General features: G+C 43.4%; 1 protein-coding gene across 1 annotated transcript; it reads right to left on the reverse strand.

Moving 5' to 3' along the window:
* Positions 1-26,103: 26,103 nt before the first annotated feature.
* Positions 26,104-34,614, reverse strand: LOC124069554 (Krueppel-like factor 6). The gene is made up of 4 exons (XM_046408795.1): positions 34,307-34,614; positions 31,501-32,083; positions 30,318-30,441; positions 26,104-29,156 (listed from the first exon to the last, which is right to left on the reverse strand). The coding sequence occupies exons 1-4, from the start codon at positions 34,406-34,408 to the stop codon at positions 29,105-29,107; spliced, it is 861 nt and encodes a 286-aa protein (XP_046264751.1). The 5' UTR covers positions 34,409-34,614; the 3' UTR covers positions 26,104-29,104.
* Between the last annotated feature and the right edge of the window lie 37,475 nt (positions 34,615-72,089).

Below are 72,089 nucleotides of genomic sequence, written 5' to 3' on the forward strand. Positions count from 1 at the left end.
ACGTCGTCATAGTCTGAAGAGCTTCTGGCTCATCACAAAGCTGCTGCAAAGTGTTCACAAACTTCTCTTTTCTTATCGCAAAAAATGGAGTTTAGAGTTTTCTACACTGTCTTTAATGTGTGAGAGACCTGTTAAAGCTCCAATGTAAGTTTAAAAAGCTAATAAGGGAGTACAGCACGCACACACTCACACACACACACACACACACACACACACACACACACACAGGTGTCGTCTTCTGGCCTTGAATCACAAGAGTCACAAGATTAAGATTAACCTGCAGATGTTCCTGTGTAGATTTACTCTGCTGTCACATGTCACCTCACCTGTTGCCACGAGGTGTTTGCTCAACGGCAAGTGAGCCTGTGAGAACAGAGACGTAGCCGTGACAAAGCATTCACATGACTGTCACAGGCTGAGGTTTTTCTCTCCACTGTTTGTCATCGTGTGATAAAGACAAAAACACAGGAAAAACACCAGAGGCAGGGCTGCAGCAGCACATCAGTCTAATCAGTTTCTTCGTATGAACCCAAAGCTCGGTGGAAATGGCAGGCTCATATTTTCATGGTGCTAACTGAAAATATTTCACTCATAATCCATTTTCGCTGACTTTATGGGGCCGAACTATATCCTGTCTATCTTTTCACCGACTCAGCATGACAAGGCCCACGTTTCCGCCCTGATCAGGAACTCACCAGCGTCCAACCATATTGTCCTCCCTACACACTCCATGCTATCTCTTCAAACTAAGCACAACTGAACCCCCACCAGGCGCCTGCTGCTGAGTGTCCCTGAAGGAGGGGGGTCATGCCTAATCCTGACAAAGGCCCCGTTTGGCAGGTGACATCTTACATCTAGGAGGTTTCCCAGGTACGTCCAACTGAGTTTAGACCCCAGGACAGATCGATAACATCCCGGATGGATAGTTATACAGTATATCATATAAAGTCACAGGATGCCCCTGGAAGAGCTGGGCATGGGATGTTGGGCCTACCTTGCTTAAGTTTTCAAGCAAGCCCATCTCGATAATCGCCTATGAGAAATCGATATGAGATCTATACTTTTTGGTAAATGGTTAAATTTCTATAAAGCTCTTACCCAAAGTGCTTCACAAGGTTTTGCCGCCTATTCACCCATTCACACACACTCACACACCAATAGTAGTGAGCTACCATGCAGGATAAAGTTGGCAATTTGGGATTTGGGGTCTTGACACATGGATGGAGGAAGGCTGGGATCAAACAGCCAACCCAGGGACGAGTGTGCGACCCTCTCTACCTCCTGAGCCACAGCTGCAGGTTGGCCCAACAGATCCACCAAATTAGGGTTAACTCAGCCAGTAACATCACCTGCAGCAAGACGATTTTCCTTTTTTATTTATGAAATATAATTTTTACATATTTCCTCTGTCGTGCATGTTTCCAGTTTTCTCCATATGACGCCTTGGCACTCCTGTAGTTTCAGTGACCGGAGTGGCACTTCCCGACAGCAACAGTTCTCATGCACACAGTCTCATGCAAACACACAACCTCGCTGTGATACTCCTGACACAAACACAAACACACATACACTCCCTGTGAGGCTTTTTACCTCAAGCACCATCTTATTCTAAAAAGAAGAACCTTTTGTCAACACGGCGTGTTTGTGCACCCGGTGCGGCCTCTGAATTTCAAAGTGCCTGCGTGCATTTCTGCAAACTCAATAGCAGGGATGGTGCTGGGGGATCTCGTCTCGGGCCTCAAAGCACTTTGCCACTTGGAAATAATTCAAACAAGCCTGAGCTCAAATGATGTTTTCTATATTTGTTGTGGAGGATAATGATGCTGTTATTGGCTCCCTCATACTGTGTAACAATCTATTTCCATTTACTGTTCGCCTGCGGTTGCTGCCTCGGTTTGCTTTCTACCAGCAGGAAAGCACCTGAAAGCCACATACGATAATCCTGATTTGCATTTAAATGACAGTATGGCTAAATGAACACTTTTTGAATGATTAAATTACTAATGAGAAATCAACCAAAATCAATGTCCATGTGTGAGATCATTTGCTGTAGTGCTTTTCCATACATTATTCTGAACGCAGACCTGAAATAGCAAAGTTTTGTTGCACCATCTTTTCATTTAAACCTGTCATATTGTAAATGTATAGGTCTCCTGTACAAGTCAAGTAGTGACAATGGCCACAGGTTTATTGTAGATTGATTTTCTCCTCAGAGAATTTGCACCACTTAAGTGTAAATCCCTCCAGCAGCACACTGATTGGTTTCTGGTTCACTGGCTGAAGTGTACCTGATGGGAATGTGGAGGTGACAGTTGGAAGTGGGTGTGGCCAATAGGCAGCAAATGTTTGGCCCCCAGGGACCTCCGATAGCTCAATCTTTTACAAAGATTTGGCAGTGCTACCTCTGTTACCCACTCAGACCCTGCAAGTTCACCTTTGTACCTTTTATACAAAACGCTGAGACGTAGCAACAGCACATCAGTCCCGCCTCCTTCATGTCTGCAGACGATGGTTATTGCACAGCTACAGTAGTTCCATTACAGTCGGAAGCAGTTTCACCTGTTTTACTGTTAGTGACATCACTCACAGGATGATGCAAAGGTCATTAAAAGGAGAACAGGAACATTTTACTGCCATCTGAGAAAAAACTGCTGCAGACACAGTCAGGATCTGCCCAGTTAGTTTGATCCCATATTTTTAGAATATCAGTAGAAGCAATAAATGCTTGGTGGACCTTAATAAAGGCTCCACAAACAGAAGCAAGCTGCTACCTCATGCGTGAAAAATTATTCAGTTCAGTTTAACTACTGGCAACATGTGACCACAAGGGAAATTATGACATGTACCTCAGCAGTAGAGAAATCCACTATTGAAACGTGTGAAAATTCGTGTGAAAGAGTAGATGCGCAGCTCAGATCAAACCTTTTCTATGGATGTCAGTTTTTGAGCAACAACAAATCAGAATCAGAATCAGAATCAGAATTCCTTTATTAATCCCTGGAGGGAAATTCTTGTTTTTACAGACATTGCACATGCAGTATTCCCGACCAAGAAAGGAGAAAAGTGCAGAGTATAAAAAATAGGATAAACTTAATAAAGATAGGATAAACAAAACTAAAATCTCAAAGTACAGGTATTTACAAAAAAACTGTATTCAAATTTTTAAGAAAATTTAAAATACAGGTATGTGCATGTGTAAAAAGCCAATATGTACATTGTATATATACAGTGAGTGTGTCCATCACAGTGCTGAGTTTAACAGTTTGATGGCGACAGGCAGGAATGATTTCCTGTGTCGCTCTGTGGTGCATCGTGGGAGTATGAGTCTGTTGCTGAACGAGCTCCTGTAGCCGATCAGCACATTGTGGAGAGGGTGAGAGGGAAAGTCCAGTATAGTTCTTATTTTGGACAACATCCTCCTCTCAGACACCACTGTCAGAGAGTCCAGTTCCTCTCCCACAACATGGCTGGCCTTCTTGATGATTCTATTGAGTCTGTTGGTGTCCCTCACCCTCAGGCAGCTGCCCCAGCAGGCAACGGCATATGTGATGGCACTGGACACCACCGACTCATAGAACATCCTCAGCATCGTCCTGCAGATGTTGAAGGACCTCAGCCGCCTCAGAAAGTAGAGGCGGCTCTGGCCCTTTCTGTAGACCATGTCCACATTCTTGCACCAGTCCAGTTTGCCCACAGTGCGGACTGTGTAAACCTTATTCTTAGCCTAGCCGATCGCTGAAAATGTATTTTCCTTTTTGAGTCCATACCGAATTAAAACGCAGCTGGAAATGCGCACAAAAAATATTAGGATGGCTGACTGGTGCATTAGTACGAGATTAGATGCAGGTAGATACACACACGTTAAAAACAAACAAACCCCCAAAGTGTTTTTGTCTGTAAAAGTTTCTGAAAAATCATCAGCAGTTTTTCCACCAGCAGGCTGGCCAAGTCTTTTTCTGGAAACAGAAAGAGCTGCATCATCAGACGTCCTGCGTTGTGCTGGCCCTGCCTGCATGCCCTCCTGGCTGCCTCAGCTGTCTGTGTCTTCAGTGCTGCCTCACTTCTCCTCCTTTGCTGGCCCGGAGGCTGCACGATATATGTCTTGTTCTAATTGATGGCTTATCGCCAATTACGTCTGTAAGCAGGAACCTCTTGCCAGTGTCTTTTATCTGTCTGTTCACAGCGAGTCTGTTGTTCTAATCAGGTCCTCAGGTGCTTGCGAAAGAGCAGAGACTTGCTGGACAGCGAGAGAAGATTTGGAATTATTCTAACTTCAGTCTGCCAGACTTTATGCAGTGAAAATATCGACTTAGCAGGAAACAGGATTGCAAATGTGCCCGAGTCATGTCTGCTGCCAAAGTATTATTGTAATGCAGAAAATAAAGTGAGTCCAAAAGAAGAGTTCAAGGTGGTTGTGGTGCATCTGACTTTCATGTGGAAGAATAAAGTTTGTGTCCTGAGGCTGAAGCATCTCAGCAGCTATTGACAGAGGCATTCACTGTTGCCATGTATCCTTTGATGAAACTCCGAGTTTTCATCCATTTCTATCACAAGGTCAACGTTTTAAAATGTCCAGTACTTTGGTTTTGCTCAAATGTGTGCAAAACAAAAGACGCTCATCATCCTCAGCTGTACTAATTAGCAAATATGAGCCGAGTAACGTGCTAACGTAACACTGAATGCAATTAACATTAAACCTGTTTAGCTTTAGCACATTAGCTTTGCCATTGTGAGCATGTCAGCATGATGACATTGTGGTGCAGTACTGAACACAAAGCCACTCAACCACTGCATGGTTGAAGACATTTAGTCTTATTTGTCTAAACCTTACAAACCTTACATAAACAAACACTTTATTAGTCCACATATTTCCCATATGAAACATTTGTGACACCGGTGTTTTAAATATGCTGAAACCTACGTTGTGCACATCAGTTTACATCAGCTATGAGTGAAATGTGTCAGTGAGTGGACCAGCAGGAAACCATTGGCAGGAATGCACACACACACACACACACACACACACACTTACCCACACACCTGCTCGTGTGCGTGTGCATCTTTATTCAGCTGTGCTATTCATGGTCAGGAAGTCTGCAGTGCGGCTTAATCCAAACATCTCAATTGCTTAACCTGAATTATCAATGCACTTGACATGAGATACTGTGGGAATATGTACACTGAACACAACACTGAACACAACGTAGACATCTGAAGTACTAATGTTGTAAATGAAAACAGTATATTTTTAAGTACTTTTATTCAAGTGATTTTCACGAGTTTAATCCTTGAGAACTTCTGTTCATCCCGGCACACGACTGCAGAGAAACGGTTTGGTCCGAGGGGAAATATCGACAAGTGATCTCGTAACCATGACAGGACATGGCAGGACAACAGGACTTCACTGCAAATACACGTCTCTCAACACGTGCACTCAGTGATATTTAGCAAGGACCACACGCTTGTGTCAGTGGCTTCTGTACGTTCTGTCTGTGCTGATGCAGTAATTAGTGACAGACGTAAAACAGAAGCAGAAGACAATCCTTTTGCTGTGGCACACACACTGTTCTGTGTATTCCAAAACACGAGCGTGGGCACACACACACATGCACACACACACACACTTTTTTTCAGACTGGAATTCATATCCCTGTGTGTTTTGCCTTGATACACAATGGAATGACACTGACATTTCCCCCCCAGCTATTTCACACACACGCATCAACAAAACAATGCAAACAAAAGCAGTGTATCCTTGAGGCCGAGCCGACATCACGCGCTCCCTTTTTCTAAAAGCACCATCTGAATGTTGATTCTCGAGCTCAGTGAATGCCACAATTCCTCAGTTCGGCCAGTTCTGTTTATTGAGTGTCCTCAAGATAAATGCAGAAAGGCCGGCTTTGTTGCCTGGTGTTTTATCTGAGACAAATTCTTCAAAATGTTGAGAGCTGTTTATTAAAGTGACAATGATCAATAATGACTGATGTTGTAATTATAGGCCAATAGCAGCGCTGTTTGACGTTGAATTTTAAGTAGGCTGAAGGGTAAAAAACGCCAAAAGCTGCTCAATCAAGAGCATGTTCGTCTCCAGCAGCATTTCTTTGTCTAATTCATCTTCATTTGGAGGACAGATCCGTCTCACTAATGCACTTTTATCATTGCTCACCGTTGTACAGTAAGCTACCGTGAAAAAACAAGCTCACTGCTGCACCTGAAACCACTGCTGCATGTTTGTTCTGTGCAGGGTTGTGAGAAAGTGAATAATGAATGTTGTTCTGGTTTAATTTCTCAACAGTCACTCCTTTTTTCCTCTCCTCGAGCTCTGTTACTTTAATTGTCTTTGCTCATTATGAAACGTATTGACGGGACTCGTGTCTGTCAGTACATCTGCTGTTGTTTTTCAAGGACAGGCCTCACAAGCCTGATCTCAGTGGGACTCATCCTGTTAAATACTGTACTGCAGACGTTGAGAAATCTAAATTTCGACAAGCCTCTTGTAGAAAGATCCAGGAAAAAAAAGAAAACACAAGGAGGCCAGACATCATATACCCTCTGCCAAGGCTGAGTAACCATCAATATTTTATTATTTTAGTCATTTTATCATTTGAGTGTGGATCCAGATTTATGCCATAGTTATAGTTCCAGATAAATGTGACTGATTTTATTCATACAAGGGAGTGCTCTATAATTCATGCAAAAATGTACATTATAATACATTAAAATATTAAAGAAAAATAAAAACTTAAAAATTAATCATTATGTACATGCAGATATATATCACAAACTTTCATTTTCCCTGGTTGGTGGAATACTTTTCCATCTACTTTGACTGTTAATAAGCTTCTTGGTAGGTTGCAGGTGATTTTCTGGCCAGCTGAGGGCAGCACAGACAGAACAGACTGCAAAAACAACACTGACACATTATCACTTCACAAAGCTGACTGGCTTATTTACACTCCACAGAACAAACAAAAATCCACATTATTACACCCGTCTGGAGTGTTCCTGTCCGCTTGATGATGTTTTCTCGCTCTTCTTGTTGTACTGTTTTGGTCTCCACCAGTTGCTGAGCAAAACATCTGGCTCTTAGCAGCTGAAGGTTCTGCTTCGTTCACGGCTTTTTATGAGAGCGATGAGAGTGAATCAAAACAGTGACGTTAGGGGCTGTGACATCATGTCCTAAACACATGCGACACAAGCGAGCGTCAGCCACAAAATCAGTTTGCTTGATTACAAAGTAGTTTTGTTGACACTCTTTTTCTACTTATTCCTGTCACTCAAATTTGAGAAAGCTGCAGGGATGATGAGCATTTGATTCATGAAGTTAAACCTAAAAAGAAAAACAAACCAAAACAAACTGACAGATGAAGGGACATCACAGGAAGCTGGAAGTTTCCTGTAAGAAAACACACCATCCATAATAAAAACCTACATGTTGCTGCAGATATTGCATGTCACCTGCAGTAAGGAAACATCTAAATGTCACACTATAAAACATGTGCTATCTGTTTAAAGAAAACAAACATAGAAGACGGGCTGTCTTGGCAAACTGGCACCTCTTTTACTTGGGTGGTTACGTCTGCAGTCTGATCTCCAGCACAAAGCCGATGTGGTTTATTATGTGATGTCTGCAGTTGAGACGGGCTACCAGCAGCCATCTGCAACGCTGCCACGAATATTTCCTGATTCATCTGTGTCTTATCATTTAAACAAACCCAAACGATTCTTTTATGAAACTGCTGCTCTTGTTTGGTTTGGCACAGGACTTCATCCTCCTGAAAACGTCTGCCCTCAACCGAGTCCTGCTGGCTCAGAGAAGCTCCAGTGAGGAAATCTGGGGGATTAAGTTCTTGTTCAAGGTCTACTACAGACTCTGATTTCAGTGATTTGTTCCTAGTCTCTGGCTGAATTTTATGTTTTGCTACACGTCCTCCCTGAAGCAGTTGAGGTAATATCTTCAGAAGGTTAACAGAGCACGACGGTGTCCCGTGCAGTGGAGACATGTGAGGGAGAATGTACACATCTGAACTGATTTTACCACCACTGTCCTCTCCGTTCCTGAAAGAAGAGTCGTCTCCACAGGCGCAAAAAGCCAACTTGGCCTTTTTGAGTCTGAGTCACCTTACACTGCCGACATCTGTTTGTTGTCTTGTTTGCCATCTGTGTTGCCGCAGCTTGTGACTCCGATTAGAAGATGCTGAAACCCTGCAAAACAAATTTCGTATTTCCTCTTTCTGAATACTAGAAGGATGATGTGACTTTTTCCCCAGAGAGCGGCTCATATTTACAGCAAATCCCAAAGAAATCTCTGTATGACGTTTTCAGTGCAAACAAACACCAGTAATCCTTCTCCTTCCTTCCCTTTGGCTGAAGGTATGATAATTACTGATGTCACTGCAATGGTTTTCAGTGGCACACAGCTGACAGATAATTCAGGCTAATGAGGATAAAAGAAAAGACCTGAGTTTCACATATAATGTTAATGATAAAGTTTGAAACCTAAAAGAGTCAGAGCTGAAATTTATTTAGACACAACGACAGCAGGTTATTAACTCAGGGATTCGAGGTCAATCAATACTTTTGTTTCCGTTAAATAATTGCAGCACAAGTCTGAAGCAAGTTTTCTGATGTGTCAGCAAAATAAAACATCAATCCCCGCCTGTTTCAGTCAGCGACCTTCAGGGAATTTCAGCTTGTGACCAGATTACATAATTAAAGCTGTGCCAGTGGCTCTGATGCACACAATACCATGGCTGCTTCACATCTAAGAAGGTTCTTGCGTTTTCACTGGGAAAATTGTTGTCCTCTGATCCTCACATCTCCTGTGGTGCTCAGCGTCTGGGTGGTGGAAGTGAAGCAAAGGTCCCCCTCTGTACTCTGACTGGGGAAGCCTAAATCCCCAGCCTGTTTGTACTGCATGATTCGGCCTCCACATGAAAGCTGCGTCTGTAGAGGAAGCAGATGCAGGTACGCCCACATGACGACGCATTGGAACAAAAGTGAACACGTTTGTCATCTTTTGGCTCTTTTTCAGCTTTAAGGCAATTGAAAAGTGAAACAGAAACAGACGGATGAAGGTGTACCTGTTTCGTTCCACACCTCCAGTGCTTCTGTTTTCCCTCTTTTGACTGCCTGTTCTCACAACAGCCACTCACTTTGCTCTGAGCGGGAGGAAACGTAATGTAACGAAATGTATCATTGATTTAGCAGAACAGGTTCTCTGACGGTCTTCAGCTGTTGCAATGCACACACTGACCTTTGACCTCTGGTGCTTCATCAAAACTCCAAACGGCCTTGCTGGGGGATCGAAGCGAGCGTCAGCGTATTGATCTCTCACGACGCTCGCTCTGCCGCTTTGTTCCTCCCCGTGTTGCTCCTGCGTGTGTTTACAAGGTTTCATCTGTAACTTTGACATTAGCTTTCCTGATCTTTGGCTGTCAGGCCTGTCGCAGTCGCTCCACTTCCGCTGCAACAGATGAACTCCGCCTTGTCACATTATAATGAAACCATGGATTCTTTATAGGGCACCTTTGGTTTGTCTGCTGTTGTTTGGCAGCTATGAAAATGTTCTCTCTCTAATTAGGCTCAGCAGCAAAAGACACCCCCACCCCCACCCTCCCATATCTTGCCAATTATCTCACATTCAGAGCAAAACATGTGTGTGTGTTTGCATGAGTGTTCTCCGCTTTGCAGCAGAATCCCATATCGCTCATTATAAATAAAAACATTGATTGAATAGAAATTGCATTTCAGTCATTACTTGACTGTATTAAGACCTTTTGGCTCTGTTAACTAATCAGTGAATTGCTCATTTGAATTGCAGATGACGCCGTCTTTCTGTGTGCTTTTACAGTGAGCGAGCAGACCTGAGGCTGAGTGAGGTCTCATTATATTTGACTTTATACAGAGGCTCACACACACACACACACACTCATAATAAAGCCTGATATGCACCGCTAGTTAGTCTGACATGTTGCACGATCTCACTGTGTCTGTGAGTTTGCTGTTGCTGTTTACTTTAAGACATAAAAGGCGTCCCCCTCGTTCAAGGTCTCGTCCTCTTTTAAGCCTTTTCATAGTGAGGGGAGAGAAACAATGTCATCGCGTCACACGGCTCTGATGATGCACAGGCGACGGTTCTGACGTGGAGCCAGAAACGCCTGCCGTCCACCCGCCGTGACGCCGTGCACTGCTGGGATTGGGTGCAGCGTTATGTCCATCTCAGACATGACGGTTCATCACTGAAACGCCTCAGCTCGGCTTGTGGTTGCTATGGTAACAACATGCGCCGACACTGAACCGCGAACCCTAACTCCCCTACAGCTGTCGCTTTGCAACACGACGTCTCAGTATGTTTACCAAGCGAGTACGGCGGTGCTGACGCAGAGAGCTGAACCCTGATGCAGAGTCTCAAAAAGGGAGGCAGGCGGATGTGCAAAAACAATATTCTTTTATTTTTTAAACAAAAGAGCTCAAACTGGCACACACTTACTGTGGCACTAGGATCAACAAAAAAACTACAAAAGCTGTGGCGAAAAAACATGGCGAGACGAGACAAGAAAATCCTGGCATGGACACATGAAGACTGAAAACAATCCGACCAATAGTGACGGGGAAGACGAGGACTAAAGACAACGAGAGACAGGTGAAACACATTAGGGGAGGAGAAAGCAATTATGATAAACCAAAGCAAAGCTACATGAAAAGGAGACACACAGGGGAAGTGACACTTTCAAAATAAAACAGGACAGGACAAAACCTGGAACATAATACATGGAAACACATGACAAGACAAACATGAAACAAGGCACATGGACTAAAAACCAAAAGACAAAGCATGACCCAAACACAAGGCGTGACAGAATTCAGTTCTGACTCATGAGGGGCGCTTGATAACCCGCTGGATGACGAGGCCATGCTGCATCGCACCTTGTCCTGCACTTTGCTGCTTTTCTGGCGATTTTTATGATCGTAATATAAAAATAAAATGTTTTGTCCCTGGTTTGTCCATTTCACGTGGAGCTGAGGTCAGGGGGAAATTAGTTTTTAAACTTGTGCATGCAGATGAGCAATTCATGCTTTCAAATGTATGAACCCGTGTGCACAAAGTGGTCGCTTGCACCTTCCAGTTAATAATTTCTGCACTCAAATTAACATAATATTACGCAATGAAATATTCTAAACTCTTTTTTTAAGGGGCATTCAACCACATCTTCAGTGACTTCATAGTGTTTCAGAAGGTCAGGAATGAACTTCTCAAACTAAATAACACTCAAAAGTTGTATAATTTAAGCAAAATTAAAATAAAATTTAGATTAGCTTGATCATGATGTGCCAGCTTTCACTGTTTTGCACTGAACCACAAAGTGCTTCATGTATGCCTAAACAATCACAGCAAAATCCTCAGTCTGCTGCAACAAAATCCAATTCAGCATCACAACTGTTTCCTATTAAAAACAGTGTCGCTGGGACGTTGACAAAAGCACTAAACACGATTTGAAGAATTGGATTTTGTGTACCACATCCTACCCGTGGCTGTGGACTCTTTTTCCTACTTTGTGATATTATTCTGTAACTGAAGACAGGCTGAAACGATGCCAGTTCCATGAAAGAATGCTTGGTTGACCTCTTTTCCATCCGACCCATTGATGAGCTGGATACGCAATGAGGTTTTCACAGGAAAATCAACACATTCTTCCTGCAGCGCCTGCACCCTCAGGGCTCGTGTTTGGATCGTGCTTCTTAAAATATGCACATCTTTCTGGTCAAGCTTTACTGAACTGCACAGTAACATGAACATAAACACACACACACACACACACACACACAGTCGGCATGATGGGATTGCTGGTGTTTGTCTTGTTTGGGAGGAGAAATGAGCAGAGATAAGGAGCTGTGATCCTCCTGTTTGTTTACGTCTCTATCACAGCAACCTGACAGCAGTCATACTCTTTAAACAAAGACAGATGGCTTCCGGGAAAGTCAGGAAAAAGTCTGTCTCCCTCTCTTTCCTTTATCCCTCCATCTATTTATGTCCCTATCTCTGCCTCGTCCTGTCTTCCAGCGCATCCTCTGCAGATTGAATACTTTTGGAGGAAAAAGTACTGGGATCCAAACTTTAGCGTTCAAACTTTATTCACTGTTGTCTGTCATTCGGCATAGCTTCACCGCACAGAGCAAATTATTTCTACAAGTTTATGGGCTTCAGGTAGGAGGGCGAGGAGGAAACGTAGCTTCACAAGAGACAAGGTCACAAGTCCTCATAGGCCAAACAAGAAAATCACCCGAGCATCTTTGCAAAAATATGTAGCTGTAGAAGCTGTAGAAGCACATCAACAAGTGTAGCTGGTGAGCTAACCGCTAACACATTTATGAGTCACAATAGCTTTTTGAACGAGCTGCTTGGCGAACAATCGCTGCTGTCAGAGTAGGCAGCGTTGATATAGTATGAAACCACATTCAGATTCTGTTTCTGAATCAAATGCAGAAAGTGGATTTTAGTGTACAGAGGAGCCATAACTAGGCTCCGCCCTCTCAGAGTTTATGTCATCGACCAGCTGGAGCCTCTGGTGCTCAGGTGCATCTACCTGTGTCCTCGGCAGGTTCTGTAGGAAGTTTAGCTCTACAGAGCTGTCACAATCAGGAAAACACAACACACACCTTCCACTTTCTGCTGAGGACCATCTCAGTGTGGCGAACGAGTGAGGTGCTGACTGTAAAGCAGGACTCTTAACAATCCTTAAACAAGAGCTGAATTCAGCCTCAGTGTACCAACTACGGCTTTCACTTCCACTACTTGCTTTTCTAACTTTTCCACTGATTGTTCCAGTGCAACCTGAGTCTGAAGTGGCTCATTATTTATGTGTCTTCTGAAGCTGTTCTTAAATATTCTATTCACCAGCGTGACCTCCTTCTTCTCACTGTGAAAGATCTCAGGTTGAAATGATTTCAGGCGTCTCTGTGCCGCTGCGATAACATTTCTTTCTGGGACGTTTTAAAGGGGCATGTGGGAATTTCTGGCTTTGAGCATCTCTGTTTGTTCTGAAGATTACAGAGAAAACTTTGCAGTGAATTAATTTTCACATCTGCAGCCAAACTCAGACTTTCCACAACCTGTTGAATATTTTGTTCAAAAAAGCCACTTTTCCGTCTTTTATGAGGGCTTGCGGATTGAAAACTAGTCTGCCGGGTGTCGTTTCTGTTTCTCTCCCATTTTCTGGTGTCTGCAAAGGTCTTAATGTACATGTGAGTGGATTTCCATTGAAAAAGCAAAAACAAAACACTTTCCCGTCCTTAATAATTGGTGCGTCGCTTCTCCCGTCTACTCACTCCTCAGTCAAGCCATTCAAATATTCCAGCAACCAGCACTGAGAAACAGCCTCTTTGTCCGCACTGCGAGTGATCACAGTCTGAAAATCTGTCACTGGCTGCAGGTTCACTCGCACTCCTTCCTGTGTGGAGTCAGCAGGGGAAGCTGAATTCCTGAGAGGCCTGGTTACGCTGTTTGGGAGAACGCCGACGAGACGCCGGCTCCCTTGTCTCTCTGAGAGGCAGTGGAGCGTCCACTTCTATCTCACACGTTGGCAAGCTTCCACCCGGCTATCTCATACCTTTCATTTTAGGCTTTATGAACCTGCATGCATGCAAGAGCGAACACACGCATGCGGGGAGCAGCAACGTCAACACACAAGGGCTTTCAGTTTAGTGGATTTCATGCATTTACTCAAGTGCTGCACTTACATACAGTCTTGATGTTTTTGTTACTTCACTTAAATATATTTTAAATGTTAAGAGATTTGCTTGATTGTTGTGCTACATTTTGAAGAGGAGTCTTTTAGTTTGGACTAAAGCACATTTATCTGGCAGCTGAAGTTTCTGGTCACTTTACAGGTGAAGATTTCACATCCAGAACTTCACAATGTCACCTCTCCAAAAACTCCTGACACAAGTGATTCGTGATAATCTAAACGATTTTAATCTGTGAAGGGACGTGTGATCCCTCCACTGATTTGAAAGCAGAGGAATCCCAGATTGTGTGTTTTTATTTCATTTCACATCTTCAGATTTAGAAGTATTTGTCAGAATTTATTAATACAAATCAGTGCACTTTGTATTGATTCAAATGTTCAGAATGAATTTCTGGTTTATTACAAGTTGGATGTTGTTTTTTGTAGGTTTTGGCCGTCATTTACCTTAAACTGGCAATAAAGTCATGTGTGAAGTTTCTTAAATATTTTATATGTTACCGACTTTATCTGTTTTTTAAAATCTGTCTTACCTTTGGCTGTTTTATGTGTTACTGCGCTGGTTGACTGTGATTCTTTGTTGTTCTTCTGCCTTCTTTTATGCACTTTATTTGTCCTTGTCTGTGAAGCACTTTTGAATGCGTGTTTTGAAAGATGCTGCCTAAATAAAGTTTCTTCTTCTTCGAGTACATTGTCATCACTAATAGCAATGATACAAAATGAATCACATGTTGTGGTGCACTTTGTCTTCTTGCAAGGTTTAAAAAGCAAAAACACATTCACCAGGCCTGAGCTGATGAAACCCTTTCAAAATCAATTAGATAAAACGCAAGCTGTTAAAGATCAAAGCTCCTTTTCTCTGCTCCTGACAAAACGTAAGTTATGACAGCGTTGTTTTATGTGTCAGATGTGAGCGCACGTATGCATACATGCACGCACACATATGGAAGCACTTTGGTATGCTGAACTACCAGTGCATATGTGCACACACCCACAGATAAACACAAACACACACACACCACATTTCAAAATCCAATTAAGCTGGGGCTGTGGGATCTCAGCCCTACATGCCAAATGGCTTTGAGTGTCTGCACGTCATCCACAGTGTGCGACAGCTGACAACAAGATTATGGCCATGAGCGGTGCATTTGTGGTTTCGGCCCGATGATAGCATATTATTAGCACGGCGGAAGAGAGCAAATGTGCCCTCCACCATGTGATGGCTTGTGTCATTTCATCCAAGAAAGGAACAATACTGAAAAGCTTTTCTTTATGCGCCGTTGATGTGTGAGTGATTTGTGTGCTTGTAGATTTTATGCATGGATGCCTAGGCTTGTGTGTGTGTGTCTAGGTTTTCTGTGTGTGTGTTCCTGCAAATATGCGATTGCAGGTGTAATAACCAGAATGCCACAGAAACTGGCACTTCTTTTATGCTGCAGGAAATGAGATTTGAAAAAAAATAATCATTTCAGAAATGACATCCTTTTGGAGTGTAATTTGTCAGTGTATAAATAATGTTGTGATTGGCAACATGATTTATCCGTTCAACTTATTGTTACTTGTTACAAGCAAAATCTTTGAACATCAAACTAAGGCTTGTGAGCAGCCTTGGTTTTCCATTTCACCACATTCAAAAGAAGCCTGCAAAATGTTGAGCTGTGTGGAAACGACTGAAACGTACTCAGTAAAGCCTCAGCCTCCGATGACACTGAACAGCTGCAGCCCGCCTGCTTATTGTGTCTTGGCTTCAGTGTCTATCAAAACATTACATGAATGCCAGCTTTGACATCCTAGAAACTCAGGGGCGTATCCAAAAAGGGGAGGAGTCGGGGCTGATTGGCCACCCCCTCTGCCATTCCACCATTCTAAAATAGGATTGGCTATCTGCCCAGAAGGAGGCGGGGCCAAGAGCTTGATGAGTAGTTTAATTGTGTATGGTTTTCTTTTGTATGTTAGAGTCGGGGTTACAGCCAGGATACAACAGTGTCACATTATGGCAATCAGTTTTGATTAATTGAAGTTTTAAGAAATCATGGAGAAAGAGCCAGTAACAGCCAAAGCTGTTCCAAAGTCTTTGTTGTTGCAGTTAATATTCTCCTAACATCATCAATGTCAAAATTCCCCAGTGGTCAACTTTGGTACTGCAACCCCAACATCTTTAAAGGAGACCTGGAAGTTTTAGAATTGACATTCCCAAAGCTTTGGAGAGAAATTTTATGTGTGTGATGTAATCCAAATGCAAATCTCTGTGCCAATAAATGTTAGCGAGCTTATGCAATGGGCTGCTCAGGAAACCAGGAAGATTTCAAATGAAAAGCCACGATCTTGGAGTCTGATGTTTGTACTTCACTTCTCTTCCTATTTTATGTACATCATGTTGTACCTTTGATTCCAGAAAATTAAAGACATCTTCTGATTTTTTTTTTTTTTTGGTGTATCAGTCAGTTGTTTACATTGCGGTGATAACAGTAATAAACACAGACAGTAGTGACGCAACAACTGAAATGCGTGAAAAGCGGACTGCAGCTGTCACTGCAGAATGTGAGTATTAGTTTTAATGGAAAACGTGCTCTCTTGACTTGACACTGAGACTTTGGGAGACTCATCAACCAAATTTGTTTAAAAGTTTAAAATGTAGATCTGGACCGACAGCACTTTGCACAGTACAAAGCACGCTGTCAGAACTTAACTCCTCAGCATTACTTCACATTTTCTGTGAGCCATAATTTTCCTGAATGTGTCTCGGCAGCGCGTGTGCTGCTTCAAACCTCAGTATCTTTCAAACGAAGAACCATGAAGATTATTTGTAGTTGCCGTTGGAGTCACGTCTGGGTTGACGCCGTGAGTGATGGACCGCCATCGCTCCGAGTTAACTTCTTCAGACAGAGACTTACTGTAGTATTAAGACGCACAGCATCTTTCTGTGTCTCGCAGGAAAAGATAAATGAAAAATTGAACAATGAAAGCACAAAAGTAGTTGAGGTGGGATTGCTCTGCAACAGGAGAATGCCCTTAAAACCCAATGTGTGTGTGTGTGTGTGTGTGTGTGTGTGTGTGTAGCTTTCCACATTTCCCTTGTGGAGTCGCTTTGTAGTTTTTTGTTTTTTTTTTTCCCCCATTGCTCCACAGTGCACTCCTATTGCCAATTAGCTGACAGTTGTTTTATTATTCCTTTTCAAAACCTCAATCCGAAGAAGTGAAAGGAGGTGAAAAAAAAAAAACTGAGCTTATTATTACACCCGAGCATCGGCTGTGCACCTCGCACCCCCAGCCGTTAAACCTCAGGAGGTTCACTCGGAATAGCTCAGTGATCAAAAGGCATGAAAATGACATGTTATTTACACGGCTTTGGTATGGAGTTTTAAAGGGTTGGGGGTTGGGGTGGTGGCCAAATATTTGGAGCGTCGGGGCTGGAAAACATGTCAAACTGTGGCATGTTTTCAGGAACAATTCATTTTTCCTCCATTCATGTTTGTCAGTCAAGTGTGTGTGTTATGTTCAGAGCAAATGAGTGTTAATAGTTTGTTGGTGTCACGACCTTTGACCCAGGAAGGATTGTAAATCGTGGTTCCAAAAAGGAAGAAAGTTGTACTTTAAGTATGAGAAAAGTGAAGGAACTGATGAAAAACAATCAGGTAGAATGTGAGAAACAAAAACAACAATATTTCAGAGTTGGTAATGCAGCATTTTTATTTCATACTTTCCCCTATTCTGTAAACCAAACTCCTGCAGCAGCATAGTAATGAAAAAAGAGATAAAATAAAATAAAAATCAATACAGCTGTTCTCTTCCCCCACATTTCTAACTTTAGTGTGTTTATCTGTGTGAGCATCCTGCCGACATCCTGAATCACACACGTTCTAATTTCCTCTGGATATAAGGCAGAAATGTCACACTCTTACTGTGTACACTATTGACTTTTTGAACTATTTGAAGTCTATCATGTACTCGTCACACCACAAACTTTACTGCTAATTTAAGACGGTAGAAAGCAGCTAAAACAAGCACGAGTGCCAGCATTAGCAGCTTCCCTTCCAAAGACAACGGCTGAAGCCATAAGTGGCTTTATTTTACAAGGAAAAGTGCCCTTATATTGTTATTTAAATGGGTGACGCTGACTGCTGAACTGATAATTTTTTATTTTTTTTAAAAAAGGGATAGAAATGAAGTCGTTCTCCTGTAGGACTGTCAAAAGCAGATACTCTCTGCAGCTGCCCTGTTTTACTGCTCATGGTGTGGCAGCGGACGTAATTTCCTGGTTAATATTTCTGACTTGTTAGCAAATACTTTCTTGTTTACATGTCCAGCAGTTACGTAGCAACATTAGCTTTCATTTGGACCAACTGGCCAAGTCCAATATTCACCCTCTTTTACTGAAGCTCTGTGTTTGGTCTCTACCAGCCCCTGAGGGGAATACAGTGTGTGCTTCTGTAGCAGTGCCGAGCTGCGACACCACTTTGCTAACTGTGTCTGTTTGTGGTTTGGTGTTGGGCGGCCACACGGTGTTGATATGTGCTTAAGCTGCCGACGTGGGGGGGGGACACAGCGATGACCTATAAGAGCTGTGTGGTAAACACAAGTTAAGCTGGGCCAGTGTTTACATGCAGTGCGGCCGTTTGTTGCAACACGAGTCCCCTGGGAGTCCTGAGAACAGCCGAGCCACGTCGTAAACAAGAAGCGAGGGCATCTTGGGAAAATAAGCTGATAAACCGGAGGTCACATCCGTCTGTCTTTTGTGATTCTGAATGAGTAAGACGGGCTGGTTATGAGGACTCATGTAGAGGCCAGTGAGTAGGCTCACCAGCCTGCATACACTGGCAGAATAAAAGGGTATAAATGTTATTACCACGGACTATCATTGACGAGAACGGGGATTTAGGCCAGCAGGACCCACTGATGGAAAATAATGACATTGCAATGTTCTGATCCCGTCATAACTCAAAATAAAGGTCCCATGTGCTCCTTTGTTAGCAAATGATGCAAACATGAACTTTAAATTAGATTTTAGAAACTTTTCTCATTATCTTCTTTTCATGTAGGTAGTCTTTGTGGCCCTTTCAAATTAAATTGAATTTAAATTGCCATCAATGTCTTGAATCTGTCAGGTATTAGACTATAACTGTTTTAATATTGCTCTTGGCTCTGGTGTGGCTTTGAGAGCATCAATACACATCAGAGCACAAGCATTACAGGTGATATTTCAAACTGGGATTGAGTTTTATCTTTTCTTCAGGTGTTCTCTACGTATGTATGCTTGCTTGTCTGTTAATAACTAGCGAAAGACAAGTGATGAACAGGAAGACAGGTGAGACACTTGAAGTGAAAAGGGATATTCAGATTTAAATGCTGTGCTCATTGTAAACCTGAGCAGGTGTACAGAAAATCCTCCTGCTTTTCTGAGCCTCAGGTGCCCCTTAATGAACATGAAATCATCCTCTGAGAAGAAAGAGGCAGCGTACAATAGCTGTGATATGCCAAACCGGGGAGCAAATGTGATGAAATTGCTGCTTTTCTTGCAAGTCCACATGTGTTGACTCTGTGGACAGCACAGTTTGATTGGTGTCAACCAGTCACAGCACACAAAACTGTCCAGACACTTCTGGTGTTTAGGCTGACGTAACGTTTGGTGCAGGTGTTTTCACATGCATCATACAGTATGTTCCTGGCATGTGTTGCCCTTCAGAAAAAAATAAAGTCTGACACACAGGTGAGCATTAGGAGAAGACAAACAAATCCAACAGAGAAATGCCAGAGGCAGGTCAAAAAAAATCCCCAGAAAAACACACAACAAAAAAGAACGCTGAGGCCGACATGAAGTCAGTGAGACAAACCAGCAGAGTGGAGGCACAACACACATTAAATAATCTGGTGAAGGGAGGACTGGAAACGAGACACAGGTGGATCCACTCAGGGCAGGGCAGACAATCAAACTGAAACACATCAGCTTTGTTAAGGTTACAGGCCAGTCGTTTAGGCTTCAGTTCAGACTGCAGGCTAATCAGATTTGTCTGCGTTGTTTTTTCTACAGCTGATCCGATTGGATTTGTGTGTCCAGACATCACCAACTGATCCGTATGAGTTGCTGTGGTGATGACGTAGGCGTTAGCAGCCATGTACACCAGAGGATCGCTGTGCCAACATCCACTTTTAACACCTTTTACTCGATTTCATTTGAAATCTGTGTATGTCTCATATCGGGACTCTTCCTCTCGGACTCATTTCTAGCCATTTCTACATCTGCTCTTCCTGCTTATCTATCTTTGTCGATTTGCAAGACAAATCTCATTGTTTTACTGTTATTTTGCAATTATTAACTTTTCAACAATGAGCCCAACTTTGCAGGCCCGAGTGTGACTTGTAATTGGATTTTGCGAGCGATGTGCGTGTGTGTGATTGTGAATTGGGAGTCGTGACAGTTCACTTCTGTCTCTCTCTCACACACTCACAAACACACACTCTGTTTCTGTATGTGTCACAGAACGCAGGGGGTCTATACTGGTGTGTGTTCGTGCGAGGTTAGTGTGTGCATATGAGGCAAGAGATATTTTTGTGTGTGTGTGTATCCAGGGCACATTGTCTGGACAGGGAAAATGAGAATGGATGGGATTGTAATTACTGAATGGAGATATCCACACAGTGTGAAATTAGAAAAGGCTGGGCGAAAACCTCCCACGGGCACAGCCGGTAAAGAGAGAGTAGTTGTCATGGTGATAGGTGAATTCAAACAAGGGGCTTCGCAAACCTTCAGGGAAAAAGGTGTGAGTGTGTGCGAGTGAGTTTTTCCTTTCAGTATGTGCGTGTGTGTCGGGCGGTTTGGGGTGTGTTTATGGATTTTCTATTGTGAAAGAGGGGAGAAAAAGTTGCCGTGACCTTGATGAAGACTTGCAGGGTGTTGTGTTTTCAATTTCTCTACATTCAAATACGCAGCGAGTCTCACCTGAGCTGAGAGTGGAGGAGTTGGTCCCCATGGGAGTCCTTTCAACAGGGGGGGAGGGGCGTACACGTGCCCCTTTGTCTCCCACCTTGTACAGGACTCACTCAGCTCTGACAGAAATGCACAAACACCCCTCTGCGTTGCCTTTCATTATTGCTGCAATATTTGCCTCGTGAGCCGCCGCGAGGGCACTGTAACTCTTTCTCCTCCTTTTGCGACTCGTACAGGCAGCCGTGACAATCTGATTGGTGGAGCCCTTTGTTGCCATTTGGAGCCTGGCAGAAAGTTCGACAGACGTTTCTCAAAAAACACACAATAAAGCTGCGAAAGGCTCTGCTGTCAATACTCCTGGCGTCAGGGTCACACTCTTGTTGCCAAAACACGTATGTATGTACACTGTTTAAAAGAAAAACACTGTTTTCAGCTCTTCGTCTCTTTCCTAAAACACATCAGTAGTCTTCAAAAAGCCAACAGGTTGAAAAATCAGCAATTTCATGGCAATATGTACTATATGTGTCCTTGTTAAAGGAGATTTTAAAAAGGCTGAATTTTATTTTATGATTCATTTTGTCTGTGGTCAAACGTGTTGCAGTTGTCCCGTGTTGTCTGTCGGCGTTCAACATGAAGAATACTGTTGGCGTTTGGACAAAATGGCTGTCGACAAGGTCACTTTGTCACTGACGAATATTCTCCTCCACAGCGAGTGAATAACGACGTTCAGGACTGTGCCACATCTTTCTCAGTGTGCACACCTGTTGCTCTCTCTGTCAGGGATTCCTTTGGGGTTTCTCTCTTTTGTGATCACCAAGGTACAATGTGGCTCGTAAAGGAAATCTCAAAGTTCACCAAAGCTACCAGAATAAATTTATTAACCTGATTTCAGGGAAAGTCATTTCTGGACTACCTTGAGATATGAAGATTTTCTACTGCAGACCTTTGGTGACATGTGTTCGTTCGTTTATGTCCCCCGAACAAATAAAAAGATTTTAATGTGAGAAGGCAGGAGATCAGACGATGATAAAATATACTTATAGGCATAAGCAGAAATAAAGGCCACACTCCTGTTCACCGTGCCGAATGCTGCTCGTCTTTCTTACTGCCATCAGATTTCAAATCTGTTGACAGAAGCATCAAGGCAGAACAGAATTAGAAATAGACTCGGTTCACCGACAAGCCAGAATTCTGTGTATGTGGCCATGACAGTATCTTGGAGAAGATTCCAGCGTGGAGGGGGTGCAGTGAAAACACTGGCACCGAGCCATCTATGACTGCATTACGTAACCAGAAGCTGCAGACAAGGGAGGAGTAGATTCCTTTGTCAGAGTTCAAAGTGCACCGTGAAAAGATAATGGCCTCCTTTCATCAGCGCGCCACAGTAATGAGCTTGTTCATCACCTTGGGGAGGAGAGTGAGAGACCTGGAGGATGAGTGGGGGGGTGCAGAGGGAGAGGAGGGCTGAGGAATGCCCATCCATCAGGCACCAAACTGGGAGTCTGGCCAGACCCCCAGCCCCCTCAGACCTCCAGACCTCTTCATCACTGTCTGTGTACATACGGCTTAGAAAAGCTATCCAGTCCTCCGTACGACATATAGGGGGAGTTAACCCCTAAGGCTCCTATAGAAGGATTTAATTCCACAATTCAAACAATATACATTAAATTGGTGTTTATCTTTACTGATGAGCCAACAGGCAAGAAGACGGACAATAAATAGATCCCAGACACACAGCATGGAAACCATCCTTGACCCCACATCACGGTTTGTTTCAGTGTATCCTGGATGTTAGTTACCTGTGGCCTTTACTTCAAATACAAATTTAGCCAACACAAAAGAAGAATTTATGTAGTTGCCAAATAAAATATAAATCATGGATGACCAGAATGGAAAGTGCACATCCAAAAGGACCAATATAAAACTCCAAAGTGATAAAACAGATGATCAATACCGTTTGAATACATAAAATATTGTGAGATGAATGAAGCTCTACTGCAGCTGTAGCATTTTGTAAAATTAGAAACTTCTTTTTCCTTTCGTATATCAGTTCGGAACCGTTTCATAAAGCGTTTGGAAAGAAGTTTTTCGGTAGCACTTGATCCGTCCTGTTCGACGCCGTCAGTCACAAGCTGGCTGGGCAGAAAAGCATCTCGGCATCCCTTTTGTGTCCAGCTACCGCGTTAGCTAGCAGATACATGGAGGGGATCTTATTCAACAGAAAGTCTGCAAGAATGACAAACTTTTCAGTATAAACAGAAATAAAATAATGTGTGAGCTGCATAAGAAAGTGTTTTCGTGAATGAATCAAACTAAGGAAAAATGCAATATGGTGCTTTTGTTTCAACCTTAAACCTAAACTCATCTCTCTCATACATTAGTACATGGCTTTTGCAGTGGTGCTGCCTATTAACATTTGCTCGCGATGTTGGTCATCTCATAATTTAAACCAGCAATCAATGAAATAAAAACACAAACCACTGACATGTTCTTTTTTCATGGGACATAAATTGAGACCAACAAAATTTCAAACATGTACTGGTGAGTCGTACACTCGCAGAGCCCCGTCTTATGTGGTCGGATATGAATGAAAAGCAGTCAGAAGCTTCCCAGGTGACAAGGACGTGACGGACTGCCATCCCCATGTGGGGTCGCTGACCTGCACTTTCCCTATGGTTTAACAAGCAAACCCCCCACCCCCCAGGGTCACAGGACATATGAGCTCTGAGGAGGGGGAGGAGAGTGTGTGTGTGTGTGTGTGTGTGTACATATGTGCACGGGGTGAAACCTGGCTCTGGGGTAGATCTTGTTCTCCTGGTCGACCTTGAATGTCCTCATTCATTTCACCGACAGCTCTGAATATAAAAACATGCTCTGAATACCCTTTGCTAAAGCTTCGACCAGGGCAGAGATTCACATGAGAAGGACAAAGGTTGGGGGTTTGAGTCCCACTGGAGCTCTCCCACGATAACCATGTGCTTTTGCAACCCAGGTGTTTTAAAGGGGGAAAAAAACATTAACCACTGCTTGTCAGGAGCGTCCAAAGCACAGCAAGAATCAAAGTTAAAGATCTGCAGAATTTGCGAAAAATGATGATTTAAATTAGGACCAAATTAATTTGGTCCTAATGCCTACATGCTCCAATAAACGCTTCAGTTCAGACTAGCTGTAAGAACTGGAGCAGCAGGTTGTTGCGGCTGGTCTGGTCAGTCAGGACCCTGGGACACCCAGCTCATGTTATCTGTGGTGTTCTTGGGAATGTGAGCTTTGAAATGACTGGCTAGGAAATTCGGACTGTGCGTACCATTCCTCATGTGGGACAGGGACAGTTCACCACAATATCAGCAACACACACTTTCCCTCTCACCTGCAGTGCTATACATCCATCTAGTCCGGTGTGAGTGGCTGAATTTCGTAGACATCGGCTGTGAAGATGTTTTGCTTCTCCTGAAGGTGATGGAAGTAGATTGGTTCACTTCACTTGTGGTGCTCAAAGCGACACAAAAATACATTGGAAAAACTCAGCAGGCATGTCTCCTGAATTCAAGTTCTCTACAGGGAAAAGGATGCACTTTTCTCACTAAACTGAAAACCAAACCAGAGTGCCATCATCCACCCTGACTGCACACACAGTGGGAGGCCTAATAGCTTTGGAGGGGAAAAAATAAGGCAGTTTGAGTCTGTCACGGTCGTGCATATTTAATTGATATAAATGTTATCGTGTCCACAAAATAATTGACAGTGCGGCAGTGCAAACTGAGATTGTGCCCAATTCCACAATACTCGGAAACACCAACTCGTCTAAATTATGTCAGGGCACATGAGATCCTTCGAAAGACAGCGAAAAGAGTTTGGATTCAGAGCAACTGCAGTCAAGGCTGGAAGATTTCTTGTCACCAGCGTGTTTACTCAGGAAATGAGAGGGTTTCTATCCACAAGCATCAGACTGGAGAAATATGACTGTGCTTTATTTGATCTTTTTTCCTTTTTTCCCCTCACAGTCTTACTTACTACTTCCTTTCTTAACACATTTATTTTATAATATTGCACAGTTTTTAGTTCTGGCATTTTTGAATTAAAAGGCCAATAAGTGTATCTTTGAAAAAATAAAAGAGCTCATGAGAGTGCTTCAATTATTCAGGGGCTTCGGGGCACGGAGCGTGGCAGGCTCTGGTGGAGCAGCGTTAAAGCTGAAGGACTTTGTGCTTGCAATCGGAGAAGAAGAGGCTATTTGTCTGTGTAGTGTGCAGAGCTCTTATCAGGGATTTGTTTTCGGCACAACTTAATTTGCATAAATTTCTTGGAGAGTAAGATGAAAACTCGGCTCTCTTGGCTCGAGCAGGAGGAACAGATTGTCCTCACAAAGCACATTCCACCAATCAGCTCACAGTTTTGTTCTTGTATGTCGAACTTGGGGGTGAGCTTTCCATCACAACACGCTGACCATCAACATGTCTGTAAGAGTATTTTCATCTATATACCTTAAATATCCAAGTGTTTTGGATGATGAGATGACAGTACTGTACTGAGTCTTACTTTCACAGCTTTGGCCATCATTTCTATCAGTCGTGGCAACAACACATTCAGCAAGTTGCGCTTTGTTGTGTACTTACATTATCTTGAATATTTCTAGACCTTTCTGTAGAAATTCCTGGTTTTATTCAAGCTCCTGTCTCTGTCACTTCCAGGGGAGAATCAGAGACTGAGGGAGGACTAAACATGATGCGAATCAGACTTTTAAAACGTTAACTCATCTGTGACCGTTTTCTGGCTGAGTCACATCAGATCGATTTTCATCAGTCATGGCCTTTGCTTAACGATGAAGATAGCTGCTCCCATGATGCCTGTGATACTGTGCATTTAAATCTAAAACGAGAAACATTCCCTGATTATTTCAAACATTTTGAGCTGTGATGGACACTTTGGCTGTTTCCTCTGTTGAATAAGTTTGACTTGTTTGAAGCCTTTGTTAAAACCTGCCGAGTCCAGCCGTTTTAGGAAATGACTGTAGTTCTTCAAAACTGTTTTGAAGATTTACATCTTTGGCAGAAATGGATGGACTTGTGGCTGAGGGCGGCAGACGGCTGAAGGACTGACGTATTGTTGGTTTTGGTTCCTTTCATGGGATTATTTGACGAGAAGAAAAATATAAAATGACACCTGTGTTGTTATTACTGATAGCAGTGGTGGCCAAACTAGACACCACTTGTACTTTAATGTAAAGGTTTTTCAAGACGAATCACGGATGGCTGCCACCTAACTATGTGGCCCTGTGGCTCGGTGGGCGACCCCGACCGCTGACCTCTACAGGGAAAAAGGGGTAACAGAGATAATTTCTCCACTGGGAATCTACTGAATATTCCATAAACAGAGACTTCCTGGACGTCCGTGTCCCGGGAGGGCTGCAGCAGGAAAGAAAACAAAAGCCACATGTAGATCCAATAAATTCTTTTTATCGATTTTCCAATAAAAAATACATTCATACAGAAACTATTTTACAAAACAATTTCAAATGAAAAAATCTTGTTATGCCATAAAACAAACAAAAATAGAGCGTCATATTTTATCTCCATGTTTATCCAATAAAGATTCTCTAGCTAAAGATAGGGTGTCTTCGCAGGTCTTTGAAAAGTCGAGAGAGAGAAATCACATGGCAAATAAAAAACTTAATACTTAACGGGCACCAGAATGCAAAATCATGACAATTCAAGTGTCCAGAACAATTCACATCTGAAAAGTAATTTTTTTTTGTGTTTTTTTGTTGGTGTTTTTCTTTTAATTTTTTCTTGAAAGATGATAGGCCACAGGTGTATACGCAGTTGATGCCTTTTTAAACGTACGTTTTGCTCTTCCTTTCTCCATTCAAAACAAAAGACAAACATGTTACAGAAGCAAATGAAGGAGAACGGAGTGTTTATATTTTACAATAATTCTTCAGCCTCTTGTCTTCATTGGTTCATCTTCAGAAGCGACACACTGCACTTGTTTTTGGTCCCATACCCTTTCAAAATAGAAGCTTCCTTACAAAATTCTCTTAATTTACAATGTACATATCTTTGCATTTCTGATCTTCCTCAGTGTATGGACTTTCTGTAATGGTGACCAGGTTCAGCTGTACAGTTGAGTTACAACAAGGCCGTCTGAAGGGGCTGACTGCTCAGTGACGGACACGAACGAGGTTTATGACCACTTACATCAGCCATAACCCACAAAGCAGACAAGTTCTATTTCAACACTTTCAGATTCAGATCTTAATTTTCAACTAAATATATTAACCTGTAAAACACTGTGGCTCCCATCAATAGGGAAAATGGCGATTGAGTTTTTTAACAAACTGAAACTGAAGGGATTTCAAAAGACTTGACAGATCAGAGAATTTTATCAACCCACAGAGGAGTGCGTTGAAGTCATATACAGTAACTGAAGATAAAACATGCATATAGGGAAGCTGATACAGACATACATCTGGGCCTGGTCTCATGTCAGTTCACCTGCAGACGCAGACAGAAACCTCTAGACCTGCAGCCCAGCTGAGCCAAACTGGTTAGACCGGTTTTAGTACCGTTTAGTCAGATCATGTGTTGTTTAAACCAGAACTGAGTAAAGATACTGGCTAACCCTGAGGGCGAGACTCACCAAAACAAACAACATCAAAACAGACTCATGATTGAGAGTGTCGTCATTATTCTGAAAGGACGCATCCTTTTCTTTAAAGGATGTGAGTGTTTGACACATCAGCTGATCCAAATGGCTCGTACAGCGACGTTTTGTTTGCAGTAAATCCAAATTTGTCAAAACCTTAGTGGCTGAGCACGCCACATTTCATGAGAACATATTTCCAAGACTTTGTACCTTCAAGTTACAGTCCATCTGAAGTGCAGCCACACCACCTTATACTACATAGTAGTAAACCTTTACAAAACTGAATTGCTTTTCCAAGTGCTCCACAATTCTGTCATTTAGGGGAATGCGATTTAGGTTTTGATAAAGTTATGATAAATCGAACAAATAATGCACAGAGATGAAAAAATGGCGGTCATTATGATGCTGATATATATAGTTTTTTTTCATTATTATTATTATTATTATTGTTGTTCAGGAGTTTAGAGGAGTCTGTCGCGAGACAAAAGAGCAAAGGTGCAACTGTATGGATCAGAGCCATTATAAAGCAATTCAATAACGCACTAGTGCATTTGCAACCCCCGTTTGGTGTGTGTATGTGTGTGTGAAAGAGCGAGAGAGAGAGAGAGAGAGAGAGAGAGAGAGAGATCTATTTAACAGGACAAGGCCACTTACATAAGGCATCAGTAAGGTCAACAGTGCATTTACAGATAGAACAAAAGAGAAGAGCAAAAGTGAAGAGAAAGGAACAAAAATCCCATGATCAAGACAGTTGCCAAGCAATAGTGGTATCCCCAACTTATCAAGAAAATAAAATAATAAAAAAAAGTAAAATGACTGCCTTATGTGTTTTGTACTATACTATGATATTGAGTAATATGAAGGTAGCTGCTCTCAAATGGAATTTTGTTGTCCTATAAGCAAACAGGTGAGCAACACATCCCCGGATCCCATGCAAGTTCTGTTATAATGGCAATAACTGTGTACAACCGTTGTTTTTTTTTTCTTTGTTTTTAGATACAGAGCTTACACAATGGACAACAAAATGAGCTTTATAGCGTGTATGTTTTGAGACAGGCTACATAATACATTGCACATTTAATAGCTGCACTAAACAAAACGACCTCCCACATTTGAACAGGGAGCTGCAGTTCCACCTCCGCGCAGAAAGGGGGCGCTCTCTGGCAGAATCAGCTCCAACTACAACCCCTTGCTCCCCCTCCACAGCCGACAGACTCAAACAGCACAGACAGAACCCTTGCATTCGCTCTCAGTGAGACCACAAAATACCCCCTCCCCAAAAAACCTCCCTCGCATAACCTCACCCCCCTCAGTCTCATTCACTCGCAGTTCCACAATGCAAGCTCCATCCGCTCCAGAAAGCCAGCACAGGCAACCAGTCGCAGGCACTCACAGTCCCCATGCGCACAGGCAAACACACTGTCATTGGAGGAACGGCACCCCCGCAGGAGTCCCATAATCCTCCAGGAAAAAAAGCATCGAACACCATACAGAAGAGTTTCTTCCCGGCCTCTCCAGCCCAGATCTTCTCCAGTTTTCTCAAACTTCTTCAAGTCTCTCCCTGCCCTCCCGCTCCTCTGTAAAAGCCTTTCAAGAGCAATCTCCACAGCGAGGTGTTGGAGGCACTAAGTATGGTGCAAATAATAGCCTGCGTTGCTTCATCTTTTTCCGCTGACTGGAACACGGCGGTGCCCCTGTTAACGCTCCCAGGACACACCGGCCTCGCTGATCCCCCACAGGTCAGGACAATCAACCAGAATCATCCAACAGAGCTCTCAACACAGAGGCCATCTTAGATGTGCCTCTTCATGTGCAGCGCCAGGTGGTCAGAACGGGAGAAACACCTGAGAGGGGAAAACGGGGAGAGGATTTAGCCGTTGGATTTATTAGCTCCAGAGATACGCTTTTACATTGTCAGAACCATTACTGTCTGTGGTCAATAAACCACACTTAATAAAGTCACTATCAGTTAAAGGGCCAGTGCGTAGGATTTGGGGGGCTCTACAAACTCAGTCCATTAATTATGTTTTCATTGGTGATTCTTAAATGAGCTATTTTCTAACATCCTACATAACTGAGGCAGTTCATTGACAGGTGAAACCAGATAAGCAACCTTTTTACCCTTTTTTGTTAGCAAAATCAAAATTACTATTGAATTACTGTTGTTTAGATTAAAAGTACTTTGCAGCCATATTGCGAGCCTGAACAAATACTGGAGTTTTGGGGCTGATGCCTTCAATAGGAAAAAAGAAAATTCTGCTATCGATATGTCAGGCAGTATTCATTTCAGCCAACTCAGAGATAAATCTTAAATTACTGAAATCTCTGACTCAGAGGCTGACTTTATCTGTTTGCTTACTTATCCACTTGTTGTTCGATATGGTATGAACACGATGAAGTTCAGGGAAATGGCTCATGCTTCGCCCTCATCCGGCTGACTGTCACAACCCATTTAGGTTTGTCTAATGCCCTCATCAGTCCTGATGAGACCCACATGGCTCTTTGAGGCGCTGCTCAGTCTCCCTCCCTGCGCTTCTGGTCACAAAACCTTCTGGCTTCAGCTCCTCAACGATCCCCATTTGACTGCTCGATCAACTCCCTTTTCATCCGGCGCGTCGACCTCGACCCCATCAGTCCACCCTTGACCCTCATTCATCTTTCCTCCTAACATGTCATTTGGGTAAACTAATTTGCATACATGAGCGGTGGGCTTTGTCAGTGAATGAGTGCTTGGGATCAAAAGGTAAAGGGACGGGGATTACAGCTTCATATGGATGTTTGGCAGTTAATATTGTGGATCTCTGGACAAGGAGGAATGAATTCAAACAATAATTCGCATCACTTTGTTTGGCAGACATCATTTTTTGCCACAAAAAAGCCCTTTCTTTGTTGGCTGCTTGTAATGTTGACAGTCTGACATTTTCTATTTTTGCACTTGCTGAAGGTCACCCAGGAGGTCATGTGTCAGCTATCATGAACATTTACTGGCTTTCCGGCGCTCTCACCTGTCGCAGTGACTGCATTTGAATGGCTTTGCTCCAGTGTGCTTCCTGAAGTGTCTGGTGAGCTCATCGCTTCGTGCAAAGCGCCACTCGCAGCCCTCCCATGAACACCTGTAGGGCTTCTCACCTGCAAATATATGACCAAGGAGTCAAAAGAATTCAGGAGGTGCATTCTTTGCCAAAAGGTGTTTAAAGATATCACACGGTGTCATTGTCGAAATTCTTTTGCAAATGCTCAGCGAGCCCGTTCGTCCTTAACAAACAGGTTTCTGACATTCAGCCGCATCTCGAAATATCTGACATTTTGACATTCAAATCCTCAAATATGTAGCCAATATTTACAGCTCTTACTTATCTAAGAGGTTTTACGGTGCTGATTTCAGAGATCCTGCACAAGCAGGCACTAAGCAGGTTGGCCTGACTGCTGTAAGTTGAAGAGAAAAACAACCTCGTGCCTTGTGGTCTTGAGAGCTGCGGTATGCAGCTTTGAGGAGCTGCTCGAGTAGACGGCTTATGTAATGGGGTGAGAGCTTCAGGAAAAAATAGACACTGTTCCTAATGGTCCTGAAGGCCATTAACCATGTGGCTAACATGGTCGGCGAGGGATGCTAGGAATGTGACTTCCTTTGCTAATGGGCAGCACAGCTTGGCAGAGGTCAAAGGTGACGAGGGAAACTGCTCACATTTGAACCCACGGACCAAACACTGAAAATGTCAGATTCCCATAATTTACTTTCTTTTTTTTTCACTGTGAATGCATGCGGGTGACTGTCTGGCTCTTTTCTCATGGTGAAATCTGAGAACTGTTGATTTGTTTTCAGGATCCACATCCTCTTGGTGCTTCTTGGCCACAAAGGAGCGTCCCCTCCCCTCCTGTCTCCCCTCCCGTCCCCCCTCCCCCTGCGTGAAGTCACGTTCCTCTGTGGGAATTGGGTCACAGTTGAGGGCATTCCTCCTGGCAAACTATTCAAAGTATGTGGGATTGTTTTCAGCAAGAAATCAACACACAAGTTTATTTTACGTGCACTTTTGAGAGGTTTTCACTCTTCAGATGAATTAAGTTTTACATTGCAAAAACATGACTTCACACCCTGTCAGAGCAGCATCTCGCCCTCCCCCCACTGGGTTTGCGCTCGTGACATTTGTGCGGCAGCGATAAAAACATCCTGCTGTTGAGTGTCTTTACCTGTGTGCGTACGCTGGTGTGCTTTGAGGTGTGAGCTCTTGGTGTACACCTTCCTGCAACCATTGAATTGACACCTGTGCACCCGCCTCCTGCCGTCGGGCGACGCCTCCCCGCTGGTCAGTCCCGACCTCTCCAGGGTCCTCTCCATGCCCCCAGTCCTTATTTTCCCAGGTGAGTGCAGCACAGTCTGTATCCCACTCCACACCTGGGTGACAGTGCCCTCCTTGCCCAGCTCAGGTGAAGACGGTGGCGTGCTGATGACGGCGGAGCCCAGGTCTTCGCCGCCGTCTCCCAGAATGTCAGTCAAAGACCCGGAGGAGAAGTCGAGGGTAGGGGAGAGCTCCTCAGAGCTGTCCGAGGCCTCACTGCTGGCGTCGGAGTTGAAGCCGCCGGCGTCTAGGTGCTGGCTGTCTTGATTGTCTTCCTCCTCCTTGATGTGGGGGATCTTTGGGTCCGGCTCATTTGACTTGTCCCCGTAGGCGAGCATCAGCTTGCTCCACAGGTCCTCCTGGTTCTCAAATTTGAGGTCTGTGGCTGACACGTAGGGCTCGCTCTGGAGGTACCTCTCCAGCTCGAGGCATGTCTGTGTGGAGGGAGGACAAGATAGCAGTGAATTCACGGCTGCACAGAGCCTCAGGCTTGTAACACAACACTTCCGTTCATCTGGAAAGTCCCTAAAAACACCTAAAAGAGTGATTTCTTTTCACTGCAAACACAAACTCTGCCGTTCTTCTACATACTGCGTTTATTCTTAGCAGCAACAGCAGCAGCAGCAGGAGGAGGAGGAGGAGGAGGAGGAAGGGGAGGAGGGGGAAGTGCTGTGACACTGTAACACCACTGGTCCTGCTTCCTTCCTGCTTGCAGAAACGAAGCGAGACACAATGTCCTATGCAGAGGATAGTCGAGTACGTTCTAAGGGTGCCCTCTGAGGCCATATCAGGCAAGATTACAAGCACCACAGTTCCTCCGGAGAGCATGCAGGAACAAGGTGCTCTCATCTGCCAACACTTCCATGGTGGTGTGTGTGTGCGATGCGAGTGCGTGAATGTGCGTGATGGGGTTAGTCATGAAATTTACATATGCTACAGAGCCCCCCATTGGGTTAGGGAAGTGCTTGTAGATCTTTTAAATCTATCAATTATTCAGCATAATGTGGATTTAATAATGCATTTGGAGGCATAGCTAGAAATAACATAGCACACCAGGGACCGAGAGGAGGGAGGTCTGGTTCACGGGGGTCCATAAAAAGCCTGGCATGAATACTGCAAGAGCCACTGTGGATTGTGGGCTTATATTCTTTGAAAAGGAAGTGAGAGAGCACTTCCTCCACCCACTGCAGGCAGCGAAGACAGGCCAGATATGAGGGCCGCCAACAGGCCTGCAATTTCCTAATGAAGCAGATTACAATTTACAGCCAAATTTTATTATAGCAAGACACCCGGCATTCAGGTCACGTGACAAGTCTGAAGGGTTGTTAACAAGTGAGAGAAACAGTAAAAATTCTCACAAAATTACATGTTTTTCAGACTTTTTCTGTTTTTTGTTCTAAGAATTTTAAGGGTTTCGTCCTGGCTTCTAATGATATTCAAATGAGACTGTGTGAAGGGGATATCCCTCATTTGGCTGTTTACAGAGCCACAGCTTCACATCAGAAAGTGTGCACTCTCACACACACACTCACAACAATCTAACAGAAACTGATTAAAAATGTCCACAAAGTGAGGTGAGCTGTCAATAAATCACACTTTGACTCAGACAGAAGGACAGGAGGGATTTTCTGATGCCTGAAGCAGGGAAAAGGTGACTACAGCTGATCGCGAACACGCTCTGTGTCAAAGAATAGGAGAACACTGTAGTCATTTGGTAATGAGGGAGAAAGCAGTCAAGACAAACGCTTCTTGTCAGCAGTGCTGGATTAATCCCAGGCGAGCTTTAAATGCCTGGGAGGGCGACTTGGCCCGAAGCCCGAACAGATCTGATAGACAGGAGAGACAGAAGAAGAGCGAAGCGTGTTGCCAATTCATTTCATTTCCTAACCCGAACAAGAAGAGACTTTCGCCCTCCCCTCGTTTGCAGTATAAAACTGCTCTGTTCTGTCATCCAGCGGCCGCTTTGTCGAGCCAAATTGGACCAGAAATCAGTCTGTCTCTCCTTCTCTGTCAGTCTGTCACTCTCTCTCTCGTGTGTGTGTGTACGTGCGTGCGTGTGTGTGCGTGCGTGTGTGTGACAGAGAGCAAGAGCGAGCGAGAGACAGGGAGGGAGGGCGGGGGGGAGAGTGGAAAGAGGGGAGAGGAGGAGCAGATACGCGCAATAACGCACGGCTCGCCATTCAGTCGCTAAATCTGCAGCGCAGCGTGTTTTTATTTTATCACAAGCTGATGCGCAGCTACAGCACGCACGCACGAGCCGGAAACATCCGCAACAACACATCCAACAGCACACCTGCCGGGTAAAACCCGCTCTGAGCGTGTTTAAACACGACAATCACTGTAAAGGTCTGCGAAAAGTCACTATTTCATACCGCAGAGACGGGATGTCAGCACATGGAAATATTATCGGGATAATGAAGAGATGTGCCATTCAGGGAACTTGCATCACTTCCCTTAGAAACGCACGCAAGTGGACCTCTGATTCAAAACGCGGAGAAACAACTTTGACATTTGCACGTCCGCACGCAGCTGTCACACGGAGGCAAGTTTGCCGAAATTACACGCGTGCCTCGCACTTCCACACTGCGACCAATCGCACCTGAGCACGGGACGACCTGTCAGACGTGTGCGTTCTCGCGGAGGGCATAACTCGTTACCTGCTGCCAGTACTCCTCCAGAGACGGTAAAGCTGAAAAGTATCCGGTGTCGTGCACGATCTGGAGCTCCTGGAAGATGCTACACATGGGGATGACATCCATTTCACTCCTGAGATGCAGCCACGAGCTGAAGCGAATAGAGAGAACGAAGCCTGTGGTGTTCGGAGACACGTCTTGTCAGTATTTGCATGTATGGTGGTCTGGAGTGGTGCGCTTTCCAGTGGAGGCTTTGAGCGTGTGAGAGCGCACAACACCGAACTCTCCAAAAGTCCGTCAGCGCACTGTAAACTTCCCCCCTGATTCAAAATTACAGACAAACCCACCCCCATGTGATTACATGACGTTTCGGCGCGTCTGCCAATGGGCTGGCAGGAGCGCACCACCCGCCTACCAGACCACCCCTGGCCAATGCTGAGCCGGAGCCGACTCATCCTGTCTGTTGTGGTTGGCGCGCGGTCCGAAGCGTCTCGGGCTCCCATTGGGCTAAATCTGCGCTATTTTTAGAACACTATATAAGCCGGACTCCTCTCTTACCGAAACGAGGAAGTCGAGTTTCGTACTGATTCAAATGTGCGCTGCAGCTTGTGCGGAGCGGAGTGTGAAGCTGCGCTCCAGTGTGTGAATAGACACATTTCACTGTTGTCATTTCATCACACATGCCGCACCACGGGTGGCTCCTCTCTCGGCTCCCCTTCAGGCTCGAGTGCTAAGAGGAAACGCTCTAAAGAGAGACTGGCGCTGGTTCAGTGTGTTTCCGGGATGTAAAGTGCAGAGCAGGCCGATGACGCTCGGAGGTGCCCGCGCACTCAGGGGGACCGTCAGAGACCTGATCGGTTTCTGTAGCCTATGAAACAAATCACATTCTTCTGTGCACGGCTGTCCAGAGATCCACGAGAGGTGTTATGAGTCTCCCTGCGGCAGCGCAGACAGTTTAATAAGCTATTAAGTTATAATAGAGTTGCCATAGAGATGATTATTCCCCAAAAGCTGCGCAGCTCATTGTAGTGGCAGCAGCTTGAGGCTTTCACGAGGGGCAGGCTCGCTTCTGCGCGCGAGGACGTGCGTTTTAGCCTCCGTCACCTGTGGCTCTCTTTCCACGAAAGACAGCTCACCTCTCACGCAGCGAAGCGTGTTCACCGCTCTCGATTGTGATCACGAAACCGCATCGCTGGTTTGTCGATTTCCTCCACAAGCGGGAAAGAAGAAGTACAAATAAAAGCGCGGGCCACACACGGCGCCTGGTGAGAGTTACTAACACAACATCCCAATACAGGCCACCTCGCACGGCTCTGCAGTGACATGTGGCACTGGGCCAGATATTTCTCACGTAGATGATCGGTGCTCCGCGGTGATCACTTTCCTTCTCCAGCAGATCAAAGATGCATGAATATTAATCAGAGGTAATAGGCCTGCGTTGATATACGTAGAGATTTATGTCCTGGATATGCGCTCTGCTTCAGGCTTGATTATGTTGTTAGCATAAAAACTTCATTTGTAAAATGTCACACTTGTTCATTATTGCATGGCTTTAAAACACGGTGATCAGGTCTGTAATGAGGGGCTAAACTGTCTACTTCCCTTCAGCAAAAATGATAAACCATACTTTAATTAGCTTGGATTTCTGCTCTCTTTGCTCAGTTGTCAGTCTCCTCAGTGGAGAATGTCTTATTTAATCATGCTGCCATCAGTCAAAACACTATGACTAAGCTCACTAATGCCAAGCATACAGTACGTGTGAGTAAAACTGCACATCCAGTTGCATAAGATGTGGGATAAAGTTGAATCTGAGAGGAACAACGGCGGCATTGACGAGTTAAAGGCAGGCGATGTGACAAACAACATATTTGGAACAGAGCAGCATTGTTTGACCCATCGGCGCGGTCGAGCGCCTCCACAACGGAGTCTCTTTTGTTGAGCTCTCAGCTGTGGGCACATTTGCAGCGCTCAGCAGCATCACATTTTGTCATGAGTCCATGGGGTTCAGGGACAGAGAACACATGGACAGGTCTCTGTTGTAACGCAGATGATAAATAATGGAAGGGAAGAGTCATGCTTCCCCAAAGCATTGATGATTCATTGTTGACCTTAAAAGCAGCGCGAAGGGACAATAGAGTATTTACAGCAACGCACACAGCAGTTACCTTCAGTATTAGATGCTCCTTTTTATAGGCAGCATGCAATTAGAGCAACGCAACTTGTTTTGGGGGATTAACATGAGTAACAATCTAACTGTTTGGTGATGAGGATGATATAAAGCACCAATTTTTCTTGACAGCGTGACTTCAAAATTAAAAATATGTGACCAAATTGTTATTTCTTTATTTTATATTTAATGCCTGAAACAACCATGTGAGCTGGTAACATTTAACACTCCATTTGTTCTTACTATAGTGTTTTGTGTGTGTGTGTGTGTGTGTGTGTGTGTTCATGTGTGTGAGTTTGTGATTTGAAACTCATGTCAGTGTGTTTCTGCACCACTATCACCTCAAGAATGCAGCAACACTCCCCAGCTAATATTTCTAAAGAGACACTTTTGTTCTGTCATCACTTTGTGCTCCACTGTGAAACTCTGCATTTAGCATCTCTGAACCAGTCAGCCAATCAAATTCCTGCACATTTCTCGTTCGTGGTTTGCAGAAGTCGCCCTGACTCCGATGCAAAGATAGCATGAGTCATACGACTGTATATAATCAGTGCCGTTGCCACGACGCGGTGACTGATGCTGGTGGCAATGCACGTGGGAAGCTGGGCTATGACAGGACGAATCCATGGCAACAAAATAATGAGCATAAACAGCATGCAGATGAGTAGCGCCGCTCCACGCCGGTCAGGCCGTGTTTATGTGTGTGTTTGTATGTGTCTCATGCTCTGCTCTGTGCTCTGCATGTGTGACGGCTTTGTCTGCTCACAGTATGTTCTTTTGATGTACTGAATGGCACACGAAGCAAAAAGGTACATAGGTTATCGTATAACTTTATTCATTAAAGTAAACAATCTCAACTTCAAAACAGCATCCAAAAAAATGTATTTGGTACGATGAACTGTGGTGTGTGTGTGTAGACAGAATCACACTTTTACATGAGGCTGCAAGTCAGTCCTTTTTGTAAAAGTGTAACCGCAGAAAATGTCAGGGATCAAGCAGAGAAAACGAGCCGGTGCTGTTTCTCATCCAGCACACACACAGTTTAAAATCCTGCATTTGGAAACCATGCCAGAAAATGCTCACTCACTTTTAATTAGCTGTCCTAAAATTCTTTGCATAGCAGATAAAGGCCAGTTCTTAATTTGCAAACAGTGTCTGGTGCCTGATTCGAAATCCACGGCCCGCAATTAGGCTAAAAAGTGTTGTTGTTGCCATTTGGGAAGAACAGTCACATAGCATAATAAACAAATCACAAATGATTTAGAAGCCGCGCGTGTTGTTGCGTCTGCATTTTAGATTGATGGTTCCCGCGGATTTATGCCATTTGGTGGGATCACTATTTGGATGCATGTGAGAGTGGATTTTGCTAACATATTCAGTGTGTCGCACCCCGACTGCCTGTCGCTTAAAACTAATCAGAATGCAAAGATATTCAGAGTGAAGAAAAGTACAGTATGTAAAAGTGTAGAGCAGCCCTCTGTGGAGTGACTGTGCAGCAAAAACAAGCAGAGTTAATGTAATTGGTTCATTACATCACATGTCTCAGTGATCTTGGGTTTTGATGTGCTGCAGATGAATCAGAATCACAAGACCTCCGTCGTTAAAGAGAATGGATTCCTGTCCAACAGCTGCTGTGTTCAGAGGAGCAAACATATGACGGGAATGCTGCTTTATATCCCGAGGAAACAGACATGTTCTTCCTTTCTTCAGCGCCTGCCCTCAAAGTGCTTTTGAACAAGATTTTCAATTCCCAGCAGTCCACAAATGAGGCAGTTATATTGAATGACCTGAGTGAATGTGAAGCTCAGAGCTGAGCGTGAGTAAGCACACTCAGTCTGCTTTCTCTGGATGAGTAATAAGCAACGTAAGTAATCAGTAATCAGCAAAGATCCCTAAGTGATGTTTACATGGCTGCCTGAAAATAAAAGCCTCGGTACCCGCGACTAAAGCAACACTCAAAACACAGGCAGACAAAACCGTCAGCAAGAGCAAGTTACCACATTCATTTTTTAGTGCTTTGGTTAAGAGATAAGTTGTTTGTACTCGTGTGTTAAAGATTTATGCCATGTATCAACGGAGCGGACGTCCCCGTGCTGTACGCTGCATCATAGCTGTTTACCTCCCCAGCATGTGACCACATGTGGAGGCCATGCCATCACCAGTGATACCACATGGGCAGCTTAGTCCGATTTGACAACCAAGTAGCCCAATCATCCGAGCCACAAACCTGCCCAATGGTCATCAAAACAGTCTGATTTTTCTGTGGTAGTCTTGTTTTTCATCCATCTGACAGCTGTTGCTAAAGACATACATTTCATTTGGTTTTGTCTGTCAGCTATGCGTCCATCTGTCAGTCTCAGTTGTAGGTTTATACTAATTTTGAAAGAGGAAGGGCACATTCCTGGGAGCACAGCCAAACCGGGTCTTCTGAAAAACTGACTTAGTGGAACAAAAATGATGATCACGACTTGTCCAAAACCATTTCCACCTGAAACACAACAGCAGCTTCATTTTCAGTCTAGCAACTCTGCATGTGGACACCATAAGAGCCGTGATTGGTCACTTGGACTGTTTCCAGTGGGGGTGATTGTGAATAGTGACGAAAACACAAATAAAGTTGGAGAAAGGCTTGTGAATCTTCTGCTTGCCATCACTTTCAGTCTTCTTGCACAAACACAAAACATATCGAGACAATTATGTTCACTGCAAATTATTATTGCACAGAAACGCTTACATATATACACAGATAATGAACCACAAATGAACGATAATGTAAAAGTATACAGAATGTATTTAGAAATAGAAGGTGGAAGTAAAAATGAAAATGATACCAGTATTACCAACATGATGTGGCACATCCCGACCTTGAGGCTCTTGCACATTGCAGCATGACACGCAGCACAGGCATTTTAAAGAATTTAATTAGCAGGATTCTGATCGAATGAATCAGCCGGGCCATATAGACAGAGAGAGCCTATAGGAGTTACCCAGAATTCCACTTGTGAGACATGTACACAAAGAAAGGTCACTTCTAGTGTGTTTCCCACATCTATCAACTGTACATTAGATGAGTCATGACTCCCCTTCATCCCATCTGAGGAACACGTCATCCGTTCATCTCAGAGATGGAGGCCAGGTTCAGATGACCCGACTGCGGCATGTTAACCGTTTTCTGGAACGTTACATCCTGGGTTTGAGCGTCCCAAGGGAGCGCTAAAGCAACGATCCAACAGAGCGAGAGAGAAATGAGGGCTGTAGAGGGACACATAAATGGACAGGGAGGGTGAGTGTCTATATGTATGGCCTGGCAAGTACGGAAAAGCTTTTAAGTGACGTAGCACTCAGTGTTGTGGTGTTGCTGGTGACATAATTTCTTAAAAGCGACAAGTGAGAGCCCCAGCCACTCAACTACTTTGAAAACGCTGTGAAATTGTGGGGAGTCTCGGAGTATTTGAAAACACATTGATGCTGATCTGAATAACTTTTTTGTCTGATGTAGTTCCTGCCACAAACTTGGGAAAAACAGAAGGGCTGTAGCAAATGTATTGATGTGCTAATCAGTGGGTGATGTCATCTGGCAACCTCTTACGTCTTTTTTGAGGAGCCAGTACCCACTTTTAACAAACACAAAAGGTGAGCCACATGTGCCCTCTGGCAGCCATAATGTATTGGAGAGCAGCAACAAGAATGTGTACTGCATCCCTAAAGAGGGCTGAGTTGCTCTGACTTTGTGGTGATATAAAGACGTTTTATGACGCTTAATATAACATAAACATAAAAATCATTGGACAACATGATGTAGATTAATTTTGTGATTTACTTGCTGTGATCTACATAGCATTGTGTAATTTGGCGTAAACCTGTGAATCCCACACATTTGAAGGCGCAGTTGATGTAATGGATTGGCTTTAAGAAGTAATTAGGTCAAGGTCATAGTACCTGGTGGTGGTGGCCATGACACAGTAAAAGACAGTGATATGATGCCTTGGCACCTGTCACTCACTCTTTGTAAGGGTTCACTTGAATTTAATCAGCAAAGCTCAGGCTGTGCCATGACTTTCTAATCTTATACCTTCAACATGGCAAAAGCATGCTGCCAAACCAGTACTCTTCATCTATGCAAGAACAAGCAGGTAGGAATTGGTTATTGTGGTATTTCACCTGAAAATATCTGCTTGTATGTTTACGTTTGTGCTGTTTGGAGGAGAACTGGAGGAGGCAGCGTTTGCAACCTGAGTGGATGCAATGAGCACGACGGTGCAAGGACATGCAGTTCAAGACAGAAAATGACATTTAAGTCAAAAAGGGAGGCAGATAAAACTGGCAAACAAGGGGTCAAGCAGGTAAAGTCAGACATGCAGGACAAAAAAAAAAACAAAACTTGAAACAGCATAAGTACAGCAAGCCTGATGAGGGAAATAGGAAACAGGTGAGCCAGTGGGCGGGGAAGGTCAGGTGATGGGAATGGCGGGAAAGGGGAGGGTGTGACCGAGCGGGTGGATCTGAAATGACGGGACAGTTGGTCAGGGCAGGGAAAAACAGAGCACAGGAGCTGAAGGGAGTTGTAACAAATATTTTGTGCAAATACTCATGTGTTTTACTTCCATATACAGCTGTGAAGTGTACTGCTCTAGTACGGGTTTACTGCATATGCATTTATACATGAATTTACTGTAAAAGACCACGAGGACACACTTATCCAGCTCTGTGTATACCTGTAATAAAAGAAAGATTTCCTGAAAACAATCACTGGTGGCCGGAGTGAATCTTGCCGAGGAGGGTCTAGTCACAGCTGACTGTGAGTCATCCTCTTCTCATGACCGGCTGCTCTGTGGAAACAGAAGCCTCCAGTGCACCGTGAAGTGTGTCAATCTGCTGAATTTCTCTGGTTTGGTCCATGGTGAAAAACATCCCGACACCGAATACTGCGCTCCTGTTGAAGATGCAACAGAGCAGCAGGGTGACCAAAGGGCGAGAGAGAAGAGCCGAGAGCCAGAGGGTCACAAGTTTGATCCCCGTGAAGGGACAATGTGACTGTCAGTGTCTGGTTACATCTGACTGGAAATAATATTGATGTTATTTAATATGCTTAGTTAGTTTATATCATGTGCACATGGTTGTGTTTGTCTCATATGTTTACTGTATGGAGAACGAGTCGATTCTCCTGCTGAAATAAAGTGAAATTGAACAGTTCAACAATCCTCAACCAGGCAGTGAACCAACCATTCCACACGATTGCATCAGCTAAATGTGTGAGATGTAAAAAATGTAAAAGATAAAGTATTGATTTCAGTTTAGGGGAGCACAGGCGTTATCATCAGTGAGCGCTGAGGTCAGTTGTTTTAGCTTTGCTTCAGCTCTGGAGATTTATCACCTCTGTTGAATCGTAGCGCGAGAGAGAGAGAGATAAATTGAATGCTGATCCTCGGTAGAATAAGAAAGCAGCTTCGTTCCAAAGTGAGATATATGTGAGATATCAGTTGATGCTTTTACACCTTAGAATGTGAGTGATGGTACAAAATGAAAACACCAACTTATCAACAATTATTATAGAGCAATAACTTGAGTTCTTGGTTGGGAAAATGAACACTTTCCACTGGTCTAAAGTAGTTTTTCCTCTTCATATTGACATTTAAAACAAACTCTTCAAATATTTCATCTCATTCAAGGCGGTGGACAGTTTTGCAATCTGTTGCACACATTGAACCTTTGTCTGCAATCTCACATGCTTTAAAACAAACCCACTGTTCAACTTTCACTTGTTTTCTGTCATAAAATTAAACAGGGGACAGTCATAATAACACCAGTTAAGTGCATGTCGTGCAGTAATGGAGCCAAGCGCCCATCATTTCCACAGCAGGGCCAGTTTTCAAAGACAGGCTCAATTTGTTTCCACGTCTCCATTATTGGCCCTGCGCTTATAGAGCGCTTTGAATTAATGAGTCGAATCATCAGAATCTCAACCTAACAATGCAGGGAAAAAAAGATGAGAGCAGGTTTGAAATGACTAAACTGCGCCTTGGGAGTTTATGACTGAATCATATGAATGAGATACGTGCAGGGTCTGTTAATTCTGGTAATGTACAAAAAAACGTTTTGTCCATAATGGTTTGTATTATACTGCACCACTGCTTCATCGCCTATAGGAATTAGGCCATTAATGTTTCTCAAACGTACGTGTACTTTAGTACTTACCAAAGCTGCATTGTTGCTAATCATCCTGTCCCTGCAAAATCTGTTAAACAGCAGCTGGGTGAAGCAAAATGGAAACAGAGTCACAGGCTGTATGGAGAGCTAAAAATGATTTGTAAGTTACAACAACCTGCACGTACGGTCCAAGTAGCACACATCCTGTTGTTCATGACAGGAAGGAAGCCGTCGTATCCCTGCAAATGGGAAATGCAGGGGACACAGATGAACTGATAGGAAAAACAGGTAGAGGAAACAAACATTGGACGGTGCAGCTGAGGATATGGCAGCCCAGTAGAGACGCAGGGAAGAGGACTTCCTGTCAACCAAGACAGGAAAACACGAGGATAGTCACTGCGGTCTCCCAGCCTTATCCAGCCTTGTTTTCATCTCATCTCACTTTACATTTCAAATTTTCTTTTTTTGTCTCTTTTTTTCACCAGAATTTATTTTATCGAGGGAAGTTTGGCGGATCTGTTCTCTTTCTTAAAATCATTCATGTATACTGGAACCACCTCGCTGCCCCCATTCAGCTCCGACTTGAGGTCCTGCATGCTTGAGGAGCGTACATCATGGGAGATGGGTTTTTTTCTACACTCGTCCTCCCACTCAGCCCAACCCCAGCAGCTGTGAATGTGACGATGGGAGGGAGTGACCCCAGAGGACCCTGCATGACCCAGCCCCCATTCAGATCTCAACCGCGGCTGCCGTCCCATAACACGAACAAACAGGAACGTGACCCCTTCCTTCCCACTGTAACCCAGACTTGGATTCCAGTCCCCCCTCCCTTTTCGTCCCCACGCCAAAGGGGGAATCCTCCACCCGATCAGCATTCCACATCCTGTCTGAAAAGAGGAAAAAAGCTAACCTCACTAACGTGATAAAGCAGCATGAACACTCTAAAAGTGATACGAGGATTCTGCCAAAGCAAACGCCAGAATTTCAATTAAATAATCATTTTAACAATGGCAAAACATTTCGGCCTTTCTTCTTCCTCACAGGATATCAGGGTGCTGAGTGAGCGACAAAAAGGCATCCTGGTAGCAAAATAAGCACTAAGATTCATGGATTTGTGAAAGGTTTGGTCAGCAGTGTGGCCAAACCAGAACGCTGTGGAATTCCCTAACAGTGTGCGAAGACTGGAAAGCTGCCTAATAGCGCTGGCAAAATAATAAATCCTCTTTTCCGTCTGTTGTGGTCATGCATATTCAAATCATGTGTAAATCACATTCTAATCTCATAAAAGCTATTTGTAGTGGAAGCCCTCCAAACCAATTGCCAAATTCATTTACACTTTGCAACACCAAACTCCCCCTGTGTATTGCATTTAGGTTTTTCTAAAACAGGTTTAAAGATGCAAGGATGGCAGGGCATGACAACGCCAGTTTTACAGATGAAGCAATTTGCGCTTGTGGTTGGTGAGGAAGACGACTAATAGCTGGAAGACTGATTCCCTCTGAGAGCTTGTTTGCACCACAGCTTGATTCACAGTTTTTTTGTTTTGTTTTTTTATTTTTTTTTTTGTGAATCAGATAACACCCCTGTGGGCTTAGCACAAGGAAATAAAGGCATAGAATAAATATTGCAAATAGCCCACACAGCACAAGCCTTACCCTCTTTCAGACAGGATATGCTGGTGAGGCTGGCTGACCTCTGCACTGATCACTGATTTTAACCCCATCTGGAGAGCTTAAATGTGTGAATTTTCACCCCTCGGTTTTGTACTAATTACAACCCGGAATACCCACTGCTTTTTGGTGAACCTGTTGGCCTTCCCGTAAGTCTGGATGGAAACTTCATGTAAGCTGTGCTTTGTGTCATCAGATTTCATCATCTTGATACACGGTGTGAGTTATGTTTGAACCTGCGCTCCTATTAAACTCCAGCATGACCAGGCCAGCATAGAGCCATGGAGCCCGGGGCCAACAGAATCTGCGTCTTCCCTGACTTTGGCTTGACGAACATCGTGTGTGATTCATGGCAGAATTCAAACAGAATAAAAGAATTATTTGTCTATTACCATAAACATATTTTTCCCAAAATAAAGTCCCGTGGGGGATGCCAGAAGGGATTTTGCCTCTCTGCACTGCACAATACTGTTTGAGATTCCATAATAAAAGCAAAAAGAAAAACAATTACGAGAGCAAAACCCTACAAGCTCATTAGAGCGGCTGTCAGCGGGTCAGGATTTTGTCTTCACAACTTGGGTTGCCTATATCTGATTATGTTTTCCTCCTCATCGTATATTAATCCTGTCCAAATCTGACTTTAATGATTCCTTCTCAAGAGGAAGTTCAGCATGACCGCCTCTTGTTGACATTGGAGTTAAAACCCACAGTTAAAAGCTCTGAGCTCAAGATATCATTTTGCTGGTAGAATTAAATACCAGCATAAAGAAAATCTGATTATTTGTGTAAGAACTTAAAAGATCTTTTTCTTTTAAGTTTTCTTTGAAATGATAAAACATTTCCTGCATCATCCCCGAGGCTCAAAAAGCTCACGAAAAAGTCTGAGCAACCGATGCGGTGATGTCACCCAGTCATGTTTACCCTGAGCTCATAACTGATCATCTCAACAGAAATTACAGGAAGACTTTTGCACAGTGGCAATGCAGTGATCCACTTTAGGTGGGAAACCCCCTCTGCAGTGTAAATGCATGCTTTCCAGTTCAGAGCAGCAGCTCTCTTCTGGTCACGTGTTGTGACTGTATGAATCACTCCTCTGCAAACAGTGAATGAGAGAGCTCAGACGGAATAATAGAGCTGTATTTACACAAGCTGCGGGTTTTAATGTCAGGGTAATCTTGGGCGTTTGTGAGTCACTCCGTCCTTAAACGTGAAGTCGCCACGGCCACACGGGTAACTAGGCAATCATGTCGGTTTGTTGGAGTCCTGTGTTACTCACACCAGTCAGGCCTGAGTACATCTCGTGTTTAGAGGAAAGCAATGTGGCATTCCAGAGTAATGGACTCTATATTGGGCTCTGGGGAACTTGTGTGTGAGTGTGTGTTTCTCAGTATGTGGGCTGGTATGTCAATTCAGTTGCATGTGGGAGCGTTTTGTGTGTATGCATGTGCATGTTTGATCTCTTGATAGAATGGTAACCATTTGTGTTTGTTTGTGCCTCCCTGGCTCACATTGACAATGAACACTGTGATCATTGGCTTGTGTGTGGGTCGCTTGGTGTGTGTCTGCATGTTTGTGTGAGTACGGCCAGTGTGTACTGGGGCAACCAGTGCGGCAGCAGGGCACTCCCCAGAGCCGCCCAGTCCACCAAACAAGCTGTGCTGTGTTACAGCTGCTGTAGGACCATACAAACATGACCCTGCTGAACCTCACTCTACTAAACACTGGGAACATGAATGGGATGCACTATATAGACAAAGGTATTGGGACAAGTGACCATTACACCTGGATGGACTTCTCATTCTAAACTCACAGACAGCTTTGCAGCTCTAACAGCTTCCACTCTTCTGTGAAGGCTTTCCACAACATGTTGGAGTGTTTCTGTGGGAATTTGTGCCCATTCATGCAGTAGAGCATTTGTGAGGTCACACACTGATGTTGGACCAAAAGGCCTGGCTCACAATCTCCGTTCCAGTTCATCCCAAAGGTGTTGGATGGGGTTGAGGTCAGGACTCTGTGTGGGCCAGTCAACCAAACTCATCCAACCATGTCTTTATGGAGCTTTGCTTTGTGCACTGGGGCACAGTCATGCTGGAATAGAAAAGGGCCTTCAACAAACTGTTGCCACAAAGTTGGAAGCATAGCATTGTCCAAAATGTCTTGGTATGCTGAAGCATTAAGATTTAAGATCGGTCAGGGGCAGAGTCCAAGGCCTGAGAAACAACCCTATAAAGAGGGCTGTCTGGATACTTTTGTCTATATAGTGTAATATATAGTGAAATTTTTCTCATCCTCCTATATTTAGCATGAACATTAGTTCAGAGTAAAACCACTGAGGGGTTTCCATTGTCTGCAAGCAAGAAGAAGAATGAAACATTTATGTTTCCATAAATGCACATTAATGACCGTCAATAAGCATTAATTAGTACTGAGTAACATTTACCATGTTAAACACCCCCAAAGTCATGTGCCCACGGTGGAAAAATTCATTTTCCGACTCCTGTGGTCGTGTCATGTGGCGTTACCCACAATGCAGTGTGATGACAGTGCCAAAGGCTTACCGGGGCAGTCTGTCACTTTGTCCTGATTCCTTGTCCACACCAAAGCCTCCGCTCATGTCGACTCTCACCCATTCAAAAGTATCAAACGCTTGGGATGACACACTTCAACACCTACTGCTCCTCTCACTTTTTGTTTTCTCCTGAACGTGGAGGTCAAAGCGTTCTTGTCTTCACTCCACCTTTTGTGTAACCAACAGCCATATGGATTGTGACAGTTGCTCTGCTTAGGACAGTAAAAACAGACACAAACATACAATCTGCAGGTGAAGCAGCACAAAGATTACTTGAAATGCACATGTAAGATCCTCACAGTGAAAAGGCGGCCGAGTCCAAGCCTGAGTAATTCTCAGCTAAAAACAAAGTGAGGCCAGCTCCTTATGGAGTCTGCCTCTTTCATAATCACTTTAACAGGCACAAACAGAGACCAGCGCTCGGCCACATTAAATCATTTCTCAGTGAATACACACTTTAATAAGAGAGAGAGTGTGTGCGTGTGGCATGTGGTGGACGGATGGTGCCAGGCCGGATCGGCGCAGGGCGGAGTGACACCGGTGGCGGGCTAAATGACACGAGCCTCAAGCTGTTCTCACACCTGCCATAGATCTACCTCACCCACATGACATTAACATTGACGAGAGAGACCATCTCAAAACACACACACACACATGCACACACACAGAGCTGGCCATGCAAATCCAGCATCCACACACTGTTGATCGCTCGCGCTCACACATAAACAAACAAATCGGCCATTATCCTTGAGAGCCCAATTAGTTAGCAAATGGGAGAGCTGAGTTGTTAGTGCAGGAGAGAGAGGAACGCATGACTGGATGCCGTGATCGGGCAAAGAGTGTGAAGGTTCGAGGTAACATTTAAATGCATAAACTTTGTTAATGTGCTGTAATCTCTCAAAGATTCCCTTAAAACTCATTTAAGTACAGTTTAATGTTGAATGGAAAGTCTTACCAGCAGCGTAAAAAACGGCATCCTGTGTTCTCTCAAATTAGTCGTTTGAGCCCTCAAATTACAAATCACTTCCCCAAATTACTACTTTGTGCAGTCAGTATCCACACTCACTTTAGTAATTTGTACCATGGAACTATGTAACCACATTTGTTCTCTCAAGTTACTTACAATGCCTTTTAATTTCTTAACGCTGCACAAAATAATTTCATATCAGCATTGGATCACACAGCCAGCGAAGACAGTGCAACATGTGGCAGCTAAGGCTCTCAGGACAGTGAGTGGAGACCAAAGAAGAGCTACAAGTGATTACAGGGTTTATTTGTGAGGTAGCCAGACATAAAAGACCCCCAGATAACTCTCCACTGCGTCTGCTGGAGGTGTGGTTTAATCGCTGCTATTATGTTTACTTTAAAAACATTTCATTGAGTGATAATCTCTGTACCATGTTATACTGCCCCAAGTGGGCAAAATTTAAAAAAAAATCTACAATTTGCTATTACCTCAGCAGCTGCTTTTATAAAAAGTTTGATTGTTTTGGGTTTGTGCTTCTAATTTGAATTTTGTCTATGAAACACAAAGCAACATTATGTTAGATGTTGGATGGGGTGCGATTCTGGACTAGAACAACCTGATCCAGCGGAGGAGCTCAGCTGTGCCAGCATCAGAGTCTGAGGTCCACAACATGTTTGAGGTTCTCCTTTTCTTGGTACTTTGTTTTCCAGCTCACGTACAGACCGTTGTGAATAGAGAGGCTGTTTTTACAGACTTGACTCAGACTGATCACATTAGCTCTAAAGTGGCTTTATGAAACTGCTTCATCAGCTGCTCTGGTTTCTCACTCGTCCAAGTCCAGCTTTTCACAATGAGAACCACTCTGGACCGTCTCTGAGAAACTCCCATCAGGACTTTAGAGGAAGGGTTTATGCAAAAACAAACAAACATTACTTATCTTATTTTATTTTGTGTTACCTTATTTTATTTTATTTTATTCTTCTGTTATATGTTACTTGTTACATTCTATGTATGCACCAGTCACCAAGACAAATTCCTAGTAATGTGAAACCTCTTCACTTACATGGCAATAAAGTCTTTTCTGATTCTGATTTCTGATTCTGACACCTTCTGGACTTAATTTATTTTCTCTTTTGTAAGTGACAACAAAAACTGTAGTCAGCAAATATGTTTTATTTTTTAGGTTTTTGAAAATCCAACCCACCAGCATAGTTTTATTTGCATCACGACCGACTGAGTTTGTTTTTCTGACTCCCCCTGACATGCAGGTGTAGCAGCACAGCTCTGAACTCGCTTCAGAAAAGTATTGCAAGTGTTTTATAAGTCAGAGGAAAATGATTTTCACAAAAACGTAACCACAGTCCTCTAACCTCTAAATAGAAACAAGTTGGGTTTTTCTGAAATGGAAGGGAAATCCTTGTTTTTGTTTTATTATACTTTGCTGGTGCCCATCCTGCAGAAATTAGCAGCTTGATGTTCTGTTCATCACTGAGTTGCTCTGACTTGCCAGTGTGTGTGGTTTGTCTTCTTGGAAACTGAGTAAGACGGCTTGTTTTTCTTTGAAATCTGACTAACAGCAGCAGCACAAGCTCAGGCAGCAAAATTCCAACCAAAATCACATAAAAAGGTTAGTGCTGCTAAACACTGTAATTCACCACACACGCGTCCAAAATGGAGTCCGACAGCGACGAGCTTATGAAGTGGCTGAACGGCTTTGAACCTGAGCTGAATGGAACACGGACCCAATAAAGAAAAAAAACCCTTTAAACTTGGTCTGAGCGTGCAGTTTGGGAGTGAAGACACGCTGTCCCATCTTGCTGGTGCGTCTCAGTGTCCTCAGGCAGCTCGCACAGAGAGCGCTGAGGTGTTTTACTACAGTCAGAGGGAGCTGGAAGAGCTTAGGATCCATAATGCATCTGCTGGTCTGCCTCTTGAGCGCCGTTTTAATCTGTTCCATGAGAAAATCTCTGTCGGCGTAGTAGCGAGGCAGGCCAAGCCGAGTTTTGGCAGAGCTTCTTGAGGACAAAGTTACATAACACTCTCTCTCTCTCTCTCTCTGTTCCTTTTACTCTGTTTTTCTGTCTTTCTCTGGTTTTGGCAGTTTTTCTCCGTCTCACTTTCTTGTGAGACGCTGCAAAGTCTTTTGCTCTTGTTCTCTCTTTATTCTTACTTTGGTTTAGTTTTGAGAGTCCAGCGTGATCGAATAAGCAGACAGAAAAGAACAGCAGAAAATAAAATGCTGACACACACACACACACACACACACATTCCACTGCAGTCCTACTCAAGCAAAATGTCTTGAGCCTGAGCTCAGTTACTCAGTGTTTTGCAGAACACAGCGCCCCGTTACGTAACAGGAGGCGACTCATTCATTCGCTCCCTCACTCGTACCGCACGTATGCTTCTTCCAGGTGTGTGCCTCGATACGTCCCCTGATTTACTTCACTCCGAACAGGAAGGGCTACAGAACGAGCAATCTGTTTTTGCTTGTCTTCTCATTCTGTTCTGCAGTTTGTATTATTTCTTATACACAAAGTTCCGGATCTTAAAGGAGCACGTGGATTATGAGTCGGCAGGCTAACTTCTCTGAGTTCTGACTGTGTTGTTCTGTACATTTCCATAAAACCATAAAAACAACATTTATCAAACCAGCTTGTTTATTCTAATCCAAGTGATTTGTACCCAAACGACTGCTCTGTGGGCGCAGCAATCCGGTGCACCTCGTTACCGCCGACGCTCCCTGACACACGGTGCTGTGGCACAAGGCTTCAGTTTGGTACTGAGGGGAGTAAACCCGTGTTTTAAATGAGTGTATCTACTGCAGGAGAGGCTGACAGCGGCTTAGTTTATGATAGTTTTTGAGCTGTAAAAAGAAGTTTGGGAGGGGGGCTAAGAGGAAAGCCTGTGGGTAAACTTACATCCCACACGCTTCAGTGGAGCTGTGACTGACGAGGAGGTGGGCAGACAATGACTGTAAATTAACAGACATAATAGTGTCAGAAACCGGGGTTTGATCTCCACAGTGGCCACCCATGATAGAAATGATTACAGTCACGAGAGCTGCATGTTGCTTTGAAGAAAAGAAAAAAGCTTTCATCAAATATGGAAGACGATGAAGAAGCAAACATTATGCTAGAGTTTCTACCTGTGGTTTCTGTCTGTCAGCAGTGGAGTTTACAGTTTCATTTTCCACATCTTTTAGTGGCCACGGTTATTGCGAAGAGTCAGGTAAATAAGCTATTTAGTGGCTGGCTCTGTCAGCATTGGGCTAATGAATGTTTCACAATCCCAAAAGTTAATCAGCAAGATGATACAACAGATTTAAAAAGTGGCAATTCTGTTATTTTCATGTTTGCTGATGGTGAACATTGGAGCCAGCTGTCAATGTTCAGGATTGTTTAAGCTGACTGAAATCAGACCTTGCTCGGGGAGCATATACAAGTTATTCTTCAAGCTTGTTTTCTTTCTTCTCTTTAGAGTGATTTGTGAGTTCGTTAGTTAAAATTAGTTACATAATCTTACAAAATGACAGGGAGAGTATTTGAACCTCATGCGACGCAAGCTTCCTGACTCACCAGCAAATGAATGGGAAGGTTAATTCCATTTTCACGTGTTTGCACCGTGTAGACAGACTTGTCCCAGACATGTTAGCTTGTTGAAGTTGCTTTATTTGCATGTTGTGCCTTGTCAGTTTGTTAGTTAGCGTTTTGCGTTTTCTTCCAGTTTGGATGAGTTCTTATAGATCCCATTGCCTTTCAATGAAAGACCTGTTCTACTCTGTCCCTGACTGGTTTATCACAATATTACCACAATAAATAACCCAGCTGAATTTGATTTAATATTATTATAATTATTAATGGATTGTTAAAATGACAGATGAGGGCTTTTACAGAATGCAGTACCACGTTCGCTGTGAGACATCTAGACAGTTTTACATGCTTGAAATAAAGGTAACACTAGATGCTTTGTTTGGATTGTGAATAACTGAACTGTCATTTTCTTCTGCTGACATGAATGCAGACACAAAATTACAAGCAGTCACAACCTCTCACAATAATAACAAAAACACACAAAAAAAAGCACAAGCACTGACACAAGAGGCTCATTCCTCCATCAACAAAGCAAACACACAAAAGAAAACTCTGTGCCTTTGTCACCCCGAGAATACATAACATCTAAATGTCATCTGTAAGGCAGGCCAAGCCTTTATTGGGATTGATGAGAAACGACGTTCCCACTGTGAGACACCATCCGTTGGCGAGGGGCAAAGGGGTTCACATGGACAGCCGCCCGCCGCGAGGTCCATCTGTGTGGGAGATGCTGCAGCGTTTGGCCCCTCCGCCTGTGGAGGAGATGGATCTCTTACAGGTGCCTCTGCCAGCATGGACCAATTATGAATCACATGCACATACACACACACACACACACACATTCATGCAAAACATAACAAGGATATTGTAATCAGTGACAGTGACAGTGCAGAACCGTGTGTTTCATGGATGTAGTTTGCAAAAAAAAGAGACTCTTTTTCTTTCTATTTTACTCGTAATATGGAAATTCAAAGGCGTCAATACAACCCATTACCATTTCTTGACTTTACAGAAATGGATTTACAGGGCACTAATTATGTCATCGTGAACCATTGTCATTATGTCATTATGTGGATGCAATTCGTGAAACACAAAAGGTTATGGGTTAATTAAAAAAAATTACTCAAGGTTTCCCATTTAATGATGATGTTATGAAGATTGACAGAGCTTAAGAAACACACATGCACACAGAGACACACACTCAGGGAACAGAGAGGAATATAGTGAAGAGCTGAGGTGTCGCTCAGGGTGATGATCACCTGAATGTGATTGGAGTTTCAGCTCGCTGGTGAACATAGAGGAACATTTAGCTGCCAGATATTCAAGCACTTCAACAGGTCTGTCAGCGGGAACACAGTGAAACCACTTTGTGCCATCTCCCTCCCTCATGTCCTGCCATGTCATGTCTCGGCTACCTCTAATAAAAATAAATATATTTAAATGAAGGAATATTCTGTTAAAAAAAAACTAAACAAATAAAGGGTTGGAAACTCTAGGAAAATGAAACTCTAGGAACCTGGATGCAATGATGTTGTTTTTAATGACGAGGAGATTCTCTGAATTGGAAGACATTTCCAAAACAACAACATGTTCCAGAGTCTTGACTTGTAGTTTTGCGATTTAATCAGAACAGATCTATCAACAATTACCCTGAAAATGGTTGCTAAGAATGTTCCATGAATTTACTGTTTGAAAGATTTCTCAGAACAACACCTGGCTGGATTGCACCCGCACCTGAGTCCAAGAACTCATAGCAGTTTCGGAGAATCGAGCAGACGTGTCTGTCTGCACGTGTGAATTCAAGTCATCAGGATCGTAAAAGTGAGAGGTAAGAATGCCAACATATAACATTAGCATATGTCAGCACACAATAATGACATCGTGCTGTGCTGCCGAAGCGTTAGAAGCTAGACTAGTTATCGCAAAGCCTGGGTGGAGTTCACCTGTAGCAAAGCAAAACTGTGTGGTATCTGGGGCAGTGGTGTGTCATGCACATCCACACACCTGTGATCTGAAGCACTGAAAGGTGGCAAACATGTGCATCCAGCAGTCGGGGCAAATAAACAAGGCATTTCTAGCAACAGACAGAGCATGAAGACTCTCATAGCGATCCCTCATTCCCGCAGTGTTGCCCAACATCCACAGTCGGTTGCTTAATCTCATGCCAAGCTTTGTAACTCATGGTTTAAAATGAGCGTGACTAGTTCACTATCGTGGCCAAAAGCCTAGCTAGTTAGCAAGCTAGTTGCTGCAGTTTTGTTGCTGTAGTCAATATTCATAACGTTTTAGCGGATATACCAATGATTAGACTAATTGGGATATGTATTTTACTGCTTAGCTTGCTCATGGTGTCATTAGCTGAGCTGAGGTGCATCACGGTGGCAAAAGTCATTTTCAAAGCTAAAAGTTTCAGAAGGCAGTCAACATAAGCATCATCATTATTATTATTATCATCATCATTATTATTATTATTATCATTATTATTATTATTATCATCATTATTATTATTACTATTTTGCAGCTCTCCTGACTGCCTCTTCAGCCTCCTGCAGCGGCATTAACCTCAGCCTCCGGCTACATGACAGCTCATCACTACGACTGACGAGTTTTAGGTCAGGAACTTGAGCCACATGTCAGTCACTCACAGAGAAAAGCTTCAAATCGCTATAAATTAAAAAGGAGAAACATTCATGTCAGATTCTGCTGCACATGTCAGATATAATAATAGTGAAAAGCACAGGAGTGAGAGACTGCAGTGACGATATCATCCACCGGAGCTGCTCCACACACCGAGAGGGACAACAGTGTGGCAGCTGCCCAGCGTGATTTTAATGGGTTAGCAGCACATTTTCTCATTCACAGCTGCAAGCTGTAAGTTCAGATAAAAACCCGTTTACATTAATATCTGACAAAAAAATCATTTATGATCCCGTGTAGTCAATAATTCAAGCGACCTGATCACTTTAAGTCCACTTTCATAGGCAGTTTGCTGAGTGTAGACTGAATTGACGTCTAAAATCGCTGTTGAAGTGGAATGCGTGTGTGTTTTAGGGAGAAATTTCCTTTTAACATCAGCATGGCACATTACAGAGCACACACTCACGGGTTAAAGTGATCATCTGCAAAACACTGTGACATCTTTGCTACAGCTTTGAGTCTGAAAGCAGCTGGCTATTTGTGCTCAGCAGAACTTTACACTTTCTGTAAAGCCCAGGATTTTCCTGCAGAATACTTACAAGATAAGAGTTTTCCCAAATTGCAAAAACAAAAAAGGAAAAAAAAATCACAGTCATACTGTACTCTGAGGTAAATCCCCTATTGTGTTACAGGACAAGTTCAGACCAGACCAGGCCAGAGCAAATATGCCCTTTATGAGAATTGGAATGATTACTTCATGCACATGCTCACTGGCAGGCATACAAGCACAATAAAGTGTTACAGATTTATTTTTCCCATGGCCTGATTCCAGCTTCTGTTATTAGCGATGGTGTAATGTGGGCCTGTCTGCCTGTGCCAGCAAGTCCCTGAGAAACGCGAGAGGAGGTGTTGCTGTGAGAGAAAAAGGACTCGGTGCAGGAGCCGACATGTCACTGCCTCTACGACGTGCACCAGATTTGGGCTCAGCCAAGCTGGAGTGGCCGCTTTTATTGTTCGCATTAGAGGGCAAATGCAACATGGGATCAGGCACTCACCTATCTGCCCTGCAGTGTGAATAATGCTCACCTTTTTCCCCTCAACTTAGTCACAATTAAATCCATTTCTGGGTGCTACGAATGTGGCAGTTTGTCTACACTGGCGCACCGACATGTTGACAAGTGACACACCGACCGCGCTGACAAGGACAACGCTGAAAAGCCAGATTATACAGTGTTCCACATGCATTACATATTCAATGGTGTTCATTCATCCATGTACATAATAACATGCCTGTATGATACTCAATGAATATTGAGCACATTGAACTACACAGTTCAGACTCAGTGTAACCTCCTACCCAGTGAACCAGTTATGAAATTGAAAGCGTCTAAATCTTATCAGAAACTCAACCAGTGCTTGACGAGTTGGAGGATGATGTTTGTCTGTGGGTATAAGAAAAACCAGGTCATTTGGACTGTGTGAAACAAATCAACTTGTCACCTCGGGGTTTGCCCTGACTCTGATGGTGCAAACCGGTTCTCCTGTGCAGACTTGCGCGGAGAGCTAATTCATCTCCAAAGCGCTGCAGGCTGTTCTGCTGGTGCTGTCAGCCCCTCTCACCGTCCTGCAGCCCCTCCCCCAGCCCTCCTCACCCGCCTCCCCCTCACATGGATGCACACAGTCATGCTTACACGGGAGATGATTGTGTGTGCATGCATGTATGCTGCACTCTATTCTTCTCAGCTCTGTCCACACCTCCTCCTGTAGGAAAACATTTATTTGCACATAGAGTACCATGCTGATTGGAGCTGGTGTGACATCAATGGGTTTTTATTTTTATCCATTGTCAGTTGTTTAGTTATGTCATCAGCTGTGGCCAAGCAACAAAGCAAACATGTCCTTACAGAGCTGCTAATCCCGAAATAAAATAAATCCAGTCTGGGCTTCACTGAAGTTTAGTGTCTTTTGTTGATCTAAATTGTGTCCTGTTAAATTACTGGGGTACTTGATTCAGTGTCATTTTGGTGGAAAAATAAAGGAAAAGATGTTCATTAGTAAACCTCGAGACTGAACTGCATATTCAATGCTTGAATTTGCAATTTGAATCTTCTATAAACGTGCTGTGGCTATAGGACAGCAGACTAACAGCAGAGCCAGCAAAGTCAGAACCACTTGTTACTTACATACTCCACATTTCCATCACTTCACTTCAAACTCTCAGTATGACCAGAAAGCCAAACAGAGAGCGATTATATCTGATAAAGTAGCTACTGTCCACACGCTGAGGGGGTGACTAAAATGTGACTTGCCTCAGAGGCTCTCTTTACCATACAAGGCTGTGTGGGGCTTTTCATCCCAAAATGGGATTTATGACATTTACAAAAATGTTATCAAGCCTTACAAGACAGCACAAAAGAAAAAAACAAACCAAAAATACGTTGTAATTAAATGGTCTCCACCACCTGAGAAACATACCTGACACTTGCTCAAGCTTGTGAGCGCCTCACTTCAACACTAGCAACTAAGTTTAGTTCATCACGTGAAAATCATCCACATGAAGAAATTCAGACCTGGTTTCACACACACACACACACACACACACACACACACACACACACACACACACTACACAGTAAACAGATGAAGTCACTGTTAAACAAAATACACCATCACGATCTGGTTTTTTACATTTTAAAACCAAGAAAATTTCTCCTTTTGAAACAAACGGAGACTTGATCCCACCTCAGTGTCAGACATGGGAAAAGATCATCTCTGTTGGAGGAAATCCCAAATCTGGATCGCCACCAGTTCCTAATCAATTATTCCTGTGCACACAGTTCTATCTGTTGGAAACTAAATCATATAATGTGATATCCAGGCGTTAGACAACCCCCAGTGTGAAGCGATGAGCGTACCGACTTGCTGACTCCTTGCAGTGCATTATGGGGGTTTTTAACACCATGAGCCCTGTTTGCATTTCAGAGCTTTCTGGAATGAAACGAGCTTCAACATCCTTCGCTTTAGATGCTCTGTTGGACATGCACTTTCACAATAAGAGTCAGTCCCTTACGGGCGAACAGGACACACTGTTGAGGAGAGTGAACCACACTGCTGACTGAACACATGTGTCAGCTGAAAGCCATGTTTGGGTTTGGCTCAGGAAGTAGCTGACAGTAAATACATAATGAATACTGAGTGTCCACAGGCTGGAGGACTTCTGCCTCTGTCACGTCCAGTCACAATCATGTTGAGTTGTAGCAGACTACTCCCATACTGCCAGATGGATTAATAAAATATCTGTTTCTCCTGAAAGAAAGGTACAGAAAAACAAACTTTCTTCCTCAAAAGCACATTTGAATTTTTATTATTTTGCAATATCAACCAGATGTTTGTGAAGCTCATATTTTTTGTGATGTAGTTTGTCTGACCTGGATAAAAACCTACAAGAGGATGAATGCTAAAACCTTTTGGACTTCCTCAACATCAAAATAAAAGTTTAACTACATCTGACCACAGCTGACATCAGAATCTCAGAAGTGGCCACCGTGCAGCTCGACTCAGATTGAATTAGCGTTTTGCTTTCACTTCATTATTCAGTTGGACGACTCTGTTCATGTTAGCCTTTATGAAAAGGTTGGCTTTGTAAGACTTTATTCATTTAAACCAGTGAACAAGGCAATGTTCATCAGTTATTATCTTATCCATCAGAAATAAAGTGCTGGACTTCTACAAGCAAATGAAAACAAATGTGGTGTGGCTGACATATTTGTTTCTACATCATGTCTAGTAGGAGCAGAGACTGAGCACTTAACTGAAGCTCTATCAAAGAAATATTACAGATTTACCAAATGTTATGTTTATGGACCTCCATGAACTCATGGAATTCGTCAGTTTCAATGCTTATATCCATTTTTTGCTTAAAATTGAGCCTGGATTTGGCACTGGATTAGAGTGCTATTCTTAAACTCACCTAAATGGCAAATTGCTACTTTTCTAAAGCACTTTTATCCAAAGTGCATTTGCTGCTAATTCAACCACACGCACTGATGGCCGTAAGCAGTTCCAGGATCAGTGTCCAAGTGCCCAAGGACACGAAGCTCTGATTGGACCAACATAATCCCATAGGATGGGATACACACAGCAGACCACTTTTAAAGAACATGTCACATGACCTGCCATGCATCTTAACAGCAGTCCTCAAGGTGAAAGCCCTGTGTTTATTTGACACATCCACCACCTCATCCTCCTCCTTGTGTGGACAAAGACCTTAATATGGACAGCATCCTCCATAAGCCATTTAGTGAGACCAGGCTGGATCAGGAGGGTTACTTTTCCAGGACTGTCTCCTCTTTGTACAAACAAACTCTTAAGCCGTTAGAATGTGAAAGATGCCACAATCACATGAAGTCTGGACATGGTGGTTCTGAGGGGCATTCGAGTGATCACACTCCTCATAAAAAAGGTACTTGATATTTCAGTTGGCCTCCAGAGCTGTTGTCCCAACGATCCGTCTTGATCAGTGCAAATCAAATGAGCACACACTGTTCTTCCTGTATTTATTACTGGCTCTTATGAGAACCAAGTCCACACATTGTCAGATCTCCCTAACAGTGTGCTGTGTGTGTGTGTGTGTGTGTGTGTGTGGGAACAAGCTGTTATAAGGGTGTTCTGTTAAGATTCACAGCAGAACTGTTTTCAATTGATTTCTGGCTCAGGATTGAACGATGTACAAATGGCGCCCCGGGAGTATCGCTCCTGCCCCGGTCACATCCAATATCTGCAATTACTTTGACTGACTTTAATGGCGCCGAGCCAACTTCCGGGGAATAGATACATCATGGGGGTTACACTGTTGGCGTTTGTGACGGCCTCTCACATCACTTCAGGTGATCTGTTCTCCATTGGGCAATTTTTGGAAAAGGAAATGAAAATGAATCTGACCTTTAAGTAAACAACACAATTCTTGGGAAAAAGAAGTCTCACATAATCACAGATTAGTGAGAATCCAACACTCCACCACCATCCCCTCCCCCAGCCCCTGTGGATGCCAGAACAAGTTCAAACACATCTAACTGCAGCCATAATGGGATGCAATTGCCCTGTGTGTTGTTTTTCCCAAGATACCTACTGTAATTAACTTCTGAGCGAGCTGCGTTCACATGCAGCGCGAACACCCTCATGTTTGATCATTTCCTGGCACTTTGCAGAAGGGCGAATGCAACCTGGATGGGATTTCACTCAAATTGCCACATGCAGGAGCTTCCTCTTGGCAAGAACGGGATGATGCTATTACATTTTGGTTCATATTACCGTCACTGGGTAGCAATTAGATTTATTGGATTAGATGCCAGGACCAAAAGTGACATTCAGGATTCAAAATGCATTAAAAATTAGCAAAGTGGAACTAAAAACACACTGAGCTGGTGAAGAGGGACTCATAGTAAATCCATTAATCAGGTATTTTACAGGTGCAGCTTAATTTAGTACAAGAAGAATGTTTCCAATACTGATGCAACAGGCTTATTAAAGCTGCTGGGTTCTCCCTCCTGCACATGGCTATGAACGTTTCTCCCATCGTGTCTTGCGGTTCTGCCAGTCAGTCTCTGTCACAAACATGTTATCCTATACTCAGTATCACTGTCACTCAGTCCCAAGGGCATTTCTGGCTTCTTCCGTTGGTGCTGGGAACTCTGCTGCCGCCCTCAGCTCATTAATGAATGATCTGTCGTGCAGGTTCATCACGGGGCTCGTCTTCCCCTGAGACGACATGTGGAAGAACTAACGCAAGTGTGGTGTTTGTAGGCGGACTGCAGTCTTATTTAGACAAACATTTCTCAGGATTGTGCAGTAAGCTTCAGAATGGGTAACACCAAAGAACCACAGCTATTACAGCAGAGTGGGGAAAAACCATGTGTCACGAGCCTCGTAAATTTCTGCAGAGATTGTTTTGAAAGTGCTGGAGCCAGAAAAACCCATTTTTTTAGCTGTAATGTCAGAGGTGGCTGCTGAGAACGCGTTGTGGGAAAAGAGGATTCTCGTTGCGTAAAGTGGAAAAACAGGCCCAGAAAGAAACAGCCGAAGGACAGCTTGAAGCACCTCGTTTGTAAAACAGTAACATATTTACTGAAGTCTCAGATGCACGTTTTTGTAAGGAACACTGACTCACTTCAGGAGGTGAAGCTGTGATATTGTGACATGCTGGAGGAGGCCCTGCCAGTGTTTCACTGCACTCTGCTCCTGGGCTTTTCTCCTAAAGTGCTCAATGACAGACTTAATCATGACAAAAGCAGAAAAAAAATCTGAAAGGCTCCCACCACATTTTGTTTTTCTGTTGTAAGCCAACCAAACACGCAGGTTAATTGCTCAGACTTTTCAGCCTTCATATGTCTGCGTTGTTCTCTAATCTCCAGTGTCTTAAGTCAATCAGTTAACTCCACCCTCCACAACACAGCTGCACGCCCTCAATCATTAGATGTTCCTAAATCCTCTGGAGCTTTTGGAGCACGTTTGCAAGTGACCACTTGTTTCACTTCTGCATTGAACACAAAATGATGCCAACCAGCAGCAGCAGATTTCAGGTTAATCTGCAACTTCAGAATGCAGTTTTGAAAAAGCCAGTGAAGTGTAGAGAAGTGCATCCAGAGTGAAACTGCACAGGGTTATGTTTTCTACCTCAAGGCAGAGTCATGCAGGGAGGTTAAGTTGATGTCATCCTCAAGCCGACTACACCCACATTCCTCATGGATTAATAAAATATGTCTTCTATTAAACGCCAGTGAACAAATGTGATTTTATTTTGTTTAATACACACCCTCAACATCACATGTGACCAATCAAGTCAGGTGTCTCTAATTTATGCAGCGCTGACAACAGCAATAACATCCTGAACATTTGGAAATGTCACAAACTGTTATCAGTTTATTTTTCATGTCTCTCTCTCTCGTTTTTCCTCGAGCTGTGCATATCTCAACAGCTTTACTGGCTGCTGCTTAAGTCCATAAATGAGGCTGAGAACGGATATAATAGTTTGAAAAATAGATTTGGGAAGATGGGAGAGCTGCAGAGCTAAATTTGTCACTCTCATGTGCTGATGACCAACATTAGTGAGTTTGTGCTTACGTTTGCACGTCCATGATACTTTCAGATAGTTAGGAGTGTGTCTTGAATGCCTCTTAAACTTGGTTGCAACAGCTCTTGGCAACTGCTTCCTTCCTGTTTCTTAGTGTGGCTCCTGCTTCTCTCATTTGGCTTGAGTCAAACAGGAGCCAGAAAAACTGCTCAGTTGTCTCGCTCAGGCCACAGACATTTCTTTTTAATGTGACGTGTCGGTGCTTTTGAAAATGTTCCTGTCTGAAATGTGTCTTCAAAATAATTGATTTAGGGGCTGTGAGCCTTGCAGATATTAATGAATGAAAATGAGCAACAATGGACAGAAGGGCTCGATACAAAAGACAAACTTATGTCAGTCCAGTATTTCCACATTAGGTGCATGGACGCGTCTCATCTGTAAGAGTTTGTCTCAGGCGTTTTGCTGGCTTATTTGGTTTATCTGCTTCACTTATTATTGTGCCACTGAAAGCGCTCAGCTTCATCCAGACAAATTTTTCCACTGGGACGTGATTTCAGCTCTCATTTTAGCCTTTTTGCATAAAAATGATATTAAATTCCTAAAATCTCTCTCTCTCTCTCCCTCTCTCATCAGACTTTTAGGTGCTTTCTTTCAAACTTGGCAACAAATTCAATCAAGCCAATATTTTTTAAAGGCTCTCACCAGTTTTGTTAATTTTGTTTGAATGTGTCCCTTATTCTTTAGTTTTCTTCTCATTATCTAATTGTTTCTGTCTCATATCTGTCCTGTGTCTGATTGTTGTCTCTCCCTTACTGTGTCTTGTCTGTCCAGTTTCCTTTCTCTGCCTCTCGTTCTCTCTCTCCCGCTCTCCATCTGTCTCTTTTGAAGATCTATGCTCACTCTTGATTTACTGAGGTATACTAAGTGCATACAAAGCCCCGTAAGATTAGCGATGCTATCACTCTGTTCTGCATCGCTCGAAGGGAGAAATCCCTCGTCCGATTCAGTGGAGGACGGATTCTTGAAAGGAGACCCTCTTCAACTCACAGAGCGACAACACAGGGATGCCACAAAGACTTTTTTGATGTGAAAAATTAAACACAGAGAAATGCCAGCTGATAAACAGCTTCAGTGAAACAGCTCTTACTTGACCCCTTTTTTCTTTCATTTTTCTTATCCAGTCTTACCAACGAACTCTGTAATGAAAACACACACACCTCTTCACACAGATTTTTAACCTCTTTACCCAGCAAGTCTCTGCTTTTTGTTCGTTTTTCACACATTCATGCCTGTCGTTTATCAGGTGACACCACTGGAGCTTCGCTGGAGCTGTTTATTGTTTAATTTCATTTTCCTCCTGGAAACTCAGCAGGCTCATGCAGACATTCAGTCTGCCTCACATACCTCTGTACACCTCTGACTTTGTACAGATAATGCAATAACATCGTTACTTAGAATTCTCTTTACTGCCATAATCGTGAAGTGAGTGAAAATCAGATATCAAGAAGAAAGACTTAACTCTTCCATTGGAAAACACTGCAAATCTAAATCTGCTTTTTAAAATATTTTATTCCTACAATATTCCCATGAAAACTTCAGTTAGGTTAAAAAAGCCACACAGGTGGTTTTTACTTGTTTTTCCTGATTGAGCTTCACTCATTAGAAGAAAGTGATTGCAGGTGATTCTCAACACAGCTCCACCCACCTTCTACCTGAGCAGAGGGCTAATTTATCAGAATAACTGACAAGAGCTGTGAGGTTATGCTGAGCTTTTACTTTTTTTTTTTTTTACCATCACTGCATAAAAGTCAACCTACTCAAAGACATTTTGACATGTCACATCAGGAGAAGCACAAGTGAAAATAATGCAGTTTGTATCACAAGATCCTTTGTAAAGAAATGGCAAGCTAAATTTTAAAGAAATGTGTACAAACGACATTGAGAATACTTCATGTATTGACAGAATGAATCTTGAGCAGTGAATGCCAACATCATGTAGTGCCACTGAAGAGCTGGACAGAGTTGAAACCCAGTTTGTCAGACAGACGTAACGTGAAGATTTTCCATCCTTAAAGGTATTTGAGGGGAAATATAAGGGGTTAACTCCTTCGTGAAAGGGTCTCGTGATCCCATTCTTGTCTTCTAACATGTTCAGTAGGCCGTGAGAGTAAACGCTTTTAAAGCGCCGCTGAGACTCAACATGTCGCAGCACCACTTCATGTGCGTGATCCCGCCTCGATCAACACGGTGCGACCTTGTTGCACGACTTGATGTTTTGATCCATGCAAACTCCATGTTCACTCCATCAATTGTCGGCCGGCTACCAACAGACAAACCAAGAGACCAACCAGCAGGAACGTATTAAAGGTGGCACCCGTATGCCCATGTTGCCACAGGCCCCCTGATATGTTTATTGGATTATATATCTTCTAGGTCCCGTTTAGAGTCGCCTTTGTCACCGCGAGCGATCGATACGCTGGCGCTGCCGAGGCTAACAAGGGGCTTCGTTTGCTGTGGCCAGCACTCCCGCCTGTCACCAGATGGTATTTATTACGTGCTTTGTTTTAACATCCATTCAGTATGAGTGGAAATCAATTTTTCATTTGGACCTAATTGTCTCTGTGCACTGGCAGCTCAAGGCTCTACAGCCCTGAGCCTCAGCTCCCCCCGGTGTTACAGAGGCTCAGGCCCACCACACCCTCCACACAGCTGTATTTTATACCTAATTACACATGTCTGAGGCCCACAGTGAGCAGTATGAGGCTTTGGGGAATTGTTCCTGCAAAGACGGACTGAGGGGATTCACTGCTGGTATCTCTCTGGTAGGGATTTAGTCATGCTTACTGTAAGTGTGTGGCACTTGGAAAGAGACTCAGTGACCCAGACTCGCTCTGCCTGTGGTGCTTTACATTGCTCTTGAATGCTGGGAGATTGTGAGGAGATGCAGAGCTTAATGGCTACACGATGAAACTTCCCGTGTTGCCGAGTTAGAGTAAGGAGACAAGGCACCGAGGATTTCACTCTGATATGTGAAGGGACCCGGTGAAACCTTGAAGACTTGTGAATTGCTGTGATGCAGCATCCCTGTTTTGACCACTGAAGCTCACATCAGACAACCTTCAGGTGTTGCTTTGTTACCAGGAGTTCTTTTTGATGGAGTCCCTTTGTATTTATGCACTTTACCCTTCTGCATTTCTATTTTCTAGCTCTTTAAATACAATCATCTGCAAACCAATAAAGTGGAAAAATGCTAAATTTCATCTCATTAACATCTAAAGCAACTTAAAAGGTCCAATAAACTTTTAGACTCCCCCACCATAGCAGTCTGTCTCTTGGAAACTTTCAAATGAGAACTTACTGTAGAAGAACATGTGAGGTGGCTGGTGGCTTCTCACACTTCACTGCTCCATCAGGCTGATCCTGTTCTGCTGTCATGTGATATACGTGATACTCAGTTCAGTCAGTGTTTATTGAGGCATGATTATTGGCCACTGAGGGTGAAGAAGAAGCCAAGATGTACATCCGAGTCTCAGTGTAATTAGTGGAGTCTTTGTAATCTGATTTTTATCAGTCCAGCTGCTGGGATGTTGGAGTCAAGCACATGTGTTAAAACTTTTGTAAACTTTCAGCACTGTTCAGTTTTGCTGCTGTTTCAGTTGTTTCTTGCCAACACAGAGGCAGGTGGGATAGACGTACGTCTGCACTGGATCAGTACTGCAGGGCTTCTATAAACACTTCCTATTTGGGACGTTGTAAACATGTGCAGCCTCTCGGTGCGTACGTACTCTGTCTAAAGATGGACCTGTGCAACGTTTACATCTGTATGCAGACTTCATATATGGAAGTCTGGAGTGCCTTTGCAGCTCCTGTGACGTTGATCATTTGTCTCCCCATTTGTCTCTTTTTACTTTTTTTTATGTATTTTGATTCCATTTGGCACCTTTTTTTAATCAAAGCTTCTTTTAGAATGAACTCTCTGTCCGCGTCCCACATTGCTCATAAATCTTTCATGGCATTTGAGTTTGGTGAAACTGTTGAATATTGTGGCTTTTTAGCCAAACTTCAAACTATATGTGTCAGTATATTTTTACATATGCTGAAATTCTTCTGTGCATTTAACCCATCAGTGACTGAACACACACATGCAACATGCAGTGAGACACACAGGAGCAGTGGGCTGCCATGTCAGGCGCCCGGGGAGCAGTTGGGGGGTTATGTGCCTTGCTCAAGGGCACCTCAGCTGTTGCTAATGGAGGGGTGGGGGGCCACTCAAGTTTTTTCCTGCCAGTCCAGGGAGGAATCGAACCGGCGACCCTCCGGTCTCGAGCCGCTTCTCCAACCTCTCGGTTGCATGTACATATTTGGTCAGCACAAGTTCAATTTAGTGTGCAGTCAACAAAGTGTAGTCACACAGCAGCATCAGGCTATTTAAACATGATCGCTTGGTTCCACAAAATCACGTGCTGCAAGTGTTTGTGTGTCACTATTAATATTTTCTTTTTCCTCAAGAGTATTTCATTAAACCCTCCCCTGCTGTGCTGTTATTCGCTTCTTCCCATGATGCATTCTTGTGACTGTATCATGAGCGTGACTGTAGAATGTAGACACTGGCAGCTGGGAGAAGATTAGAGACGAGATTGTGGTTGATGAATGGATCAAACACGGGACTCAAACACCTGGGACTGGGTTTTGAGTCCAGCATGAAACCGTGAGTCAGTGTTCACTTATGTTTAAGCTTATTTTCAGTGTTCACATGCAGTTTGCTGCATCTGAAGAGGCTGAAGAGGTGCAAGGAGCATCGCTGGCTAAAGACACCTGGATGCTTGTCTCTGCCGTACTATATATAACCCAGGCATAAAAAGCACTGTTGGCTATGGACTTGAGCGCTAACAGCATCTGCCCTAAAATAAAATAATGCCGGTTCAGGTCTTTGGCCCACAAAAACTTCAAAACAACAGCCAAACCAAGTGCAAGTTTTAATGTGAAAAGAATTTTTTTTCAGTTGAAATTCTATGGAAGCATATCTTCCCTCCCACTCCCTCACACACACACACACACACACACACACACACACACACATCCACAGCTCCTGCGTCATGCAGGGAAAGTGAAACACACTATCTCAACTGTTACTGGAAAGGAAAGCGTAGCTGGATGAGATCAGCAGTTCTTGCTAAGCTTAAAGGAGAATCTCTGCCTAACAGTCTTTCCTGAATGCCAGAGTGACTCGGGCCTCAGCGGCTGATAGGAAGCTGACTCACTGAGCAGCAGATGCTGGTTGGATAGAGAAAGAAGTTCAGGGTCGGGGCATTGCTGAACATAAATTGTGAAGGGTTTGTTTATGTGTTCAGGAGGCTGAGACCCAGGAGCTGAGATGTGCCATGCTAGGCCTGATCCATGAGATACTGTACACAGCTGACTCCAAGCTGCTGTCCGACACTTTGAAATGGACTAAGAAAATATGATTCTGCTTAACATCAATCCCCCCAAAATGTTCCTCTTCAACGACAAATTTAAAAAGTCATCTTACCACTCGATTGTCAAATTTTGACTTTTCACATTTGAGCCACAAGCAAACAGGAAGCACACGCAAACCAAACCGATGGCTGGCAGCTTTGACAGTAAACGCATCATCAAGACGCTCAGTGCATAGTATTTAGGCTTAACATGCATATATCACCACAGAATTTCCTGAAAATACATTCAAAGTTGTTTGAGACGTCCTGCTGTCGTCCCGTCTTTGGATTGTCAGGAGGACATTCTCTCATCTCGTTCTATTTCTGACTTTGTGACAGAAATCAAATCTCAGTGGACGTGAAGCACAGAATCAGAATCAGAATCAGAATTCCTTTATTAATCCCTGGAGGGAAATTCTTGAAGCACAATAATGTTAGCGGGACTTCAAATTCTGTTGGACAGTTTGTGTATGTGAGACAGGTGCTGGCTGCTTTCATTTCCATGTGTCCAACAGTTGGTGTAAGAGTTGATATGGCATCCGGTTCATTACATTTGCAATAATGGTGCAGCCAGCTCCTGCTGTAAACACTCGGGATTCTCGTATCACTTTATAATCCATTAACAATCCCTTTTTGTTCCAGTTTTTTTCTTTGTAAGCACTTCATCTTATCAATGTAATTGTTCATAAATTGTCAGTTAAAAGCTGAGTCTGTTAGTAACTGTTGCCAGCAAGGAGGAAATGAACACGAGGAGTACCAGGGCCACAAATAAAAGCCTGATCCCAATAAAAGCCATGTACATATAATGTCCTGTGCTTTTACAGCAGGACTTAAAAGCCAGTGAAACTAGAAGCAGATCAGAATGTAGTTTCTAAATTATGCTAAAACATTCCAAAACACACACAGTATGCCTATTTCAAATAAACACCCGAGGCTGTCTGAGGTACATAAATGTATTACTTGTCTCTCTATACTTGTGCAGACCCTGATTGCTGTGATGCACTGACATAACTCTAACCATCAGAGCCTACAGGACTAACCTCAACTTCAACAGGATCAACCATCATTTATGGTCATTCTAGGATGTGTTAGCCCATGAAAAAGAATTAAATGAATACAATAAGTGACAGTAATAATAAATAAGACAGTAAATAAGACAATAAGATAATCTAAAAGTCGATCAATATCAGAATTGCAAACTTTTACAATAAACTGGTCCTGAACCTCATTCTTATCTAAACCAAGTCTTGTGTAGATCTAAAAGAGGCCTGCGCTCAATTATGTTAACACAGTTCAGCAATAACAGCACCATTGTTATATGATGTAATGCAGTGCAATACATTCGCTTTCCAATTAAGAGGGAATTGGTCTCATGGTGGCTACATAGACTAATGTGTTTGGAGACCAACGGCAGCCTGACAGCAGCAACCGAGGAACAACTTTACATCCCACAGCCGTTTGGGTTGATGAAGACTGTTTTATCTACCTGCTCTGTGCGACTTACATCAAGGTAATCTGGATACTTTACTGTTGCCCAGAGAGTTAATGTGATTCATTCCTTTTTTATGTGTTTAAAGGAAAATTAGAAAAGACTTGAGAAAAATCTGTATCTTTATTTTATCTTATTTTATCCTTTGCAATGAGCTTCTAATACTTTTGTTGTTGTTTTGAGAATAAATCTAACCTAAATATAACACATTGCACCACCAGTGGAGTGGGAATCCCAGCAGGCTTTTGCACCCGTGTGACTCATCCAATGAAACTTTGATATGATTAACTCATCCGTCATGATGTCATGGAGTTGGCCACAGAATTTACACACACCTTAAGAGCCTAGGCTCTATAAAAAAAAAAAAAAAAAAAAAGCACGTGCACACACACACACACGTTATACACATGGATGGCCCAAGAACACATACTAATGAGGGCATCACAAAACTCACACACAGCACAAAAATCTCACTTTAGGACCGAAGACACACACACACACACACACACACAGAAGCAGCATGATGATGTCACCCTGCACACAATTTCCACTGGCTTTAAATCCACTCCAGGCCAAGTGGAAATGACTGGGAACATGGAGGAGCCTAAGTGGCCTTGTCAAATTGGAGCATGCAGGGCTATGAGCAGAACAACACTCCACTAAACAATACGGGGCACTCCAGAATGATTACAGTAATGTGCCTGTAAAAAGCCACCAGATATTACCTGCTTATTTCAGCGTGTCTGCTGGGTGACAGATAGCGAGTTATTGAAGAGCCCCAATAAAGAAGCAGCAGTTTGGTGGTGTAAAGGCGCCATATGGAAGGAATTCAGATCCTTTATTTATGATCAACAATGCTTAATAAAGACATTCTTAAAATGTGAGCTGGTTTGTTTGATTAAACCGTAATAACCAGTTCCAGTTACTGAGCGCACTGGAGCTCCGTTTGCTAGCTAGCTAAAGCTTACATCCATGTGGTCGGTGGACTGTTTATTTTAATACTGCAGTGTTTCCCAAAAAGAAGACGGAAATATGTCTTCTTTGAGAGAATCACAGCTACACTAATCCCATCCTGCATGTGAAGCCTCGTGTCCGGTGTCATAAGTTTCCCATAATGTGTGTAGAATTGGATGTACATTCAGAAAAGCTAATTTGAATTGGAGGAGACATCGTCCTCAACCAGTCACTGTCCAGCAAAGGAGTGAAACCTAAAAACATTTTTTATATTCAGCTATTTTACGACAACTTTTATCGAAGTGACGACCTAAAGAGCTGAATGTTTGTTGGTATCTGAGTCACAAAGTCAGCATCATAAGGTTTGTTTGTTTCATGATTATTTTTTGTCCTCATGGTGTTCGCTTGATTTGACAGCCCTGCTTTTATCTAAATAACAGTTTTCAGAAACATCATCAAGAACGTTGCTCTTGTCACGGGTCATGAGAGGAAATTTAGGAATAAATAAAGCAAATAAAGCACCTTCAAAAGCGACCTTGAATCAAATGTTTCTGTCACATTCCTCTCCTTCTTCACCACATTATCTTCACAAATGACATGATGTTATTGAGTGATGCTTCACTGCCAGTCTATTCTCAGGGGCTGATCGGAGAAGAAAAGGACCAAATGTGTATATCTGCACTTTAACAAAGCACACAGAAAAGTGGGTCATGTAATCACACCACTTGATCCAGCGCTACGTCGAGAAGGCCTGATTTAATACGTTCTGTTGGTTATCGACAAAATGTAATATGATCATCAGAAATTCTACATGGTGCAACGTCTGCGAAATCTCATTACTGTCTCGTGTTTCGCTCGGCCCCCCCTCCTCCCCGCCGGAGCACCCAGGCAAAAGGGTAATGCCAATAAGAATGAGATAAATTGGACGGCAAAAAAGAAAAGAAAAAAATCTATGCGTCCATTAACCCTGAGGAGGATGAGGAGGAAGACGAGGACGAGGAGGAGGAGGGGTGGGTGGGTACGTGTTTTTTCTCGTGGTAGAGCGTGGGTGCTGAGCCAGACTGCAGGGTCATTATCCACATCCTCATGAGCTAATTTCTCTCAGCTCAGCCAGGCGAGCTGCATCCTGCTTGCTTCCCCTTCAAAGGTCACAACCACACGACCCCATTGGGTGCTGCTGGACACCACGCTGCCTCCAAACTGTGCGCCATAGGTCAGCATCAAAGAAGGCTTTTCACAGGCTGTTTAACCTCTTTCCTAGTTTTTAATATCATCAGTGCTTTCGTCACACGTCGTCCATGACCACAGCCAGTGTCTCAAGCCATTTGACGTCACGTGTCTGGCGTGTCATTTTAGACACAAATGTCAAGAAGTGTGAAGTAATGTAGCATAACGAGCGGGAAAGTCCGAGTGGTTCACGAGACACAAACTCAAACGTTTGACATGACAGAGTAAGCCTGTGAATATTCTCATTCATCCAGGTCATGGTTATCTCAAGGAAATTCAATCGAATGCAACTGGACTTAGTTATTTGTCTTTGACAGAGTAGACAGGGTAGTTTGGTGCGACCAGTTCACACCTGACATGACACGATGTCATTAAACACTGTTGGCTACAGTCTCCATTTAGACTTATCTGATTTATTTCCTAATTGAGCTGAACGTTCCTCTTACCCAGAGCTGCTCACTGAGTGTGAAAAGTACAGTAAGATTCATGTTCTCTATCACCAGCAGTGCAAACATCCAGCAGTCAGGGGGTCAAAGGTCAGAGCCACAGCACCCAGACAACAGATCACTGCTTTCATTATTCATGTACAGTACTGCTCACACATTGGAATGATTCAGTCATTTACATCAGAAAGAATCTTTTTTTCCTATCAGATGCAGTTCTACAGCAGCTCTTTGTTTCAGTGTAACTATAGCGACACGTCCTCTGAAGCAACAGTGTCAGACTTCCATCTGTTTCCACGCCGGTTCTGCTTCAGATGCATTTTATTTGCAGACTCAAAAGGCAGTAATCAAAGCACAACCTTGAAGTAAACAAGCAATTGACGAGGCTGAAAATCTATCATTTCTACGAGCTGCGCACATCTATTGAGAAGCACTTAATTAAACTTGCATCTGAAAAAAGCAAACAAATAAACAACAAAACAAAACTTAAAAATATGCAATGAGAAAACTTTCTCTGCTCAAAAAAACAAATTATTTTTGTTTTTATGGGGTTGATTTTTCAATAATTTTTCTTCCACGGTTACCTCTGCGTAGAAAAATTAGATTGCATGTGTTACCACGGGAACACAATTAAACATAGTCAAATACTTCTCTCGCTGCATTTTTTCAGCAGCACAAACCCAGTGGCTGTAATTATGACACTTGAAAAAGAGACACCTTCACCTTCAACAAAAACAGGCACGGCTAAGATAAAGCGTAAATTACGACTCGAACAATGCGAACATTCGGCAGCGAATGTGGCTGTAAATACAGAAGCCGCTGAAATGAGAGGCGAGAGCCTGCAGAGCAACGTCCACAGAGCGACTGGGCTCCAGCTCTCCGCTATACGAGTCCCCTGACAACGGCAATGAAAGTGGGCCACGGCGAGCAAACAGATCAGCCTACATCAGAGATCCCCTCATATATTACAGACATAAAAAGTCATTATCCTCAGTGGAAATCGATAGCCGACGTGGTCAAGATGAAGAGACCCCCGTCTGGTTTTCGGGGTCAGCTTACGAAGGGACATTGCAGCAAATGATATCATTTTTCCATCATTAACTGGCCCCCAGGTCGATGACCACGTTTAAAGCCGAGGTATAACGTTACTTATAATGTCGGGTAATGAATGGCGTGCCGGTCGGGATGTGTTCAACATTGATTGAACATGTGGACCGGCCCAGAGGAGCAGGAGGGCTCAATAAGGCTGAGGTTTATACACCAGTGTTTCCATAGCACACCTGCAATATTGCGGTGTGGACAGGGCTCGTGGACCGCGGTGTGCTTTATTTGGAGATCTTATTAAAGGTCTCTGTTAGTGTTTGTCCAGACTAGCGGTGTTTGTCTGCAGTCTAGCTGCAGCAGTGGCCTGGACCCCCAACG

Source organism: Scatophagus argus, chromosome 13 (assembly GCF_020382885.2).
Source record: "Scatophagus argus isolate fScaArg1 chromosome 13, fScaArg1.pri, whole genome shotgun sequence".
Classification (NCBI taxonomy): domain Eukaryota; kingdom Metazoa; phylum Chordata; class Actinopteri; family Scatophagidae; genus Scatophagus; species Scatophagus argus.

Coding starts and splice junctions, on each gene's coding strand:
- LOC124069554 (XM_046408795.1), bottom strand. CDS start 34,408: ATGGATGTCATCCCCATGTGTAGCATCTTCCAGGAGCTCCAGATCGTG. Junction 32,084..34,306: donor TGGAGGAGTACTGGCAGCAG/GTAACGAGTTAT, acceptor CCCTCCACACAG/ACATGCCTCGAGCTGGAGAG. Junction 29,157..30,317: donor AAATGCAGTCACTGCGACAG/GTGAGAGCGCCG, acceptor TTCCCCTCTCAG/GTGTTTCTCCCGTTCTGACC.